Source organism: Hermetia illucens, chromosome 4 (genome assembly GCF_905115235.1).
Source record: "Hermetia illucens chromosome 4, iHerIll2.2.curated.20191125, whole genome shotgun sequence".
NCBI classification, from domain to species: domain Eukaryota; kingdom Metazoa; phylum Arthropoda; class Insecta; order Diptera; family Stratiomyidae; genus Hermetia; species Hermetia illucens.
Genome location: NC_051852.1, coordinates 70895546 through 70967634, shown reverse-complemented (window position 1 = coordinate 70967634; position 72089 = coordinate 70895546). Strand labels below are relative to the sequence as shown.

The following is a 72089-nucleotide window of genomic DNA, read 5'->3' as shown; positions in this document are numbered from 1 at the left end:
AACGAGACCACTAGCGCTCCGCTATGACATCAACTAACTGAGTGGCGCGCATTTTAAAAAAGGAAGTTATGCTGCCGCACCCTGTATATTCAATTCGCGCTGAAGAGGCCGATCGAAATAGCGATGGTTAGAACTGCTAGAAGGTGGTCTGAAAATCTCTCCATTCAACCCGGACCAAATCTACAACCGAGAAAAAATATATACGGGTTAACTCGCCTACCGAACGGGACAACAACTAAGGAATAAAAACAACGCAATAAATGAAAGGCTATGAACTCGGACCGTTTGAGGCAAATTAAAGTTCATACTCCTACGACAACGTCGTCTTCTTCATTCCCAACAATATCAATGGATTTGCATTTTTTGGTGTTAACGTCGGGCGTCCTCCTAACCAATTATGAACAAGTCGGAATACCGGAAGCTCAGCATTTCAGGTAGAAAGGTTTAGTGTTCAACTATGTGAGCAACTCTATGCACGTTTTCCCAGTCGTGCATAGCTAAGAAAGCAAAATATTTCGTCATATATTGCCAAACAAAATATGCGTATGTACATACAAATTAAAGTTATAAATATTGTGCGGGAAATTTATCTAATGCATATTCAGGCATTTCCACTTGACTCTGTGGCATACCTATACACATCCATCTTATTGAACGCAAAATTCGTTAGCACATACATATACACGGCATTCATGTAAGTTCACTTTTTACATATGATGTCATACACGTCCTAAAATGCAATGAAATTTACTTGAAATGCAATACTTTGACTTTCAATAACTTTGCTAATAATAATTAGATTGCGTTCAAGAAAGTTCCCAGAGCTATGTCCTACATTACTGTCTATGTCGACACCAAATTTTATATTCCTAGAATAAACTTAAGGGGGTTTTCCGCTAAAATTTCCAAAATATAGTAATATACTTTATTTGTAGCGAGCCTTATACACCTCGATGGTCATCCTGCCGAGACAAAGAGGGAAATCTGATTTCCGACAGAATGGGCATATTAGAGCGATGGGTTGAGTACTTTGATGAACTACTGAACAACCAGAACATCGGCGAGTTGGAGGCCCCGCCAACTGATGACGACGGACAAATACTGCCACCACCAAGTTTAAGAGAAACAGTTCGTGCAATTCATCTGCTAAAAAATCATAAGCCGCCAGGAGCCGATGGAATTACAACCGAATTGGTTAAATATGGAGGCGATCAATTATTCTCCACTATCTTGCTAGGCCGGATAGCCCCATATGCCCAGAACATCATTGGCCCATACCAAAGAGGCTTCACTCCAGGCAAATCAGCAACAGATCAGATTTTCTCTCTGCGGCAAGCGATGGAAAAACTGTTGGAAGATGGACAACAGTTGCACCATCTGTTCATCGACTTTGAAGCCGCCTATGATAGTATAGCCAGGGTAAAACTGTACTCGGCCATGAGAGAATTCGGTATCCCGACGAAATTAATAAGACTGACTAGGCTGACCCTGACCAATATGCGAGGCCAGATAAAAGCAGCAGGATGACTCTCAAGACCATTCGACATCAACAACGGTCTACGACAAGGGGATACCCTATCATGCGTCCTCTTTAACCTGGCCCTCGAGAAAGTGATCCGTGATGCTGAGGTAAATGCAAGAGGTACGATCCTCTTCAAGTCCACCCAACTACTGGCCTATGCTGACGATATCGACATCATGGGAAGAACCACCCGAGACGTACAAACTGCCTTCATCCAGATCGAGCAGGCGGCCATTGAGGCTAGATCTTGGGCTGCACATCAATGAAGGTAAGACAAAATATATGGTGGCAACGTCAGCACCGAAGACGAACCAACCAACAACATCAAACCGCACTGGCCAAACACGAAGAAGAATAAGGATAGGAGAATACAACTTTCAGACCGTTGACAATTTCTCCTATCTAGGGTCGAAAATCACAACCGATAACAGCTACGATGATGAAATCCGCGCACGGTTGTTGTCAGCCAACAGAGCCTATTTCAGCTTACAAAGACTGCTCCGCTCGAAACGTCTCACCGTAGGGTCAAAGCTCTTACTGTACAAGACTATGATCTTGCCAGTCCTCATGTATTCCTCGGAAACTTGGGTTCTTAGTAAGAAAAATTGCGAACTCTTAGCCGCGTTCGAGAGAAGAATCCTCCGAAGAATTTTTGGCCCCCTACATGAGGATGGACGATTCCGTAGCCTACACAATGACGAAATCTATGAGCGATACCATGACCGTTCGGTTGTGGATAAAATCCGGCTCAATAGGCCTAGATTTTGTAGGGATGCATCACTGTGATTTTTTTCAGATTTTTCGGTTAGGTAAGCTCCGAGAACGAGACCTATTTCACTTTTTGAGGCACACATTTTGAACCCTCACTCCCCTATGTGTCACCTAATGTCAGAAATAAGACCACACAAAACCTTAAAAACGAAGAGGGACGATTGAGGGAACTATACTAGGCTGGCCTACTAGGGATGGAGCAGTCCAGGATACGAACCCAAGCGCACAAAGGATTGCTTAAACCTCACCAAGAAGAACATCCGAATCATAGTGTGAATTCTCACTGATTAATGCCGGCTAAACTATTATCTAGAGAAGCTAGTATTGTGGCGCGGCAGGATTCGCAGCATTCGAAATTTATATATTTTACTTTATTTATTTCGAATGTTGCGAATGCGAACAAATAGATGGCGCGGAACTCTCCACTTTTTAGAGCTCGCCACGGGAATGGAGGACTAGCGATGAAAGTGTGCCATGAGTTTGGGGCAGAAAGAACCACATGGAGACGGATCGTTCTCTTCTGCCTCCAGCCTTAAACAACGACGGATCCTTCGCGCTGTTCTGAAAGTGTTTCCGTTATTCTTTCTTTTCTTGAATTATTTTCGATTGTTTGAATAAAAGTTTTAATTCGTAACGACGTCATTTGCAATTTGTGATTACTCCGTGCTCTGGTGTGATCGTGTTTTTCCTTCCAAATAAAGTGGAATAACGCTCAGAAATCGTTAAGCGGACTAATCTGTCACCCACAACAGAAATCTCTGCGCCCCTGATTTCTGTTGCGCAGAGAAGCTTGGAATTGGACGTAGTCGTGATGGGGCGCAGAGTAGTGCAAATTACACATTTGGTTACCGCGGAATACCCACCAACAGGGCGAGAAAGCAACCACAACTGTCGCCACCATCGCCGACGCCGTAGCCACTGCCATCGTTGCCGCAGTCACTATCGCTGCCGCCGCAGTCGTCTCCACCATCTCCGCAGGGGCCGAAGCCGCCACCGTCACCGTAGCCGCTGTCGCCGCAGCCAATGCCAACGTCGCTAAGATCACCACTCCGCCACCGCCGCCGTCGCCACCATCACCATTGCAGCCACGCTCGCCGCCGCAGCCACGCTCGCCGTCTCCAGAATCGACGCCGCCGCCGCCACAGCAGCGAATCATAATTTTAATTGAGTTTTTAATTTATTTTAATTGAATTTTAATGTATTTTAATTGAATTTATTTATTGAAAAATCAATAAATATTATACCCACTGCAGGAGACGGCGCGGAGGTCTTTAAAGTGCTCGTCATCGTTGGTTGTCCGCTCTCTGCGCGAAGTTCTGGGAGGTGATTTCTTTCTGCGTGTGTGCATTTGTAGGTTTGGCCTGCTGTGTCGACTAGAACAGTTTCACCGCGTCTTCGCTTTAACACTAGCGTCGAAAAGAAATTTTCTTTTTGTTAGTCAAGATATCGATCGATAACAAAGACGCGGCAGGCCCATCGGACCGTGTTGCTCTGACTGCGACGGCTCCCAGCGGGCACCCAGGCGATCCTCGCTTGCGTCTCCGGTTCCTTGGAGGAACTGGCAGCGACGGCCGAGCAGGTGCTTTAACAGCCAGTGTGACCGAGATACGGGCGACGTTAGACGCTCAGCGTTCGGGCGCCAAATCGTGAGCTCGCTCACGGTCTGCCACTCGAAAAGGGCGTTCGGGTAGCAGGTCGTCAGGACAGCCTGCGGACAAAGGTATTTGCTGGTACCATCTTAGATTCGGTGATAAAGCGACAAGATGTACGCTACCGTGTAAATTCGCGCCTACCGCAAAAAATTAGGTCCGCGGGGGGTCTTGGCGACGGCCACCCAGAGCGCAGCGCCACGTCGCCTAACTATTTTCGACCCTCTCAGCAGGCGCAACAACCTCATCGATACTGGTGCGGAGGTTTCGGTTCTTCCCGTACCTCGGCAACATCAACTTTTTCCACAACCGCTCAAACTGGCAGCAGCAAATTCCTCCCGCATAAACACATACGGGTATAGGCAAGTGGACGTGAGTCTTGGCTTGCGTAGGACGTTTTCGTGGCGTTTTATCCTGGCGGATGTCAGCTTCCCCATATTAGGCGCAGCCTTCTTGTGTCACTATGGGTTGCTGGTGGACTTGCAAAATAAGTCCCTTATAGACCCCAAGACCAACCTTAATTCGTCGGGCCAAATGGTATCTCACACTGACAATAATTTTTCCGTTCTTTTGGAAGACATCACCGACTCTTGTGTTTGGACACTCCTCCAAAAGTTCAGTCAGATTACTACCGAGTGTAGTATCTCAAAACCAGTGAAGCACAATGTCCAGCACCACATTAACACTACTGGTTCCCCGATTTTCTTGAAGGTGCGTCCTCTACCATCCTAGAAACTGGCTATTGCACGGAAAGAGTTTGAACAACTCGTTCAACAGGGTATCTGCAGGCACTCAAACAGCTGTTGGTCTTCCTCACTGCATATAGTCCCTAAGCCAAACGGCGAATGGCGCCCATGTGGGGACTACAGAAGGCTAAATGCACAGACTGTTCCTGACCGATATCCAATTCCACTCATCCACGACTTTGCGCATCACCTCGCGAATTGCCGCATCTTTTCGACCTTGGACTTAACCAAGGCTTACCACCAAATCCCAGTAGCTCCTGAAGACATTCCAAAGACGGAAATATGTACACCCTTTGGACTCTTCGAGTTCACCCGGATGACTTTCGGATTGTGCAATGCGGCGCAAACCTTTCAAAGGTTCATCCACTCGGTCCTACGTTCATCTGTTTCGTATATTTGGATGATGTTTTGGTCGCTTCTTCCACTGAGTCTGAGCACTTAGCCCATCTCGAGTGCATTTTTCAACGTCTCCTTCAGGCCGGTTTAGTCCTAAACGTTGAGAAATGCAAATTTCTCCAAAAACAGGTGAGATTCCTCGGCCATTTCATTTCCCCTGAAGGAATACAGCCCGACCCAGGCAAGATGCAAGCGATAACAAGCTTCCCGCGTCCAAAGACAGTGAAGGAGTTGAGGAGGTTCTTGGGCATGCTAAACTTCTATCGTCGTTTCCTGCCCAAAGCCGCCCAACACCAATCCGTTTTGAACGCGTACTTGTCTGGCCCCAAAACTAAGGACACACGAGAGATCGTGTGGTCTGAAAAGGCTGTCCGCACGTTCAATAAATCCCGACAGCAACTGGCTGAAGCTACACTCTTGGCATTTCCTCTGCAAGATGCACCCCTAGCCATTTTTGTTGATGCCTCTGACACCGCAGTAGGTGCCGCTCTTCACCAAAAGGTGAATCACGTCTGGCAACCGTTGAGTTTCTTCTCTAGGCAGTTGAACCCCGCTCAACGGAACTACAGTACCTACGATCGTGAACTGCTCGCCGCTTGCTTGAGCATCAAATACTTCCGCTTCTCCCTAGAAGGCAGGCCGTTCACAGTGTTCACGGACCATAAGCCTCTCACATATCCTTTGAAACAAAAGCCCGACAAAGCGTCCCCTCGTCAGCTTCGGCATTTGCGCTTTATAAGCCAGTTTACGTCAGACATCTAGCACGTGTCCGGCAAGGACAACATAGTTGCTGACGCTTTGTCTCGTGTCTCCGAGGTTAACATCCCCGCCTCACTTGACTTCTCGGCTATTGCCAAGACCCAGGAGGATGACGCAGTACTTCAGAGCCTCAAATCCAACCCCAAATACAAATTTCGGGAGTCGCCCCCATGGCTCAAACCTCTCTCTCTGCTGCGAAGACTCGGAAAAGGGACCTCGGCCATACATTCCGGCCACCTTTCGCAAGGAAGTGTTCCACGCAGTTCACGACTTAGCGCATCCAGGCATCAGGACAACAAATCGGCTAGTCACCGAGAAATACTTCTGGCCCTCCATGAATAAGGATGTCAATTCCTGGGCCAGAGAGTGCATCGCATGCCAGAAGTGTAAAGTCTCCAGGCATGTAAGGAAAGAAGTGGACTCATTCCCCTGCACTACCAAGCGGTTCCACACGATACACCTCGACATAGTAGGGCCTTTGCGAGACTCGCACGGTTATAAGTATTGCCTCACAATCATCGACAGGTTCACGCGGTGGCCTGAGGCAATACATCTGAAAGACATTACGGCGCAATCATATGCCGAAGCCCTCTGTCGAGAATGGATACCTCGCTTTGGTGTCCCTGCAGTGGTCATCACTGACCAGGGAATGCAATTTGAGTCCACCCTTTTCTCGGAGTTAGGCAAACTCCTAGGGTTTAAACGCCAGCGGACTACTGCATACCAGCCGCAATCCAATGGGATGCTAGAACGTTGGCACCGGACGTTGAAAGCCGCCATTATGGCACGCGACGATCCGTCCTGGACCTCTCGCCCTACTTGGCTTACGTACAACACGCCGAGAGGAATTTGCTGTCAGCCCCGCGGAGCTGGTTTACGGGGAGAACCCGAGACTCCCAAGTGATCCGGTCTTCGGCAAGAGATCGGGTCTCACTGAGTCGGGGTTGGTGCGTCTGCTGAGAGACAATCTCCGACGCATCAAGGCCGCTCCTCCTACCCAACACTCGTCTGCACCTGTCTGTGCGCCCAAGGAACTGGACACGTGCACGCACGTTCTGGTCAGGACGGATGCCCTCCGGAAGCCGCTGCAGCCTCCATATGAGGGCCCGTACCGCGTTCTCGAGCGAGGAGCGGTGGACACAAAAAGGCGATCTCTGTCCAGGCTGAAACCCGTGTGCGCTCCGAAGCAGCGTCGTGTCCGCTTTGTGGATTGACGGTGAACGAAGTTCCGGGATCAGTCGCCGAAATCCCTAGGTTTCATCTGGGGCGGAGTAATGTGGCGTTGCAGGATTCGCGAATGCGAATAAATAGATGGCGCGGAACTCTCCACTTTTTAGAGCTCGCCACGGGAGTGGAGGACTAGCAATGAAATTGTGCCATGAGTTTGGGGCAGAAAGAACCACATGGAGACGGATCGTTCTCTTCTGTCTCCAGCCTTAAACGACGACGGATCCCTTCGCGCTGTTCTGAAAGTGTTTCCGTTATTCTTTCTTTTCTTGAATTATTTTCGATTGTTTGAATAAGTTTTAATTCGTAACGACGTCATTTGCAATTTGTGATTACTGCGTGCTCTGGTGTCATCGTGTTTTTCCTTCCAAATAAAGTGGAATAACGCTCGGAGAACGTTAAGCGAACTAATCTGTCACCCACACGATAGAATCAGCATCAACACGGAATACACCAAATAAAAACAGAAAAGCTTGCTCTTGGACGTAGTCGTGATAGGGCGCAGACTAGTGCAAATCCCACAGGGTTATCTATGGACACTGCCTGCAGGTTCTGTGCGGAGTGTGATGAAACTTCTAGGGCAGTGTCCGGCACTTGTGCAAAGTAGGTCGAGGCATCTGGGAGAACACTTAATATCAGATGCGAAGTTGAAAGATTGGAAGTCGCGAATATACTAAAATTCCTAATGGTTATAGGCTTGCTTGAGATACTATGATTAATAGGTAAACTATTACCAGCAAAAGGGGCACAATAGTTTTTTAAGGATGCGATGTGACTTCCCCTTAACAGAATAATAATAATCCGTTGATTCTGGTAGTTTTGAACCATGTTCAATTAGTTCTTCTTTTGATGGTAAAATTGCGCAAAAAATTTTTGGTAACGTGATGAAGCCATTTAAGCCAATCTCGAGTAGTTGAATTGAAACAACCTGATGAATCATTTTGAAAACACGCACGCATATTTATGTTAAGCGATAAATTCTGTACATTTCCACAGAAAAGAACTTTTCAAACCTGCATTAATTTTCTCAGCGGGAGTTGATCTAGGAATAACGGCCAATGCTTGTCTAAAATCACCAAATAGCAATACTAATGCACCGCCAAAAAAACTGATGATTTCCACGTAGATCCTATAATGTTCTATTCACTGCTTCTAAAGATTTTTTTTGGGCCATTGAATAGTCCCCACACATCCCACAGAATAATTGTTGTTTGTTGCGAAACTTTGGCTATTCCAAAATTACTTGAAATATTGAACGTTCTATAGAAGTATAAGAAAGATAAGAAGACGTAGAAAAACGTCTCCGGCTGCCTCAGACTGTCTGTGTCTGTTTCACACATCAATCATCTGCATGAGGCATGAGGTCAGGTAAATGTCTGTTTCCGATAAAACCTTTTTCTGCATCAGACTAATGTCTGCATCTGTCTCACGTATCAATCAGACAAATGTTTGAGTCGGCATCAGACAGGTAAATGTTTGCATCGGATAAATGCCCTCTTTTTTTCTTCAGTCTTTGCCCCGTTCACAAGCGGGGGGCGGCTCGTCGTGATCAGTTTCGCCATTTGTCTCTATCAAATGCCTGATCTGGATTCACCGTTATTTCGACCTGCCTTTTGGTCGCTTACCATCGACTTCATGTTCAGACCAATCTTGACAAGTGACCGTACCATTGACGGCGTTTTTCCACGATCAGTGAAACCTGATATCGATCAAGGATATCCTCATTTAGGATGTGATCAAAACGTGTCACGCCACTAGTCCAACACAACATCTTCGGCTCCATTACCTCAAGACGCCGTTCATTGTCTTTTATAATCGGTCAACACGCAGAACCATAGAGAGCGACAGGACGGACGACATTGCGGTAAATTTTAGATTTGAGACGTTCGTTGATACGTCGATCACAAAGAACACCAGTTGTGAAACGCCACTTTATTCAGGTTGCGTTAAGCAATTTCATAACCCAGTTCTCCATTGGCTGATAGCATTAACCTAAAGTATTTAATTCGCTCAGTTCTGGACAGGTCACTGCCGCTAACAATAATTGTGTCTGTTTCATGGGGATCAGGATTGGTGAGAGGGCAATTCCCTGATGAACACCAACAGAGATACGAAACAGTTTTGATACACCAGCTACATTTCGAACTTTACTTTTCGGATCGCGATAGAGCAATTGAATCCAGCGCACAAGATCTTCTGCCACTAAGTGTTGTCGTAGAGTATACCAGATCAGTTCGTGTGGCACACGGTCAAATGCTTTCTCCAGATCCAGAAATGCGACGCCTCTCACGGTGTTTCTCCATGAGTAACCGCGCAGCGTGCCTTGCGTCAGTAGTTCCACAGTTCTTGACAAATCTGGCTTGATTCACAGTTATTTCAACGATTTCGCGAATACGGTTGTCAAGCATGTGTTCAAAAATCTTCATGGTGTGGGAAAGTAACCATATCGCACGGTAATTTGAGCATTCTGCTGGATTAAGTTTCTTTTTCTATATTGGAACTGTGGTGCTTTCTTGCGTCAGATGGTGTTCTCCCTTCCTGAATAATCCGGTTAAAGAATTCCCTGAGCCACAGTGTTGGGTCTCAGCTCTTCGTTTTCCAGAGCTCAGATGCAATGTCGTCAGGTCCTGTGGCTTTCCCCGATTTCATTCGTTTTATTGCCTCCTCGACTTCAATTGCGCTGATAGGTGGAATTGTCCCTAATTTCGGCAATATTTTCGGAAGTGGATCTTGTGTGCGTTCATTTCGGCTTTTGGCAAGACGAAACAGATCTCTCTCGCCATCTCCAGTGTCCAGTTTATCGTAAAGATTTTCGTGATGGTCTGCTCGGGTGACAGTGACTGCTTTCTTTGCTTCACGGTTGACATTCTTATAAATTTGCCAATTGGCGAGCATTTTATCATCGAGAAACTTGTGATAGAAGCATTTCTTTGCGCGAATCTCATTTCAGCATCGTCATTACAAAGCCAAGTATTTCGGTTGATTTACCGCTTACCTGGCTTGGCGACCCCGAGGGTTGCATAGGCCGCTTTGTGGATCGTGTCTTTCATTTGATTCTACGATTCTTCCTTTCGTAATGGTAATCGGGTAAGTGAGATCATTTATTTTTCCTTCTCACGAAATCGCCACCATTTAATGCGCGGTGCGCCAGTGTGTTCCTCACGCTGTTTCATCGGTGGCATAATTCGCAGGACGGCAATCAGCGGCCGATGTTGAGGGGCGATGGTCCCACAGGGCGTGTTGGCGTCCTATGAGAATATAGGTAATTTGCGTTTTACTGTTTCCACTATAAATTGTGGAACAAGTCGGGAAACCGGAAGTTCGGCGCCTCAGGTATGAAAGGTTTCGTTTGCTTCTTCTGTGAGTATATTTAAGTGTAGAACTATTCCATTTGTACGTAGCCCGTTATGCATTTGCATTTAGCATGTCTGACTACCCACTTCAATGTGATATTGATATTTAGTTGCAGTAAATTTACAGGGGAGAGTCAACCTGAGCTACTGTAACTTTGTTAGTAATAGTATGATTTTGATCAAACTTGAGAATAATATGCTTCACATTTTTTTTTATCCTACTACCAACTTTTATAACTCTGGGATAAACTTAATGGGGGTTTTACTCAATTTCTCCAACAATATGGTAATTTGCTATTATTAACTTAATTTGAATAGATATCGATATGGAGAGTATTTTGAGGCCTGGACACCATATAGAGGCAACTTCATGAATTTTTTCAGATTTTTCGGTTGGGTAGGTTCTTTTTAACAAATCTCAAAACTAAGACCGGCCTCGAAAAGTACTAATCGAGACCTTTCATTTGATACCCCACATGGCTACATTCGGTGAAAAAAATTGTACACCCCCCTCTTACATGTATGGGGACCCCCCCCCCCTAAATTCAACCTAGAAGGATATCACTCACTGCACGTCTGGGGGTCCTCGGTTTCCACCTTCTCACCAAATTTCGTGTCAAGCGGTATAGCCGTTTCTGAGAAACGTGCTTGTGACGTCTGACGGACAGGCAGACAGACATTAAACCGATTTTAATAAGGTTTTGTTTTGCAAAAAAAAGCTTAAAAATGAGACAATCGTTTGATGAACTATGTATTCATAAGTGCAAGCTCATGGGTGTTCATAAATTCGACTATACGGTCGCCACCCTCATTACGCGCTCCAAACCCCTTCCCCCATGGCACCTGTTATCGTCTGCCTTTTCACCCACATGACCATTAAGGTCACCGGCGATGATGATATAGTCATCAACAGGCACCTTACAAGTCTTTTCATCGAGAAGTTGCCAGAAAGCATCTTTCTCGGCATCATGTTGATCTGTCTGTGGTGCATAGGCGGTGAAGAAGTGGATAATGTGATCAGCTGATATAGTGGTGAGCTTCATCAGCATTATAAAATCGTTCGGCTTCTTTAATGACATCAAGGAAACCCTCTCAGATGGCAATGTGTGAGCTACCAAAGTCGAGAAATTTCTAGCCATTTTTACCGCGTTCGCGTTCTATGTCCCAGATTTTGGGACCAGACCATCGGGTTTCTTGCAAAGCGCAGATATCAATGCGTCTTTTCCGAAGATACCCCGGTCTATCCAGTTTCAGATAAAACCTTTTTCTGCATCAGACAAGTGTCTGTGCCTATCACACATTACAATGTCGCGTCGGACAAATGTCTGTTTCAGACAAAATCTTTTTTCCCGCATCAGATAAATCTCTACGCCTGTTTCACACATCAGTTAGATAAATGTCTGAGTCAGCATCAGATATCAGACAGTCAGACGTCTGCGTCGAATATATTTCTATTTCAGAAAAAATCTTTTTTTCTTTATTTTTGTATCAGACAAACGTGGATTTGCCGTGTGCGTGACATCAGCTCATAATACACATACGGCAGACACTTACACACGCCTACTTCACATAAACCATCTCCCAAACCAAGTTGTTATAAAGTAATTATAATACTTTCATTTTTATGGTTTCCCTCAATTTTTTGGATGAAAATACAAAAGTGCTCGCTAATTTAAAATACGAATGTTTTAATAAAAAAAAAACAAAAATGACAAAGGTTCATGTTGACAGTTCAATATTTTGCCGCATATCGTTTCGCAGTAATAAGTGCACGACATCGTTGAAGCATGGAGTTAACAAGCCAAGCAATCAAATCCATTGAGTCTCTCCCACTCCAACTCAATAGCGGTTTGTAGATCCGTTTTGTTTGTGAAATTAGGTTTACTGATTGATTTGATTTCTCAGAGATCGTCGATGGGAAATCAGGGTTTTGGGCAGCACATTGTCGGCCAGTCAATCCTTCGTTATTCAAGCCAAAAGTTTCGGATAATAGTGTTCACCCTTTGGCCAATTTCTGCGAGAATGAGGCAGCATAAATCTCGAAAATAATTTACAATATTTAGTTTCAACAAGAAAAACAAGACCGTCATAAGGTTTGCCAAAAGATAGTCGAATATAACTGACCCTACCCAAACGCTGACCCTCCACTCAACGTGCTATTTCGCAAATCATAAACTTATGCGACAGTTTTTCCGATATAAAGGTACGACCCCATCTACACTACCCGACGCAGCCACAAGCTGTACTGCCTGTCAAAATATATTTATATCATTTTGTGGGTAGCAGTACACACCCCTGAACGACACTGCGCAGTGCGAGTTCCTGGCAGAGAATATTTGGCAGTGTCGCGTGTCATTTCCATATAATGAACTCAATTCATTGCTTCAATTTTGGTTTGCATCCACCTGTTAAATGTCATATGCATTGGTTTGTAGTTGGCTGCCGCGTTAGTGCAATAGAGGCATGCCCGGCGAGGCGTCGCGGCAGCTGTGATGAATGTAGTGTCGCGTCGCGTAGCGTATATGGGGTCGTACCTTTAATTGTAAGTTTTGTAGGCATACAACCGCCATATGCAACATAAATAAAAGCAAACCGAAAAGTGATGAAAAGATTGCCCAGCTTCCACGGGTAGTTGACGTAATCTGAAACATGAAGATCCCTTCACACAATATGGATAAGCAGGTCCTGGGCTTGAGTGGATTTCCTCGGACGTCTGCTACCGTTCATTCTTGCAAAGAAGTTCATGTCACGGAATCGAACTTCGATATGCAAGTGCCCTCTCACTGAAACCTTTTCTACCGTCTCAGGTAATTGTGTTCGAACAACACGATCAATTGACGATGAATTGAAAAATTACTTTGAACAAGTTTTTTCCACCGAAAAAATTGAAGAAAACGGGAAAAAGTTCTAACGACAACAACTTAGAGCCATATCGTTACTGTACTGATCTGACCAAAAGCTTCCAACCGAAATATTAGAGAGAGAAAAACATAATGATCCCCCTATATAAAATCTAAGCTTCAAAATACCTTTTATTTTTTTAATTTTGCGAAAGTATAGACCATAATGAAAGGTTTAAAAGAAATCACACTATTCTTAACAGTTTTAGTAGGTCAAAATTATGTTTTTCGCGTAAAGTCACTGCACTAGTATCACATTGAAGTGAATAATCCGCCATACTTAATACATAAGGGAACATACTAAGAGCTGTGCACAAATTGAACCGTCGTGCTCTCATATACTCTTAGCTAGGGATTACACAAAACTTCCGATTTCCAAATAGTTATTTGCAAGTGAACTTCTGTGTACTTGTTAAATAATACTCGACTTTCACTGTAAAGCCAGATATAGAAACGCACAATTATCGATGTAAAAATGAATTAACTGCTCAAATGGGCATTGCAAAATTTAATTTTGAACCTCTGAACCTACAAATGGAACTGCCATATAAGTGAGCCCAAAGTTCATAACAACAAAACACAGAGCCTTTCATATATGAAGCGTCAAGCTTCCAGTTTCCCTAGTTTGTTTAAACGAATGTAGAGAATATAGCACATAGGCACAAACTGGGCTCACACAAAAAATCGAATTATTGAAATAAAATAATTTGTATTGTGAAAACAAATATATTGCATGCTGGCAATCTCCGATTGGATATCATCTAATTAAAACAGTTTTAAACCGATTAAGAATCTACTTTAAACTTACAATTTATTTACAACGCTTCTAAAGTTATTGTATATCTTAGCTTCATTATATTAAATTTCTGTATCGGGTTTAAGGGTAAGGATTTTAACGCTATTTTTTATCAAATGCGGTTAATAGTAGTGACAGGTTCAGCGTTTTCTTTTATCCTTATTACATAAAAATATATTCCAGTAATGATCTTAAATGTGCAATTTCTAATTAAATTCACTGTCCATTACATATAAAAATAGGTTTACTATCTACTATGTATTCTTCGCGATGTGACTTATTATTTCCGCGTTTGCAGCTAGAGTTTATTCAATGGACTACATTTCCCGTAGTGGGTAACAGAAGAGCAGTACATGAAATCTATTATTCTCTTAGCTTTGTTTTTCTTTATTTACACTATATTCTCGTATATCCATCTGGGATTCGATCACAAACACTTCTGGGCAGATAATGTCCCACTATTACTCGGAGCACTTCCGAGCACTATACCTCACTGCTTCTTACCCTTGTTGCATGGATGGCCACATAAGTTTTTTAAATTAGTTCGTCATAATTATAAAGAATTACTGTTAGGGCAGATGATGTACCATGAGTGATTTAATTAAAATAGGGAATGGTACTTTGGTGATAAGTTTGGTGAACTCAACTATTAACTTCTAACACGGAACAGACGAATATAACGATAACAGACCATCTCGTACTATTCCATATATTTAGTTAATAAATCAAATTACCGACTTCCATTCCAACATCAACTTTGGAGATTCACCAGGTAACACAGTAGTTTGCCATGTTTCTATCTTTCAACACAATATGAGTTTAGTTACTTATCAAACCATCCCTGATACAAGTTTCAGTAGCTTTGAGGCATCTTTGATTCAATTACATACAAACTTAAAGCCATCCATAGCTCAACACGCAATTCAAAAGCTAACCTCTCAAATCCGAAACCACCATACAACTAATGTTCACACGTAATGATTACTTCACGTTCTTGTACATAAAAGATACATTTCACGATTTCACTCCAAGTTTTGTGCCTCTTGGGGTATATTGATTTCATATTTAATAACCTGTGCCGTGTTTGTGCCTTGCAGAACCTGCACGTGTACTGGCTGGTTTCCAATCAGCACCTCACGAGTCATCGTATGCTGCTGCGTTTGAGCTTGTTGTGTTTGTTGATTGGCTAGCTGGGCGTTTTGTTGTGATTGCTGCTGTTGCTGCTGCTGATTCAATGCTTCCTGTTGGGGGGTTTCGCTTTGTGTTATCTAATTTTCATTAAAATAAAATCGAGAACCACTTGTTAAGTAACAACCCGATTTCAATATTATTCATAGTCTAACCTGTTGGGTATTTGGTTTCGTTTCCAGATGTTGCCGTTGATGTAACATGAGATGATTCTTTTGGAAGAAAGCCTTTCCACACTCACAAACGTGGGTACGAAGGGTACATGAACCATTCGGATGTCGGCGGTTATGTTGTAAGAGGCCATGTTTCGCCGCGAATCCTTTTCCGCAACTCACGCAAAAATGCGTTTTCGGCTTAGGAGCACTCTGAATTGGTTGCACAGCCGTCATAACATTTGCCTGTTGTGGAGTACTCTGCACTACAGCTTGACTAACTACTTGCCCAGTTGATGAAATTATTTGTACTGGTACCGCATTTGGAGACACCACAGTTTGATTTGCTGCAACCACCGTCGCCATACCTACAGTTAATTCACAAACAATTAGATTCAGCTTCAAGGCGAAACGAATTTTCATTATAAAATCTAGCTCAGTCTTAAAAACAAGCATCATTTGAATGAAACCAGAACACCTTAATAAATAATTATTAAATCCCATGCCGTTGCTGGGAATTTTGTTTTAGAATTTAATTGTATTTTTTTATTTATACTTTTTTCCTTTAATTTAGAGTAACTTAAAGAGCAATATTTTAGGGAGTGGTGATCAATATTAATTTATTTAAAAAAAAGGTAAGATTTTCAAACTACTGTAGAGAGCTTCCTGAGGTGTAGGGATCAAATCTTTCAAAATTCTCTTAGCCATTATGTTGGAGAGTTTTTATTAGCGAGGTAATCAATTTCCTCCATTATTGTTCTGGTCTCCAAATTTTTTTTCTATAGATCAACATTGCGGAATATCAGCATTTAATACTGAGACCGATGAAGCAAATTAAAGTTGGATGGTTTGCCAGAGTCACATAGTTGAATCCCATAAGTCCACGTAGGCACCGATTTGTAGATCATCCATCCGTTAGTTTAGGTTGCTGATTTTTCCCCTCAATGTGTCTTTTCAGGTGAGTCGTTCCGTTAAATACGATACTAATAGATTATGAAAGCAACCGGAGAGTAATAATTTGATTCTATTCAGGGGGTAGTACGCTTTACCAATTTCAAAAAATTGATCTTTATACAACTTTCGATAGCAAATTCTCTCAAGAATGATTTGAAAAAGATCAGAACGTTTTCATTATAGCTGATTAAAACAAGCGCGCTCCGTATGCTCACATTCACGTACGTTGTATACAGTCGCGCAATTGCTTTGCCCTATATAATATTACCGTTATATTAATTTTATAAGAACTTGTATTTTCAAAATTTTGTCTCACTTTGAATTTCAGAGCAAAATTCTATTTCGTCGTGCGCTCTTGTATTTTTTAGATAAAAATGGACAGGAAAGATTCGAAATCTAAGCGAACTCGCCCATTTGAACCAAAAAGGCGAAAATTTTCAGAAAATCAATACATTGATGCAGTTAATACCAATTTTATTGGTAAACCGGCCGAAAAACTTACATAATCAAATAATACATCATCTCTTGTGAAGTGTGAATAAACCTCAAATTATTGCATTCTGATTTTTTTAATAGTTTTTTCTACATTACAACCATAAATAAAATGTAAAATTGGTAACGGTGATTTATCATTCCGCCAATACGGGTCATACATGCTGACAAGAAGCTGGAAATGGCAATGAATTAATCCTAACTTTATCTGGGCGTCCTTCCGTTCCAAAGAAAAAAGTAGATAAAAACGGTCCTTAGACAAAACTCATCATGAATCTCACTTCCCGAAAAAAAAAATCACTACTCAGTAAGACGTGACATTGTTAAATATTAATTTGGTTACGCTATAGGTATGGTTTCATTCCACTTACTGATGTAACTATTGACTATTAAACAACGAAACTGTTCTTTGCTTTGCTCAGTTGAGGCCTACTCCCTTATATTTCATAACATTTGCTTTGCTTCATTTCTATATTTTTTCTATTTACAATTTCCAGGATGATTTTTACCTTGATTTATATTCGAAGGATTTAGAAAATGGCCCGGCAAAGCAGCAGTTAATGCGCACAAGTCAGTCATTAAGCTTTTGTCACCGGTATGCAGTCGCAAATGAAGAGCCAAAGCTTCACGACTATTAAAGGCACTCCCACATTCACTGCAAAATACGATATAGATAGGTTTCAATTTTTTAAATTGTAGGTAATTAGTAATAAATACCGGCAAGCGTATTGAGGCCTGCCTGCAGAGTCTGAGGCTGCGATGGTTGTCACTAAAGCATTGTTAGGATTACTAACTACTGTAACGGTTTGCGGTTGTTGCTGTTGTGGTTGATGCTGTAGCTACAAATGGAGATTTCTTATGAGCCCTTCATCATTGCAATAAATTCGCTTTATTCTACATTTACGTGTATGGTTTGTGCCTGTTGTGTTTGTGATTGTTGTTGCTGCTGTTGTTGTTGTTGCTGCTGCTGCTGTTGTTGCTGCTGCTGTTGTTGTTGCTGTTGTTGTTGCTGCTGTTGAGTTGCAGCTACCACGTGTCCCGCCACAACAGTTGTACTGGCAGAGTTTGGATTTATGCCTCCGTGCATCATTCGAATATGTTGATTTAATTCAGCCTTTGTTGGAAAGCCATCACCACATCCGGTGCAAGGGTAAGGCTGATCGCCAGTATGGATTCTTAACAAATAATAATACAAGTGAGTTTAGCTAGAAGGAATTATTTTAAGAAAATTTTTACCGCATATGAGAAATTAAGGTTCGTTTTTGCAGGAATTCCTTCCCACAAACTGTACAAGAATGCGGCACCTTTCCATGAATACGCCCGTGATTTACCAGCTGAAACTTCCTAGGGAAAGTAGCACCACAATCTCCACAAACGAAAGGGTTTAAGGAACCATGAAATCTGTTTGTTTAACAGAAAATTTATTTTTTGTTCCTTTATTATTCATAAGTACAAATTTACCTTGAATGCATAATAAGGTGATTTTCTTGCGCGAAGCTTTCTCCACATTCTTCACAAACATAAGGTCGTTCTCCGGCGTGGAATTTACTATGCGTGACTAAGTGTCTTTTCAGGGGAAACGATCGACCGCATTCCTGGCAAACAAATGGCCTTTCTCTGCTATGCACTCGTGAATGAGTTAGAAGATGATGTTTCAAAGTGAAACTTTTCTTGCACTCACTGCACTGATACGGCCTGTCAGTCGAGTGCAACAACAAATGTGTATTTAGACAGTGCTTATGAGCAAAACTCTTCCCGCAGTGAACGCACACATGAGGACGTTCCCCTGTGAATTCATAATGAGGATCAAATATTTATAATAGATGAATGTTCCCAGTTTCGACAATTTCAAAAGACCAAACTAGCAACATTTAAACTGGCTTTCAATTTCGACAAAATCCTTTCAAAATAACTGAATGCACATATATCTTACCAGTATGAACTCGTGCATGGGTAGTTAAATGATGCTTCAACAAGAATGATTTTCCACATTCTTCGCAAGAATAAGGTCTCTCTTTCACCACTGTGGTCGCAGTTTGAGTTTGCTCTGGCTGCAAATAAAAGAATATTTTACTCTTATATCGTGATTGTCTTTGAGTTTTTCCTTACATCTGGTAGTTCAACTTTAGGTGAAATCTCTAGGACCGGTTCCAATTTGCAGTGTGTTGAGGAAGTCGCTTGAGAATCTTCGGTGTCTTCTAAACCTTGGATTACTTTCTGAACTTGTACAGATATTCCTGGCAAAATGTCATCTATCGATAATAGAGAGCATAATACAGATCAATACTTCGGAAATTCTCATAAAGAATGTGCAGGGCTTTGAATGGGTTTGAACACAGTAAATGAATAATTAAAATAATTACAAGCAGACAGCTCATAACCAAAGACAAACCATTCATAACGCTGCTTCAATGATCTTAACATCATACTATACGAACCTGCATGTTGACCGTCTGCACTGGTAATCGCATGATTTTGGGCTGATGCCGCCATAGCCCGTTTCATTAAAATTTCGTTGCATTCTTCAGCAGTAAGGTGCAGCGGGCCAATGGGACTGAAATGTGTCTTACCTCCGCTTGTGGTGGTCAAGATCGTTTGTGTTTTTGTATCAAGGATGCCATTTGCTATAGAATGAGATTGATCTGATTGATCTATCAGAACAATACATATAAAGATCGAAGAAGAGAGAAAAGTGGATTTAGAATTTAGAAGAATTTATCACTAGCAAATAGCACGAGAACGTATGCCACTAAATAACATCTAGTGCTAAAGTGCATTACACCAAATTAAATTTCAACTTAACTGAAAATAATCAATTATCCATTACAACGCAGATAGTGGACAAAGTCTTAAATGTGTAGTTATCATTAGATACTTTACCCTAGACAAAGTCTAGGTAAAAACTTTATTTCGGTAAATAAAATTCGATTAGAATCATTTTTTAAATTCTTCCCTTTAAATCTGTCACCAACTTAGATTGTCATATGCATATCCTCTATACTGTAAACTTTTATGAAAATTTCCAGTTGAATCAAACATTATAGCTTTATTCCTTTATACCGTGGAAAACTGTTACTCAGGATCAATTTCAACGATAGAAATCATTTTCTACGATTTATAAAAGAAAAACAAATTAATTTCTGTTTTTGGTTAATGTTAACGGAGATCTTAATATATTAGAAAAAAATATTTTTACATTATTTAAAAACAAAATGGCGCTTAGCTGATTCAATCAAGACCCTTTCTTCAATTACCTCCACGGTTTAAAGTTTGGAGTCCGTAATTTTTTATCTACAGGAAAAAAAAAACCAAAAAGTAGACATAAAAATCTAGTGAAGTACGTAGGATTTGTTGGAAACATTGATTTTTAACAAAATGGCGTCAATTTGATAAAACAAAAATTTACTTTTTTTTCCGAAACAAAAAAATTTCTCTAAAATCGGTCAAAAAATAGTTATATCTTAGTCAATCGAGAAATTCTACATACTTCACCAGAAAATATTATACAGCTACAGTTCAAATTTGGATTTGATTGATTGAAAATTAGATGCGTTAGAAATTCATATTCATATTCTACCTCTAATCTACGAGGCCTACGTCTTACAGTAAGTTTTCAAAAGGAACATTATTATGCTTCCCATTCTTTCTTGGTGAAAAATATTCTCGCCGGGCGTCTCTAGCTACTTTAGGGGGAGCCGCTCAGGCTGCGCTATACGCGTGGCATCAGCAAAATTTATAACAATAAAATGCCATTGTAATACCAAGCTTATTCATTAATTGCATTATATCATCATAAGTATCATTGAGATAAATTACTACAAGGTTCGCAGCAATATCGAGTACAGTTTTGCTATTAGAACCTGATTAAGGACCCATTGACCATCCAATCGAATTAAAACTTTTGTCCTAGCTTGCTAGCTTGGAGTAAATCTACTCAAGCATCGCGTTAGTGCCTCATCTTTGTTAACCAATTTATAATAAAGTTTTACTGCCTTTAAACAATTTTATGGCATAAATAGGTTTATATTTACAAGAAGGTGACCATATCACGGAGCACTACTTGAGGATGCTTCTAACGAAAGAGTTAAAGAGAATTAAGGAGGGAAGCAGTTAAGATTTGAGGAGTGAAACAGAAAGCCTGACATTAGTGAGTGGTGTCGAAATGCGGTTTAATGTCGAAAGTGACTGCGAGGTCTTAAATGTAGTTCGGATTTGATAAGGAATATCTGTCAATAGAGTAAGAAAAGGAAGTGGTTTTGAGCCAGTAGGGCATGAAACAACACTTGCTTATGTTTAACGCTAACCTATTAGCAATTAGTAAGGAAGCCAAAAAATTTTATGAAAGGAGGAGATAACTTGGCGGGATTGCGAAAATTTCGAATGTGGGACTAGAATGGTTTGATGTTTTCGCGCTCCACTGAAGCACTGGCCAGATTTTCATTTCTGGACTTAAGTATAAATATTTTGACAATGGAACGCAGTTTTGAAAAGAAAAATCAGAATGGTTTCCTGAAGACAGGAAATTTTCCTAACAGTAACGTTTTGAACCAGACTGGTTAAAATCGCAGACGTTACAAGGAAAGAATACAAACAGGCCTTCGAAATTAGCCTCACGAAAATTAAACTTGCCAAGGGTGGAGTCGGTTAAGAGAGCAAAGGGAGATTATAGTCGCCACAGATGATAGAAGAAGGAGAGAGAAACAATGATGGTCGAACTTCTAATGATCTGCCGAAGAAATCTTCTTGAAAGACAGCTGAAATAGGGAAAATATACACAGGATACGATAATATACGGTGATAGAATCATAGGTGCAAAAAGGGGACAACAAGGGCAGTCTTCTCTACCTAATTCTTCATTAGCAATGAGTAACTCTCAAATAATTTTGTTTCCATTGTAGTCAACCCACAAGAAGATAAGATAGCGAAGATCACTATAGTTTTAGCTAACCGCTCGAATAAGGAATAGCAAGAAACATTTTAACATCACACCTACTTATTAATTGCGGGTTGGTACATGTCACAACTAATTCAATAATACTTTTAAATTGAATTGTTAGTTATGTGGATTGGAGACAATTGGGATGTCCGATTGTGAACCAAAAAAGGCTGACAGTATTTTTGAACGTTTCCAAAGGGGGAATGATGAATCTGCGAAAAATTAAAAATTCAACAAGTCGAAATACCGGAAGCTTTTGCTTTAGTTATAAAGGTTTGATGTTCATCTTACGTGAGAAATTTTCTATGCATATTTTCCATTGGTATATTATTAAAACCCCAAAATGTTCCTTTATATTTTTTCAAACTACAAAATGAACGTTTATATTGCAGACATAGATATTATGCATATTCTAAACAAATGAACATTACCTATTACCAAGTATTGTACATAAAAATTGATCATACGCATATTTCTGATTTACTTCGTATACAAAAGCTTACATATGTACATAAACGGTTCGTTTATTAAATATCGTTGGTCTAATGTACAAATATATCTATCTGAATTAGACACCACCCCCAAATTTCATTAGCATATACATATAAATACATATGTACATATGTCTATCTCGAGTAATTGATATTGATATACAAATGATTAAAAAACTAAAACCAAATGTTTCCTTAGGACCCCCATTCATATGAACTCACTTTGTTGTGATATTGACGAATTTGATATGTGATGCTGGCGTCATACATGTTGTCTAGTGCACGAAATTCGAATAAATTGAGAAACTTTCATCTTCTATACCTTAGTTAATAATAGTTGAATTTCCTTCAAACTTCCAAAGTTATGCCTTGTGTTATGTTAACTTTTGTACTCTTAGCGTGAACGTAGAATGATTTCCAGGTAAATTTATAGAATATGGTAATGTACTATTATTAACTTTATTTGTGGAGAGATTGGAACCTGATTTTTTTTGGGGTTAATGCAGATGATAATAAAGCCATAGGATGTTCCAACACTTTGAAAAAGAAAAGAAGAAAAAGATGACTTATCTCCCACGAAAAAAATTTACAAAAACTACTCCATCAACCACGATAAACCATATTTGGTAACAAATTTTACCTAATACTAGCACTAAGTGTCAAGTATTTAGGCTCCGACAATCCTACCTACTTAAAAACTAAAGGGGCACTGGTGGTGGTGGCCGGTGGTAGGTCAGTGGGAGAATCCGTCGAATACTCCCCGCAACATCGAGCACGTATACAGTATGGTGTACTTCTGCATGGTTTGAACCAGACTGTGCGAAAGTCCCAGGACATCATGGGAAGCCGTGAGGGATTTAGGTACAATACCTGTAGCTGACGATATTATGGGAACTACAATCACCTGCTCGAGACGCCAAATTTCTTTGATTTCCCGTTCAATGTTGCTATTATGGGGGATAGCAACATCAGTAATATACGCGGAGCGTCCCGTCTTGTCAACTAACAGTACGTCAGGCTTGTTGTGTAGAGTGTGGCGATCAGTCAGAACTTGTCGGTCCCAATACATGCTGTAAGCAGAACTATAAAGTACTGCTTGCGGTTCATATCGGTAAACCGGACATGTCCCCGTGATCAACCCATGCTTGTATGCAAGGTTTTGATGAATAACCTTACATACAGCATTATGCCTGGTGATGTATTGCACCGGTGCCATAACCGTACAGCCAGAAATGAGATGGTCCAACGTCTCTAATGCCGAACCACACATTCTGCACTGATCGTTCTCCACCCGTTCTTTCATGATGAGCTTTTTATAAGCTCGGGTGGCGACCACGCCATCCTGAATGGCACACATGAACCCCTCCATCTCAGCAAAAAGCTCCCCAGCACACAGCCATCTGTTCGACAGATGCAAATCGACAAATGGCTGCCAAAGACAATTCACGTGTTTACTGTGCATTGCCTTTGACTTCCATTCATCGATCCGCTCTTGGTCCGACTTCACCCAACTCAGAGGATTGAAAGATCGATCCTTCAAGTTAAGTGGAGTCAGTCCACAGTCTGCCTTACAGACAGCCGCATGGAAGGGACTCGCCTGCTTTTTGCTGTAAAAATAAGCACACAGCGAGTCGACTTGGCGATGATATTGTGCCGCCACGTCAACCACGCCCCTACCTCCGATGTCACGAGGCAGGTTCATCCGCTCCACGGCAGACTTTGGATGATGCATCCGCAATTTGGACATAGTTGTCCGTATCCGCCGCTGGACGTTTTCCAGATCGGTCTTCGTCCACGGCAATATTCCGAATGCAGTGAAGGGGTAGCGAATATATTCAACGCGCTTATTTTATTCTTCCCCGAGAGATGCGATTTCAGCACCAGCTTTGCACGTCGCAGGAATTCGGACAGCAGAGCATCCTTCAGATCGCCAACTGAAGCATGGGTTCCTTGCAGAATTCCTAGGTACTTGTAGAAGTCTGTCTCGGTCATAGCTTCGATGTGGAGGTCACTAATGCTATGTCCGGCAAGCGGCTCGTGATGTCCTTTGCGGATGGTTTTTATTCGACACTTGTCTAATCCAAACTCCATCCGAATATCACGGCTGAACATGTCTATTATTCGCAACAGACTTCTAAGATGGTTGTCAGTACCAGCATACAGCTTGATGTTATCTAGGTACATCAAGTGTGTCAGTTCGCAATTAGCACGTAGGTCATACTTTATTGCAAAACCATGCCCTAGCGCTTCATTCAGTAGCCATGAAAGGGGGTTCAGTGCCATACAAAACCAAAGGGGACTCAACGAATCCCCCTGGAAGATGCCCCTCCGTATATGGATGGGCTCTGAGGTATTAGCACCCTCAGATGTACGCACCGATAAGGCAGTATGCCACCCGTCCATGACTGTCGCCGAAAACTTTATTAGTTTCGGATCAATGCGATACAGATGTAGGATGTCGATTAGCCAGGTATGCGGAACGCTATCAAAAGCCTTGGCATAATCGATATAGCAACTGAAGAGGTTTCTTTGGCCTATAGTTGCTTGTCCTACAACTACCGAGTCGATAATGAGTTGCTCTTTGCAACCCCTTGACTCGACTCGGCAGCCCTTCTGCTCCTCGGACAGAATGTTGTTGGTCTAGAGATGCGGAGTCCTGCACCGTGTCCTTCTTAGGGATAAGGTAGGTAATCCCCGCAATGAGGAAAGGTGGAAATTCCTCCGGCCGACTCATGACCTCATTTATACTGCGTGCCAACCGACTGTGCACGCTGGTAAATTTCTTTTACCAGAAATTCTGCACCCGATCCAGACCTGGGCCCCTCCAGTTCTTAGAGATGTTTATGGCTGGTCGAACTTCCTCTTCGGTAACATCCGCAAACTTCATGCCAGGTGTATTGGCATGGCGGGTGCCTTTGCCGGTGATCCACTCAGCATGCTGGGCAGGTAACCCCCAAAGTCCACCCCAATACCCTTTCGCTTCCGTCACCGAGAACTATATTTTCTGGGCGCTCTTGTGGGATTCGTTGAGAGATCTGAAAAAGCTCCGCTGGTTCCTCGCGTATGTTGCATTCTGGACACGTCTGGAATAACTTTCGCCATACCGTCGTAACCGACTGCATATGACAAAAAGTTTCTGTTTTAGTGTGTCCAGAATTTCAACAACGGGTGTCTCACAGAGGATGGCATAGTTCCGGTAAACCCTCTGCACTTTATTTCTCACCCGTCGGCTAGCACTGCCAGTGCTGATCTGAATCAGTCTAGCAATGTCCTACCTCAGCGAGTCCCATCGATGCTCCAGACGAATTTTCCATGGTGGATCTCTTTTGTCACTCAAACCAATAACACGAAAGCGTATCTTCTGACCGTGCAATCTGATAGCCGCAACTGCACCACAATACACAAGTGATTGTAGTTGCAGCACCGACATATCAGCACACAGTCGAGATGCAATCTCATCATTGGTTTGAGATAGAATTCCCGGAGTTGCTGGAGATGCATAGAGCCTGGGAATACCTGGTCTATGCAAAGGATCCATATCCGAGAATTATATACACGCTCTTTGGAATTCGTCCCGAACCTCAGCTGGACGATGGAGAAGAGTGCTTCGGCGAGTACTAACTATTACCTGCAGTGCGGCGTGGTGTTGTTGATGCCGCCGCCTCTATCCCCATCGGCTCTCGATCACCAGTTTCCCCGATGACTTCAAGTCGAACACGCTCCCTGATGGTGGCCGGGATTGTGTCGCTGCGAGTAATAAAGCGGTACTGGTATGCGACTCGCTGCACAGTCACGTACGCGAATTGCGGGAAACGCTCGACGAATCTCTGGTGCAACAAGGGGTGGTAAGATGTTGTACCCGCCCCCGCCGTTATTTCGTAGTAGGAGCGGATGATGAAGAGGTTCATTTCTTCAGTCCATTTCATCCGCTTCCTACGCGAACCTGCTGAAGTGGACGCTACAGATTGTGGCGAAACAGCTGTTTTCATTTTTAAGGGTTTGTGTAAAAACAAACTTTTACTAAAATCTATTTTCTATCTGTCTATCGCAGGCGCTTTCCTCGGAACAGGATACACCTATTGAATTCAAATTTGATTGACATATTCAGACGGAGTCCCCACACAAATGAAGGATGGATGCAATTTTTTCAGGAATGTAGTCAAGTGGAGTATTAGACGAAAGGTCTCAATTAGTACTTTACGAAACAGCTTCAGGTTCGGCGTGGGTTGCAAAGTAAAAGAGTGAGGGGTCAAAAAGTTCAAATCTGAAGTGAGATAGAACTCGTTCTCAGAAACGACCTAACTTAAAAAATTGGAAAAAAATCATGAAGATGCTTCTAGCTATATATTCTAGGCCTCAAAATACATTTCATACCAATCTCGGTTCAAATAAAGTTGATAATAGTAGATATAGAACTATTAGTTCAACTTTCCAGAAAAGTCCCTTTTCAATTATCCTAGGATTACAAAATTCACATACACCTAAAGCACAACATATATAGGACTTAATACTAGACAGTTTGAGAGGAATCCTACTATTATTAACAAACTTATAGTAGATAAAAGTTGTCTTTTCCATGTGAAGGCACCATAGAATGCCAGCATCAGTACAATATCACGTTCATATACAGTTGCGACCTAAATAATACAGTGAGAGAAATTTGCTTAGCCACACAGTAATTTCCAAAGAAAGAACGGTAAAACGCCGGAATTCGAAATTCTATTTATGTAACATTATGTTCTGGAGCCTACATTTCATATGATGAATGCAACAACAAAATTTAGAATATAACGATATTCCAGTTTCAATATATGCATTCGATGTCACTTTTTTAGTGCGAAATTTGCTTAGCGGCAGTTCTTTTGCAAGCGTCGTGTCGATGAGCTCTCCGGCAATTCTTAGTGTTTTGAAAACATTTCGAAGAAACTAATTACTTAGGATTTTTTCAGGCCAATAATTTCAATTGAAAAAAGCGGAATATTAAAGTGGCAAGGTGAAAACTCCTAAAAGAAGTGGAAAAAGGCAAATCGTGATTTTAAAAGAAACTAGACTTTGAACTTGTTAAATTTTTCACTGAATTAATAGATCGGAGGAAATGATAGAAAATTCTTTTAAATTTTGAGAGAAACACGGCATTTCCAATTCAAATTTGCAGAAAACATGAAGATACACCGCCGACAAATCAACATTTTCAAGGAAATAGCCACTAGAAATATATTAAACACCATACAAATTGTGTCGAAATTTCAAATTTTAAATTGAAAGCATCGAGTTCAAAAAGAAATCAAACCGAACACAAACAAGTCGGAATACCAGAAGCTCGCACTTTGGGTATAAATGTTTTGTGTTGTGTTCATCTTATGTAAGAAACTTCAATGCACATTTTTTCTATCCTTATGCCATATAGCTACAAATCCAACATAATCCTTCATATTTTTCCAAACTATATGCCATACGTACACATTACAGCCATAGATATTATCCTCACCCTAAAAAACAAATACTGTTCATCATATATATGCACGTATATAAATTGATCGTACCCATATTTCCGATTTACTTTGTGCACAAAAGCATACATATGTACATAAATAGAACGTATATTAAATACGGTTGATCTGAATTAGACACTACCCGCAAACTTCATTAGCAAGCATATACTATATACCTACATACACACACAAAACCTTAAAAAGCCCAGCCTACATTTTCTCACAAAGCTGTCAGATAGGATTATGTCAAAAATCATATAGCTTGGACGGGAAAGTGATATGACATTATTTCTAATGAGAAAAAAATTAATCTAGACGGACCTGAGGACGTAGCTGCTATTGACAGGGTCTTTGTGCAAATTATATGGGGAGTATATTCTTATTACGGTAATTAACTGTAATTGTGTTAAACAAAATGAAGGAGAAAAGGAGAAAAATTTATTGGAACCATGGAACCAAGATAATGACAGTATTCATGTAAGAAAAACGTCAATAAAAATATTCCCTCCCGTATTGAACGAGAAAAGGCAGGACCAAGCCTTAATCCAATCGCAAATGTTAAAGACAGTTTAGTAAGAGCTGTCTACGCAAATGGTCGGCAGTATTTAGCAGTAACGGATTTAAAAATAGCAATTTTGCAAGGGTGGTTGGATTTGGCAAACATCAGCAAAACAATTTTTTTTTAAAAATTAACAAAGTTGGTGCCCAACTACTTACTAGAAACTCAAAATTCTCAAAACTATCGATCACATTTCGATATTTTGACAATTGTAGATCGGCTAAGCAAATTTCACTTCATATTTTCGAAAACTGCTATACTGCTTTTTTTCAAATTGGAGCATGCATTTTTTAAGTATTAGTATATATTTTTATTAAATTAAAAACGTGTATATCTACTTCATCAATGCAATGTTTTATACTTTACTCTAATAAAAAACCTTGCAGCTAAACAAAGTTCGTCCACTGTAGTAATGCTACTACCGCATATACATACATATTTTATTGTTTAATGACTTCCATTGCCTCCTTTGTTTTGCTTTCTGCTTAAGAAACTGTTATACAGGGTATTTCAAAACTATCGGACAAACTGTAGGTAAGGCGATTCCTCATATAATTCTAAGCAAAGAATATTAAAATCTTTTTATCGATTTCTTCACCCTTAAGCTGCCAAAGGCATTTCAATTTCTAAAAAAAGTCGCCGAGTGTGCACCACTAAAATTATAATAATCCGAAAATTACGAGCGAACTAGAGCATTGGAATAAAGATTGAATTGTTGTTAGGACTGTAGGATACAAAAGTTTACTCTATACTGGGTAGAAGGAAAAGCTTTCTAAATGCAAAAATTGTGTTTTTCTCCTCCAAAATTATCCTCTTTAACCTTTTTCTCAAATTTTGACATAGAGAATGTGCAACATTTTCTAATAAAAAAATGAATCTCAGTTTCCCCCGAAGTATTGTTGAACAATACTGTTACTGAAATTACGTATTGTTTTGATAACATTTTGGTTGATATCTTTGCAGCAGCATAACTTTAACGTTCACGATATTTTTAAGAAAGGATGTAATGTCCAAGAAATTATGTGGCAGTGCCCCAACCTAGTGAAACTATAATACATGCTGCGTCTTCTGTTAAGTACCACATTGTCTAACAAATCGACCGGGACATCGCGCGAATAAAGATTTACTGTTAATCGGCTTGAAGAATATAAGGCCCCGTAAGTTGATCATTAATTCCTCCCCAAGCTTTTGAATTCCATCGGTTTTGATAGTATTCTTCGGGGTTCAATCCGTTAGTGACTACTTTTTTTCTTCAGCCTTTGTTTCGTTCACAAGCGGAGTCGGCTCGTCGTGATCGGTTTCGCTCTATCGAATGCCTGATCTGGGTGCAATCTTGAGGCTTTCAAATCCCCATCCAGCGTATCAAGCCACCGTTAGTGACTAATGCGATCATTTCAACTCCGCCAAGTGGTAAGAAGTCACAGACAAAAGAAAGGGAAATTGGCGACGTAGATGTTACTGGTTTAACCAGTATATGAAAATGGGTTCGAAGGCGGCGGCAGAAGAACCCACTGCGGAAGAAAGCGAAGCACTTTTGGAATGACGACATGGATGTGACTGCACCGGACACAAGGAAGCAGTACAATGTGAGGACAAACTATTAACCCTCGTGGGACCACACTGGAAACACCAGACTCTTCTGTCAGTTATGTGGAAAACAAAAGAATGCTCTTGCGGTTTGGCCAAATTAAACTCCAGCATGCCAAAGCCTCGTTCTATCTGCTGGCAAAGCTGCCGTTACACTTTCCGATTCAATAGAATCTGTGGCATTGGAACGATTAAAGGGACCACGATCTTTTGCGATGAAAGATCCATAAAACCGAGAGCTTATGCCCTGATGTCAAGATTGTTAGAGGCGACCATGCTAAGTTCTGCTCCCAAGACCTAATAATTATACTCATCTGACAATAACAAAGGCGTTATAGTTATTACACACTCGTGAGTGCTAAACATGTCATATTGCCGGACCAAATAATAATAAAAAGTCGGAATCCTAGAAAACCAATTGGACAACATTTTATCAGCTTCTTGGCAACAAAGAACAATTCCCTAGGTGACTAAGGACTCCTTTGGCGATAGAAAATCAATTGGAAACTCTGAAGCGCAAAACTTTTGAAGTGCTATGAAGAGGCTAATCATATTTTCAGAGACAAAAGCGACAAAACGGTTCATTGGTGGAACTGCGAACTGCAGAAACTCAGGAAATTAGGCGATTAGATATTGTCTGTCTAAAATTGATAGACCAGTAGCTTCCTCCAAACTACAATTTTTAAACGTATTGGGTTGGGGAAAAAGAAATGTCGTATTTTGTCAATAGATGGCAACACTTAAACATATCTTGTGTTATACTTATCGCATCGGGTCTACTATACGGCGATTTGAAGGTTACAAATGTCTCTTTGACAGTGTTGCGATCGTACGTTTCAGTCTCAAGTTATAGCGCGTTAAAAATGGAATCCATCAAGCAAGAAATTCGTCACATTTTACGTTTTTACTACCTGAGAGGTAAAAATGCAACGAAAGCGATTGAAAAAATTTGTGAAGTTCATGGGTCCGATCCTTTAACGATCCGCACAGCACAGCGTTGGTTCGATCGATTTCGTTCTGGTGTAGTGGATGTCGAAAATACACCTGGTAGGCCAATCGTCGTAGAAACCGATAAAATTGTCGAAATCATCCAAGTAGACCGGCATGTGAGCACTCGCTCGATTGGCCAGGAACTGGATAAGGGCCATAAAACCGTTTGGAACCATTTGTAGAAGATTGGATTCCAAAAAAGCTGGATATTTGGGTGCCACACGAGTTGAGGGAAAAAATCTCTTGGATCGAATCAACGCCTGCGATGCACTGCGAAAAGGAACGAATTCGACCCATTTTTGAAGCGGATGGTGACTGGTGATGAAAAATGGATCTCGTACAAAAATCTCAAGTGAAAAAGATCGTGGTCGAAGCGCGGCGAGCCGGCCCAAACCATCGCAAAGCCTGGATTGACGGCCAGGAAGGTTTTGCTGTGTGTTTGGTGGGATTGGAAGGGAGTCATCCACTATGAGTTGCTCAACTATGGCCAGACCCTCAATTCGGTCCTACACTGTGACGAACTCGATCGTTTGAAGCAGGCGATTGACCAGAAGCGGCCAGGATTGGTCAATAGGAATGGTGTTCTGTTCCACCAGGACAACGCTCGGCCTCACATATTTTTGATGACGCGCCAGAATCTACGGGAGCTCGGATGGGATGTCCTGTTGCGCCCACCGTATAGTCCAAACCTGGCACCAAGTGATTACCATCTCTTCCGGTCCACGCAAAACGTTCTTGATGCTACTAAGTTGACCTCAAAAGAGGCTTGCGAAAACTGGCTGCCAGAATTTTTTTGGAAATAAGGAGGGTGGGTTTGACAAGGGGGCTAATGGAGTTGTCTTCTAAATGGCAACAAGTTTGCGAACAGAACGCCGCATATTTGACTTAATCCGGATAATTCAAAGTATGTTAAATAAACCGTCAAATTTCGATCACAAATACGACATTTCTTTTTCCCCAACCCAATATTTCGGGAGCAACTTACCCCTTGCGTCAGTACAAAGCTACCTAGACTGGTTAAATTTTCCGAACTCACTGTGTGAATATAAGAGGCTCGTTAAGTGTTCGAAACGAGACTCCAGACCCGCTTGAAAGTACACCATCTGGGAGAACTGCCGGAAGAAGTGGAAGGGGAGTTAATAAAAATATTTTTTTTGACAGATTTTTTTTTTTAAATTGATTCCATTTTTTTATTGATTGTAAATTTATCCTACTTAAAATATAATGATAGATTTTGACTTTACTATAGCTTCTATTTTTTACACTAACAACACTCAAGTCAACGTTTTACCTAACACATTCCCGGCAGAATGGAATTAGGGCAAATTTTGAATAAAACCCCCAATAAGGAGTTTATCAAATGATAAACCCCTAGAATTGTAGAATAGATCTCCTAGAATTGTTTCGAAAGTACTCGTTGATGTTGGAAATCCAACATCAACGAGTACTTTCGAAACAATTCTAGGGGATCCAACATCAACGAGTACTTTCGAAACAATTCTAGGGGATCTCCAATAATTTTTCTATTCTCCCACAAAAGCGTCACATCGAACATTGACCCAAAACGGCAAAATAAATACCCTGGGATTCCCTCAAAGTTGTCGTTAATGTATAGATCGAATCAATTGCAAACTATGAGGACGACGTGCTTTCAACTGCAACAAATGCTATAAGATTGAGACCTGGTACCAACTCAGAAAAAAATATTTGATCATTTTTACCACCTCCGAAAGTGTGCAAACCAAGTCGTTGTCAACATTTGTTTTAAAAATTTCGGGTGAGTTCAAGTAACAGATAGGCAAATTGCGAAAGTTATATATGCTATAAATAGCAGCTTTACTCTAATCGTTTTTCACCCACAACAACATTTTCATTTGGGAAAGGGAATAAGGGATGAATAATATATAAATATAATGAAGAGAAGAGAAGGGGTTTTCTACTGTGAAAGATCAGACAATTGATTTGTCTTTAGATGTTCACATTGATTCTATCATTCAGTCGTGTTATTAATGAATCTGGTGTATTTATTGGAAAGCATCAACATACACTAACGGACAAAATAAAGTGCAAACAAGTATTCTCGCCAGGCGAACTCAAAAGAAAATAGTTTATTTCATAACAGTATATAATTAAGAAAAACCATATTATTCAATCTTCAAAGTTTTATAAAAAACCGATAAACAGTGTTGATCCTGTCATTCAAGGTGGAAAAAATGGCGAAATAAGAAATAAATTCAATAAATATTTCAAATAAAAAAAAATGAGAAAAAAAAGCAATATCTGGTATATGCTCCCTTACTTTTTATCACCTCTCCTAGCCTTTTTGGAACACTGCTAACTAAATTTTATCCACTCTTCTCATATGCTTCTCCAGAAAGAGTCCAGATTCACACAAGCTTAGAGGCTTGTGGAATTCTGTTATGTAGAATGGTCCACAGATGCTCAATCGAAATCTGGCGATAGAGCCGGTTGTTTTCGATAAAAAACTGTTTTGCAATTTTACTCGTGTCCTTGGGATCATCATCCTGTTGGAAAATATAATCACTCAAGCACAATTCAACTGCACTTTTCACTAGGTTTTCTTTTAAAATATTTACATAATGCGCTCTAGTCATTTTTGAATTAATTTTCCCCGGCTGCCCGACTCCTGCAACAGAGAAGCATCCCCATACCATTAGGGAACCGCCACCGTGTTTTTAACCGTGGCTGTAATGTTTTGGTTCTTAATCTCTGGGTAGGCTCACGTCAAACTCGATTACGTTTTTTTTTTAATTTTGCAACTCAAATTTTGCTTCATCTGACCAAATTATTTTATGCCAAAACGATTCGGACATGTTAATTTATTTTTTTGCAGATGAGAGAGTCGATTCCTAATGTTAGCTGCACGCAGTAGAGGCTTCTTTTTGAAAAAATAACTCCTCATTCCTGCTTCAACTAGTCTTCTTTGCGCTGTAGGTGACGAAATGTTCAAATTGGCGACTTCTTTTACTTTTCTTGCCGAGGTTTTTTATCACTTTTAGCTTCCAGATTATTAGCAGAGATGAATCCGCTTCTTAGAATGCCTTCTGATTATCCTGAAACGTAGAGAAACCTGGGAAGTCCCAGAGATATGCGTGGCGGAATATGCGGAGGGCTTCTACACCGATATCTTTAAAAGAGAAGTCGGAATTTACCTCTCAAATAAAAACGAGCGGTGGGCTTTTCCTTTAGAACAACATACAGCGGGCTTTCAAGCTACTAAGGACGGTAACCTGACTATCTGGTCACTGTGCTGTAGGGGAAATGAAATCTCAAATTCCCTAGCAAAAGAGGATTCAATCTCCACCATGTTGGGATCAGAATCAACAATTGGAGTATCAGTAACATAGGTTAAGGTTGTCTTCATAAACTGTAAACAAGTTTACCATAATGACAGGTGGCAGAACCGAAACCTCCCTAGACACAAAACTTTTGTTGTCAGAACCTAACATGCATATCGCAAAGTTTATCCAAACGAAAAATAGAAAGACTTGCAGAGGTTTTTTGGTTTTCTGACAGGACACAATTCAGTAGCTGGACATATATCCAGAATAGGAATTGTACAAGATGAAACGTGTCTCTCTTGTAATGAGGAAGCGGAATTTATGAAATTACTAGATAAATAAAATAAATAATACGATAGAAAATTTGTGGTGCTATTTGAATGGGAATAGTTGTCAATGTTAATCCTACAAATAATCATCAGCTTTGGGACGTGGAAATTAATGCGTAACGAGAATGTAAAAATCTCTTCAATGCATGGACTGTATGCTTCAACAACAGCGAACAAAGGATACGCTACGAAGCGTTAATTTTTAATACTGTTTTTATTTTAGCACTATTTTACCATTAAATACTTTGGAATGGATAATTATGTCAACTATCTTTTTATTTAAAAAAAATATACTATTTTTTGAATACCAATATGTCAGAGTTCATACAAAACGTAGGTAACTGTAATGAATTATTCCGAAGATTTTTTTTATAATTTTATTGTTAGCAGTGATACTTCCTCAAAATAGAACACAACATAAACATTCAGCAGAAAAACCCAAAGCTAGGCAAGTACAGTCAAATGTGGAGGTTATACTCATTGTGTTCTTCGATTGCAATGACATAATTTCTTAGCATAAAACCAAACGGTCAATAGCAATTACAAGGCCAACGCTCTTTTTCTAAGAAAAATTCTCGGAGTTTTGACGGAAGAATTCACACTCCATTATCTCTTCACACTTTTTGAGCCAAAACAACAAAATTATTATATCTTAACCTTCACATTTGATAGATATCCGTGTAAATTTTCCTGATCTCAAAACTGAAGAGAACGTTAGAGCCGTAATTGGAACAAGTTCCAGAAATGTACATAAGTGAATCATATTTAATAAAGGCTATTTCGAAGATTTTAGATAAATAAACAAAATTCTTTAAAAAAACAAAATTCCCGTAACATACATGCATACGTCGCGTCGCATACAAATCGAACTATACTATACCATATTCCACCTTCTTTTGTAATGTTACTTTTTCGTTGGCCACCGGGATATATGCGCATCGTACCAGGTGTATAAATATCAAACCACCTTTAAGTTGAAAAGGTACGTATATTTTAGAGAAATTGTTAAATTTATGTGATTCGAAGTATTGGTTATCGCTAGCTACACAGTTTTGCCATCTTTCTGCCAATTTGTGGATGCCTTGCCAGTGAAAGCGTTGGTCTTTTGAAGCGGGGTATGCCGCACTGCTGCTCGGCAAGAACGTGTTCCATTGATGCAAATAAGTGGAAATCAGAAGGCGCCAAGGCTGATAAGTAGGACGGGTGGGGTAAGACATCCCAGCGAAGTACAGCAATGATGTTCCTGTCTAGTTTTGATGTATGTACTTAGGCGTTATTGTGCTGAAAAATTATTCTTTTGAGCTCGGTGTCCCGTTTTAATCGCCTTTCAAGCAATGCGTGATTGAAATTGATCTTTTACTGTCGGTAGCATTGCGTATCAACAGTTTCAATGGTTTTAAAAGATCTATTTTTCATCCCCCGTTATGAGCGGATAAAAAAGCCCCTTCTTTCCTGCCTTCCGAGTGGTTTTTCGGTTTTATTATTGTTTTCGTTCAATTCATGTAACACCCATTTTCTGCAATATCTTAACTATTCCCATGACTTTCAAACGTAAGGAGATGTTCGCTTGTGTCACATCAATTGTTCTGCGATTTGCACTGTGCTTGGGCTAGAGAATGCTCACCGTATGCTTTCACCAACAAACGAAAACTCTTTTAGCAGTACTTTTCTCTAAATGAAAGAAGTTTCTTAAAGATCCCCACAAAACCAGATTTTCTGGTGGTGGATTCGACATTTTCAAAGTGATAAACATCTGTATTGCCATATAAAACCTCAAACGATATGTGTTATTTCCTTTGAAAGATATTAAATCATTGGGTAACAACTGACTATAGCCATAAATATAGCTGCAGACATTAATGAATGGTTTGAACGGTTTGATATTTCTACGCTTGGTATGTCATGCAAAAAAGCATCTTTTCACTTTATTTCTTGTCATAAACTTTCTTAAATTAAATTATGATATTAATTATTTATATTTAATTATCACACGAATACTAAAATAACATTTTTTCTCATTTTTGCATTCAAAACATTCAATTTTTCCTTATTTTGAGTTTTATTTTATAAAACAATAATTATAGTAATTGTTTCATCCTCTCATTTTCTTTCCTCTGTTGTCTCTGAAGACCTGTTATGGCCTTCAGTTCAACCTCACCTAACCTGTCTGAGCGTTATCTTTCTCTATTTACTTATACAGCACTGTATGTTAAAATCGCCACCCCTAAAAACCTCCAAAGCAATAATTGTTCGTTCTTAGAAATGACACATTGTAGCAACTGGCCTACATAAAGACTTGCAGGCGATCTTAATAATCACGTAAAAACGTAATATGTAACCAAGAATATGATTCACAAAGCAACCTACGTGACCCTTGCGGTCAGCCATTTCGGACGTATCCATGTTCATTAAAAAATGTCGGTTATATGACTCACAACTTCCTCGACCATGTCTTCGCGAAGACCATCCGGCTACGAATGTTATAGAAGAGGAGGAGAAAGAGAGGGGGACGATTCTTGTGTAACAATCATCGTATGGGTGATTCACTAGCCAGCCATCATTCATATGTCGAATCACGTACTTTCTTTAAAAATATGGTGGAGCGAGCAACTTGCATGTCAGACCCACGCAATTACGGGTCGCTGCCCCTTGACGTCGAAAAACAATGTTTGACAGCGAAAATTGTTTTCCGAATCAGTCCAGAAATGGAACGGAATAGAATGACATCTATTTTTTAAATTATACAAACTTTTTAGCAATATAGGTCAATTTGTTTTGAATTGTCACGTTGTCGGGCTAAGGAAAAGTTTTCAAAAAAGAAATTGAATTGACAGGTTGGACAAAAGATTTTAAAGAAGAAAGTTAATGATTTTTTCAGCAGTGACGGCGAATCAAAGTGCAAAGTGAAGTGAAATTGCAAGCAGGCCCCACAAGGGTGGAATGCGCTATTGATTCTAGGCGACCGCGAAATCTCCACATTTTTAGTGAATTCATCTGCGGCTCCATCAAACGAGAGATATCCAGTTAGCCTTTCAGACTCTTACGAGAACATAGCATCGTCCGTGGTGTGCTTGCAACCCCACTAACTTTGATACGAAGAGAAAAGGCGCGCGACGCAGGGAAGTTGAGGGAGCCATGCGTGTTGCATGTGTGGTGGAGCGAGCATCTTGCATGTGGGACGCACGCACGGATCGCTGTGGCCATGAAACCGAAAAACAATTTTTGAGATAAAAATAAGGAAAAGTTTCCAAAAAGAAAAAAATGAATTGTTTTATCTAAATTAAATCACCAATTGACAGATGGTAAAATGAACTGCATATGCCAAAGCATAACCCCATACACATATCCATATGTACATAAATTGAATATTTTTGGTACTAACGTACACATACAGTTGAACCTCTCTAAGTGCAATTGTTCTCTTAAGGTGTGACTGCACTGCCTCCTCAAAATCTATTTATATGGCCGATCTTACACGATCAGTATTTCAGCAATCCACCAAAAATGGACTGACGTATTTAGTGTAATGAAAACAATAAAAAAAACCAATTCTATTTGAAATAATAAAAACTTGTTTTTCCTATTCGTTAGTGTTAATTTATTGGTCTTGGAAATACCGATATTTCGGGAACCACTTGTTCCCTTCATCAGTGCTAACAAATCCGCTCATCAGTGGCTTTTATTAACTATTTTTTTACTAATCTACATCTATAATTAATTATATCGCTAAATTACTTTTTAAAAGACTTATTTCTAAATCTAAAGACTTAGTTATATATCCTGAAAGAGATTGAAGTTAATAATCAATTGCCTTTCTTAGATACATTAATCAAACTTCAAAGCGAATAATATTCTTTTTCTATTTTCTATTTTCTATTAGCAAACAACCGGTAGACACAAGATTGAATTCAGATCTAGGCATTTGCTATTCACCGTTATTTAAAAAACTTATAAAAAACTAATTAAAAACCTCTTCTTCTTTCAGGATATACAAATACAAATAAGTCATTAATATGTAATTAAATATTTCCTTTTTTTCAGGATTTAGATATGTCTTTTAAAAACTAATTAAGCCATATAATCAATTAGAATAGTATTATAGTTTTAGATTAGTATAAAAATAGTTAATAAATTCACTGATGAGCAGAGTTGTTAGCACTGATGAATATTGGTATTTGCAAGACCAATAAATTAACACTAACGAATGGCGAAAACAAGTTTTTATTGTTTCAAATAACTTAATCGCTAGAAATACCGTGTAATTACACTCAGAACAAAACGAAACATTCGGAAGTCATGTTTCGATTAACAACAGAATGGCATACAGTCAAATTATCACTCCAGCCAGTCTGATAGATTTTATTTAAAAGTTTTAATTTTTTGTCAGTCCATCAGTCATTGGCATAAAAACACACTATATTTGATATCGGGTGAAATGTAGGGGAGTGGGGGCGCAAAATATGACCACCAAGTGTTATAGGTCTCGTTCTCAGAACCTATCCAACCGAAAAATCTGAAAAAAAAAGATCACAGTGGTGTATATAAACGAAATCTAGGCCTCAATATATCCCGTTCCGACATCTGTATAAACAAAGTTAATAACAGTATATTAGCATATTTTAGAAATTTAGCCGAAAAGTTACGATAGCAGTACAAAATTTGGCAGTGGCATAAGGAATAACATAAGGCATAACTTGGGAGTTTTAAGGAAATCCAACTATTATTAAGAAAGGTCTAGAAAGTGAAAGTTTCCCAATTTTATTCGAAGTTCGTGCATTCTACAACGTGTACGTCATCATCTCATATCAATTCGTCAATACCACAACATAATGAGCTCATTAAACCAGCGGTATTCAATATACGTACTGAATATGTCATATGTATGCTTTTGTGCACGAAAAAAAGAACGGAAATATGTAATCAATTTATATACGTGCATGTATGTATAAGTATAGTATTCCGTAATAGGCAACGTTTGTTTGTTTAGGGTGAGCATAATATTTTACGTCTGTAATATGTACGGCACATATTGGCACCGAAAACCAACCAATCAACAACATCGAACCGCACTGGTCAAACGGGAAGAATAAGGATAGGAGAATACAACTTTGAGACCGTTGATAATTTCTCCTATCTAGGGTCCAAAATCACAACCGAGAACAACTACGATGATGAAATCCGCGCACGGTTGTTGTGGGCCAACAGAGCAGAGAGAAGAATCCTCTGAAGAATTTTTGGCCCCCTACATGAGGATGGACGATTCCGTAGCCTACATAACGACGAAATCTATGACCGATGCCATGACCGTCAGGCTGTAGATAAAATCCGGCTCAATAGGTTACGGTGGGCGGGTCACTTAATCCGTATGGATGAGGATGATCCCACCCGGAAAGTCTATAAGGGCAATATCTATGGTAGAAAAAGAAGACGAGGCAGACCCTGCCTAAGATTGAGCGTTGGCGTAGGTCAGGACGCCAGACAGCTTTTAGGGATATCAAATTGGTGGACCTCGGCGCAAAACCGGGATGTCTGGAGTTCCTTACTAAGGCAGGCCTAGACCGGATACCGGTTGTTGCGCCGTATGATGAATATGTACGTATATAATGTAGTTTTAAAAAAATATGAAGGAGTATTTTTTTTACATTAGCAATATACGATTACAAAAATGTGCGTAGCAAGTTCCTCACAAAGATGAACACAAAACCTTTATACCCGAAGCGGACGATGAGACGTTAGTTAGTAAGTAAATACGAACCAATGTTTAATGTGACCAGCAATGATTATAGAAATGAAGTCATCATGGAAAATATGTGGAAATAAATTGACAGTGAAATGGGAGTATCCGTAGAGAAATAGGTGAATAGCTAAAATTTTAAATGTTTACAATCAGGGCCGCAGAAAGAAAATCCCACCAGTTTCGCCATTATCGTGGTTTTCATTGCCGACTAATCGTGAGAAGACTGTTGGTTAAAAATTATTTTAACACAGCAAATACAGTTTGTCGAGTTTCCGTGGTTTTTGATGCTATAATTAGGTTCAGTTTAAAATATTTAAATACGACTACCAAAGAGCCCATTATCTAATAACATGTCGTCTCACACTGAGGAGGGGGAGGTTGCTATCGGAAATACTGCATTTGGCCTAATTGAACAATTTTTTACCGAATACGGAGATACCTTTTCATTGTTGAGGTTGCAATTCGAACTAACGAGAATTCACTTGCCAAGATTAGTCTGAACATCGAAGTCGATGGTAAGCGACCAAAAGGCAGGCCGAAACAACGGTGGCTTGATACGCTGGATGGGGATTTAAAAGCCTCGAGATTGCATCCAGATCAGGCATTTGATAGAGCCAAATGGCGAAACCGACCCCGCTTGTGAACGGGACAAAGGCTGAAGAAAAAGGAGGTTAAAATCGATTTATTGTCTGTCTGTCACCCGCATTTTTCTCGGAGACGGTTAAAGCGATTGACACCAAAGTAGGTGGGAACTGTGAAGGCTCACACATACAGTAAGTTACATCCTTTTACGTCGAATTTAACGGGAGGTCCCCATACATGCAAAGAGCATTTGCACCAAATATAGTCATATGGGGTATCAAATGAAAGTTTTCGATTAGTACTTTCTGAGGCCGGTCTTAATTTCGACTTTGTTGGAAAAGTGGGGAGTGCGGGGCGTCGAAAGTGATCGTTCCTGATGGTACGTTGACCCATTCTCAGAAACTACCAAACCGGAAAATCTGAAAAAAATCAAGAGGCTCCCACTATATGGTACCTAGGCTCCGAAATACCGTCCATACCAATATCTGTTCAAAAAAGTTAATAATAGTATATTACTATAATCTTCGGTAATTGGCTTCCAATAGGCATGCCGGGTTGCGGCAACTATGCTGAATCTAATGTCACGTCATGTAGTTTAAATGGGGTCGTACTTTTGAAATGTCAAAACATACAATTGGCTGCTGCGCTAGTCAAATATGTGGATTCGGGCGTACCTCAACTCGAACTTTTATGCCTTTCATTTGGGTTCCCATCAAATTCCCATATAAAATTCAATCTCTATGTCAAAAATTCCTCTTAATAGAAGTATTTCTTCTTAACTTTTAGGGAAATATTTCATACACTACGATTCTTTTAAGTCGAAATCAAAGGGTCGATTCCGCAGTGCAAATCACAAATCGTTCAATATGTAAGTGTATATTCACACACTAACGTGCAATATAGAAATTTCAATGAAAAATAGCATTCCCTGCGTGGGCCCAGCCTCTGTTCATTACTTTCACACCGGGGCCGGATTTCGGTGTATGTTGTGTGGATGCAAAATATTTATATATGTTTAGAAAATAGAAGAATAGTTCTATAGTTTCTGGTATTTCAGGTCTTATTTAAATTTGAGTGCAGGACTAACCCATTTGTACCTAACCAGTCATGTATATGTCAATTTAGCATGTCAAACTACTCACTTTAGTGTAATAGTGATATTTAGTAGTTTGGTTTACAGTAAATTTACACGAAAAAGACAGCTTTGAGCTGCTGTAACTTTATCAGTAATAGTATGATTGATCAAAGTTGGAGATATTCTTCACACTATAGTCTATATTAACACAAATTTTTATGACTCCAGGATAAAACTAAATATAAATTTTTCCAAAGCTTTCGAGAAATTTCTTTCACCAGTGCAGGGCTATGTCCAGATCAAACGACAATGAGGACAAGAAACGAGAGCGACAGTGAGAATAATGAAGATAGTAATGACGCTACAATAAAACTACCTGATAGAGAAGAAATAGACCAATCAATCGCTAATTTGCAAATAATTTTGTCAACGTAAAACTATAAAAACTACCGACCTTCACGATTCTTTGTTCATAGTTACGAAAAAAAAACTTTCCAAGTGAACTGTCATCAATTCAATAAAATTATTCCTTTAATAATGAGGTAAATCTTCTACGTGTCCGGATGGCTCAAGAGGTTAGAGAGCTGGACTGCCGTAACGGAATGTCGCGATTCAAATATCACTGGTGGCAGAAGGATTGCTCATCGTGACTGGATATGCGACACCAGTCGGCTCAGCTGTAAATAAGTACCTGAGTCAAATCAGGATAATGATCCTCCTACAGTGTACTGTAGTGCTCCGTTGCAGTCTTGAATGAAATGCTCTAACACATTTCAAGACCCTGATCCAATAGGAATTGTTTCGTCACCGATTATTAATAAGTCTACTACACACGCCTAAATTGCGCTATACCGCGAATCAGAAAAACATACTTTGGGAAAAAAGCCTTATTAATGTTTCTACTATATGGGAACCGTTCCACGCACACTTCGAAGTATGGCCAAATTCAAGCGAAGGTAGATATCGCAATAATACTTTATCTATCAAAATATGTTAACATAAAAAGATTGGAGAAGACTACTTAAGACTTCAAGAGGAAAGCAACCCACGAATGTCAATGATCTAAAAGAATCGCTAATGGGCATTCAAGTGCCGTAAATGTTAACACCGGGCCTATCAAGAGATGTGGAGTGAAATTGAGACTACCGCCAATTAAAACGGCATTCACGGAGCCACATGACTAGCACCAACGAGAGCAAAGGAATAAGGCGGGGAATCTGCATCTCTTTGCTTAGTTAATCAGCAAGCCGATCATGCAACAGCAGCGCTCAATGTACTGAGAAACAAGCCGAAAATCGGAAGTTAGGCGCTGCAGGTATGAAAAGTATTGTGTAAACTAACTCAACATCCGAAAGTATTAATCAAGGCCTATTTTCGCTGGAAAAAAATAGTACACCCCCTTTTACATGGGCGAGACCTCCGTTACCTAGGAGGGATTTACTCACTGCATGCATGTCCGTTCACAGTTCCAACTTTCCCACCAAATTTCGTGTCAACTAGTTCACCCATTTCTGGGGAAAGTCCATGTGACAGAAAGACAAACAATCAATGAACCGACTTTAACCAGATTTTGTTTCCTGCAAAAAAAAGCCGAGGTCAGGGCATGAGCTGTTCCTACGATTGCAAAGATATAAACGAACCAACAACCAACCAACCAACAACTAAGGTGACAAATGGCTGCATTAGATCAGTACATTGCTCCGCACAGATTACAAATATGACGGTGAGGTGTCTGGGAATTACAAACATCTGTCTGCCCGTGGAAGCTACAATAAAACTACTAAAATGATGGATAGTGTGCTTCTAGAAGAGCGACAAATCCTTCAAAACCAGGTTTTAGATGCCTCGAATTTGGCCATCTGCTCTTACAAAGCCTATACAAAACGGGAATAGAAGTTCCGATGATTAGCAAGCCATGCCGATTTCTAAACAGCAATATATGGTCCAAAAACGTAGCAGGCATGGCGATAACCTTGGTTTGCAAATGGACACACCACACAAGAGAAAATCGCGTGTTCGGAAGTAGAATTCGTAAAAGTCAAAATCAATTGGAGTTAATAATAATAACTCCGCCGTAGCCGGTCCCAAGTCCGATTATGAAAGGTGGAGGGATGGATAGCTTCAGTCTGAGTGGCTGCACGCCACCGCAGCTTCTCAGGGGGTAGGTGAGGAAAGTGCAGGAAATTTACAGCCTTGAAGATTAATCAACCGGCGGGAGTCGTCTGACTTGGTGACTGGGTCGAGGTTCCGTTATGGACAGCACGGCGTCAAAACCGCGGTCCCACGTCTAGGCGTCACAACGACCAGGAGCATTGCTCCCCCTGTTGCAACTGTTTCGCCACAAACTGTGGCGATCCCTTTAGCAGGTTCGCGTAGGAAGCGGATGTAGTGGACTGAATAAATGAACCTCTTCATCATCCACTCCTACTACGAAATAAAGGCGGGGCGGGTACAATATCTTACTGCTCATTGTTGCACCAGAGATTTGTCGAGCACTTTCCGCGAGTCACGCACGTGACTGTGCAGCGAGTCGCATACCAGTACCGCTTTATAAATCGCAGCGACACAATCTCGGCCCTCATCAGGGAGCGTGTTCAACTTGAAGTCGTCGCGAAAACTGGTGACTGAGAATCGATGGGGTCAGAGTGGATGGCATCAACTACACCACACTGCACTGCGTACTCGCCGAAACACTCTTCTCCACCGTTCGGCTGAGGTTTCCGCTGAGATTCGGGACAAATTCCAAAAAGCGTGTATAAAATTCTCGGAACTGGATCCTTTGCATAGACCAGATATTCCTAGGCTCCTTACATCTCCAGCAACTCCGAGAATTCTATCTCAAATCAATGATTGCACGATCAGAAGATTGGCTTTCGCGTTATTTGTTTGAGTGACCGAAGAGATCCACCATGGAAAATTCGTCTGGTACGTCGGCGGGACTCAATAAGGCAGGACATTGCTAGGCTGACTCAACTCAGCTCTGCCAGCAGACGGGTGAAAAATAGAATGCAGAGGGTTTACAGGAATTATGCCATCCCCAGCGAGACACCAGCGGAACTTTTTCAGTTCTCTCGGTGACGGAAACGAAAGAATACTCGGGTAGACTTTGGGGGTTACCCGCCCAGCGTGCTAAGTGGATCACCGCCGAGGGCACCCGTCATGCCAATACGACTGGCATGAATTTTGCATCCGTGCAGCCGTGATATTCGGATGGAGTTTGGATTAGACAAGTGTCGAATCCAAGCCATCCGGAAAGGCCATCACGAGCCGCATGCAGAACATAGACATCGAAGTTATGAGCGAGGCAGACTTCTACAAGTATCTAGGAATTCTGCAGGGAACCCATGTTCGAGTTGTTGATCTGATGGATGCTCTGCTATCCGAATTCTTGCGACGTGTAAAGCTGGTACTGAAATCGCATTTCTCGGGGAAGAATAAAATAAGCGCATTGAATGTATTCGCTATCCCTTCACTGGCTTATACATTCGGAATATTGGCGTGGACGAAGATCGATCTGGAAAACGTCCAGCGACAGATACAGACAACTATGTCCAAATTCGGAATGCATCATCCAAACTAGGCCGTAGAGCGGACGAACCTGCCTCGTGACAACGGAGGTAAGGGCGTGGTTGACGTGGCGGCACAGCATCATCGTTTTCATTTTTAACTGAAAGATCAATCTTTCAATCCTCTGAGTGAGATGAAGTCGGACCAGGAGCGGATCGATGAATGGAACTCGAAGACAATGCACAGTAAACACGTGAATTGTCTTTGGCAACCATTTGTCGAACAGACAGTTGTGTTCTCAGGAGCACTTTACTGAGACCATTCAGGACGGTGTGGTCGCCACCCGAGCTTATAAAAAGCTCATCACGAAAGAACGGATGGAGGACGACCAGTGCAGAATGTGTGGTTCGGCGTTAGAGACGTTTAGCAAGGTGCTTAAAAGGGAGAAACTACATTAGGAGGTTTTCAGAATCGACTTTTTTTTTATTACATAGATCGTTAACTGAGCTGGGGCATGTTGGTATTCGTAGATACGAATAAATTCGTACGATGATTTTCTGCGAATACGAATATGTTCGTATTCAAAAAAGTGAATATTTTGGTATTTACACAAGTGAATATGAATACGACTATATTCCACCTTTTTGCTTCAGACACCGACACCTGTCTCCCTGATGTCTGATACAGACTGTCTGATGTCTGGGACAAACTCAAACATTTGTCTGATACAGAAGGCGGCATTGTCTGAAACAGATATTTGTCCGACGCAGATATTTGTCTGTATGATTCATGAACAGAACAAGAATGTTATGTCTTTGCTTTCAAGTGCTTCATCATCAACGGCGCAACAATCGATATCAGGTCTAAGCTCGCCTTAATAAGGAACTTCAGACATCCCGATTTTGCGCCGAGGTCCACCAATTCGATATCCCTAAAAGCTGTCTGGTGTCCCGACCTACGCCATCGCTCAATCTTAGGCAGCGTCTGCCTCGTCTTCTTTTTCTACCATAGATATTGCCCTTATAGACTTTCCGGGTGGGATCATCCTCATCCATACGGATTAAGTGACCCGCCCACCGTAACCTATTGAGCCGGACGATCATGGTATCGCTCATAGATTTCGTCATTGTGTAGGCTACGGAATCGTCCATCCTCATGTAGGGGGCCAAAAATTCTTCGGAGGATTCTTCTCTCGAACGCGGCCAAGAGTTCGCAATTTTTCTTGCTAAGAACCCAAGTTTCCGAGGAATACAATAATGCATATTGAAGTTTAAATTTCCATCGATCGATTTTGAAATTTCTTTAAAATTTAAACAATTATATCTTCAAAGTGATGATGACATTTACAATCGAAAAACTATCTATCTATAAAAATTTTTATGCAGTTTCCGAAAATGGAATCAAATCTGGGATTAAATGATTGAGAGAGTCGACAATTGTGATTTGTTTGGGGAGGTCAAACATTTTGACATTATTCAGGAAGAATGCTATAACTCCCTAAAGGTGGAAGATAGAGTAATCATCACATGGACCAATTTGATAGCCTCCACCATTAAAATCTGCACCATCATAAACGGGACACCCTGCATATATGCCTGCCATTTATCCATTCATGGGACATAGCGCGTCAACCAGACCTTCGTTCGCCTGAAATGTGCTTCAGCTCCCACCACGATTTCGCGAGCCACTTACACTTCTTCTTTACTGTTCTGCACCAAATGCCCTTGGGACGACTTACCAGAAAAACACTGATTTTTTGGCGGAGAATTCCAAAATAAATTACATCTAATAGACAAACAGATTTTAATAATTATAATACAAAACCATAAGCGATCGGCTATTAACGTTCAGTCGGATAAGGATACCTTCTACGAAGCAGTTGAGCGGACTCTCGAAGCCTGCCCCAAGTATATTATGAAAATTATACTTGAAGAGAGAGTACGTATGCAGGCGATAACGAACTGCGGATTATTCAGTTAGCAGTATTGCACGAAATGGTTCTTGGAAGTCCCGGGTTTGCGCGAAAACCGGTCCACAAACATACGGAACCACTTTCCACCAAATTGATTATGAGTTGATTGAACGCGACCACCTCTCAGCATTCATGAAAGCCAGAACATATAGGGGGCCAATATAGACTTGGATCACTGTCTCGTTGGCATAGTGCTCCGGGCTCGAATTGCAACACCACCTTTAATCCCCTCTGACAATCAGGTGAAAGTGAATTCAGTAACCATCCACAACACAGCCCTCTATAACACCTATAAGGGGGCAATGGATGCAGCAATAACCGCAGCTAACAGATATCCTGGAGATGAAGCATCAACAAATGATCTTCACAACCACCTGAAGGACGTTATCATTGATACCACCACAAACATACTTCGCCCCAGCCACTAACCACGGAACGTCTGGTTCGGCGATGAATGTAAGCTACCAACGGAACGAAAGAATGTTGCATGCCGAGTGATGTTGCTTCTCAAAGAGCGCGGGCAGGCGCAGAGACTTATCACGAACTCCGTCGAGCTGAGAAGCGACTTCACAGACGGAAAACGCAAGTTTTACCAACAAGTCAGCAGGATGAAGCCTTATACACCTTGAAACTCATCCTGCCGAGACAAAGAGGGAAATCTGAAATCCGACAGAATGGGCATATTGAAGCGATGGGTTCAGTATATTACTGAACTGCTCAACAACCAAAATATCGGCGAGTTGGAGGTCCCGCCAACTGAAGACGACGGACAAATGCTGCACCCACCAAGCATGAAAGAAAAAGTCCGTGCAATTCATCGACTTAAAAACTATAAGTCACTCATAGCCATAGCCAGCAGGATCACTCTCGAGATCATTTAACAACAAGGAGGCACCATCCTCTTCAAGTCCACCCAACTATTGGCGCGAGATCTCGGGCAAGCGAGAGGAAGGACATGGTCGCAACGTGAGTGCCAAAGAACCAATAACATCGAATCGCACTGGTCAAAAGAAAACAATAAAGATAGGAAACTACAACTTTGAGACCGTTGAAAATTTCTCCTATCCAGGGTGGAAAATCGCAACAGGTAACAGCTATGATGATGAAATCCGCGTACAGTTGTTGTCAGCCAACAGAGCTTATTTCAGCTTACAAAAACTGTTCCGCTCGAAACGTCTCACCATAGGGTCAAATTTCTTACTGTACAAGACAATGATCTTGCCAGTCCTTATGTATTCCTCGGAGACCTGCGTTCTTAGCAAGAAAAATTGCGAACTCTTGGCCGCGCTCGAGGATGAGGATGAACGATTCCGTAGCCTACATAACGACGAAATCTACGGGCGATACCGACACCATCAAGTTGTGGATAAAATCCGGCTCAATAGGTTGCGGTGGGCGGATCACTTAATCCGTATGTTGCGCCGTGAATGATGATACAAAACGATCAAGCACCGGGGAGGAAATGCCATAGTATGGGGAGCACTTCCTTGGCGCTGCATTGGGATCAGATCAATAAGAAAACATCATAGAAAATGTGATGGAGTCCTTTGGGTTTGAGTTCATCCCGATATTTTCCAGCAATGATCCCAAACACTTCGCGACTGGTGGCGGGTTGTTTAGAAGACCAAAGTACTGAGGAGAGAAGCAAATATTGATATACGCAAATAAATATTCCAGGGTTGTCCCCAAATATAAAACAATCTACTCTTTTTATTGATATATACTACCCAGGACAATCTAGAAGTCCACCAACCAAAAACTCGGCTGAACTTTCCACAAATATTAAAGAATTTTATAAAAACGTCACGCTTAAGGGATGTCAAGACTTACTGGCTAGTTTGCCGAAACGTTATTGTGCCATATTGAAAAATAGAGGCCATCCGACAAAAAACTAATGGGATGCATGCACCCATTTCTTGAGAAATCTCTTCAGACTACAAAATAAGCTAGGGGCTATAATTATTTTTCTACGAATAATTGTTGTTTTTTGTGTTACGTCAAGTTTTCTTTGCTAGAAGTTATACTGTCCTTTCTTTTTCCTATCCTTAGATTATTTTCCCTTTGAAGAAATCATTTCTGTCCAATAATAAGGAAATTACATATAAAAATTTCATGAAACTTACGTAGTTTCTCATTATATTTATACCATTTTATATTATAGGAAGATAAACTGGTATACCACCAATTTCATGAAAAGGTGTATCTAACGTAAGCTAAGGATGTCGCGAAACAACAGAAAGGGGAGATTGCGGTCACTTTACAAGAAACCGACTTTAGTGCTAAAAAAATACTCATCAAGAAACTGTCAACATCTAAATGTATATACATCATTTAAATAAACAAAAAACTCATTGTAAGAGTGAACTATGTGAAATTACGTGGATGTTTCTGGACTAAAATCAATCAACATATCGAAAACAACCGAAGCCATGCATTAGATACTAAATTTAATAATACAAAGCTACAATATGTTATATGGAGAGGATCTATCCAAGAACCAAATTTCCTTTATCCTGGATAAATACATACAAAAATATTCCTGCACTTTGCAATTCATAATATTCCATTAATCACTTTTTATCCAAATTTGTTTGTCCTATCATTTAAAAAAAAAGTAAATTTTTCTTTGTTTAAAATGAGGGTTAGCCTCCAAAGAGCATCCACCTAATCCGCGTTGGAATGAACTCGAATAACTTGTCATAAATTTCACGTAAGTGCATTTAAAAACAATAGTTTGATCTAAAAATTATACAATACACGTACACAAAAATTGAAGGGAAAGGAAAATAGATTCAGGGTTCGAGGATAAGCAAATCTACAAATAATTACAATTCTTATCGATTCCTATGCTTATAACGTCCTGTTTTTTTATTGCTGTACCTCCTGTTGTGATGACGCTAAAAATCATAATTATTAATTATATGAAAAATAATCAATAACATTTTCTAAATATACCGTTGTGTTGCTCCTGGGAAAGCATCATTCACCACAAACATCCTCCGGACAACTCCTTTATTTGTGTGAGCAATAGTACCTTTCAAATCCTTTTGGACAGTTATCCCATCTGCAAGTTGTAGATAAGGCATCTGTAATAGCGAATTACAATAACATTAGAAAATTTGGTATAATGCAAATGCAAAGAAAAATTGAGATTATCTTGAGAATAAAGGGTAGAAATAATAGTAAAAATATTTAATATTCTAAAAACGATTTCATCCCATCGAAGAAGAGCTAAAGGGATAAAAACTTGAACTCTTCAGTAATGCGTGAAAGTGCATACACGGCTACTGATATATACAAACTATTCGACATCTTCGATATTCCACCCATTAGTACAGATAGAAAGAATGAAATGAATGAAATCGCAGAGGGAGGGGAGATTATTAGAGCCATTCACAATTTTTTATATAATTTTAAGAATATATTTTTTCCATATTAAATATGAATTATTTAGTTGCCGTTATTAATGTTTTTGAGAGACGATTTACTTTGCTATATTTTTTTGACTGTTTTAACAACAATGAATCTTTGAACGCAGTTTATAATAAACATTGCCATTTTGCGATATAATACTTGTTTGGATATACACGTGTTCTGCATTGATTTCCAGATTATTTAATAATAATAATAATTATCCTTGGCACAACAATTCATATTGGATCTGGGCCTTAACGTGTGTTAGAGCACATTCAAGACCGTAACGGTACACTACAGTACACTGTAGGAGGCAATGCGGTCAGCGTTGCGCTCGCCCGAGATTACCCTGATTTGACCCAGGTATTCATTCACAGCTGATTCGGTTGGTATCCGACGTTAAATCACGATACAAATCTCACTGCCACCAGTGAGATTCGAACAGCGACCTTCCGTACGACAGCCTTGTGCTCTAAGCACTATCGGGACACCCAAACTATTTAACTAAATTTTAATTAAGATTAAGAGATTATTTAAGTTGATTTAATTAATTTTGTGATTTTTACTTCGTCACACGGTCGCTAATTATTTATTCGTTAGCTAGGTTTTTCAAATACTTGTGAATGGCAGAGTTATATACAAATATAAATATTTTTTATTATGAAGAAAAATTAAGATTTCCCGCACGAAAAATTTCTGAGATAAAAACATTGATTTTTGAGATAGAAACGTTATTAAACAATACTGAAGCCACTTCTTTCGCCTGCGATGATGAAAGGATCAATTGATGTATTTTGATAATGATAATAATATTTGATTTGAATTATTGATGATAGTAAGAAGATATCTAAACTTCTTTTTAATAAAAATAGTTTACCACTTAACTTCTATATACTCTCAGTTTTACCAAATTCAAACTCATTTTCCAAGTTTGCTCTCTGCATCGAATGATATTTCAGATTTTGTGAAAAGACGACCTGGTGAAGAAGTTTAATGAAGATTGTATCGTAACAAGGGCCAAGCACCTATTTAGCATTATAGTCTGGTCAATGATTAGCAACAAAAGAAGAGGGTGATTGTTATTCAGGCGAAAGATCATGAAAGGTCTTGGAAACCTGAATGCTACTCAAAGGGACTGGCAAGAAAGTACCACAGTTCGAATATAGAAAAAGAAAGACAGTTCAAATTACCATCCGATGTGGTTGCTGATTTTGAAACACATTCTTGACAATCGTATTCGCGAAATCGTTCAAATAACCGTGAATCAAGCCAGATTTGTCAAGAACTCCGGAACTATTGACGCAATAAACGCTGCACGGTTATTCATGGAGAAAGACCGTGAGAAGCACCGCCCTCTTTGCATTGCATTTCTTGCTCTAGAGAAAGCGTTTCACCGTGTGCCACGCGAATTTATCTGGTATGCTCTACGATAAAACTTAGTGCCAAAAGAACTCGTACGCAGGGTGCAATTGCTTTACCATAATCCGAAAAGCTGAAGTGTGACAGGTATATCTTAACCACTTCGTGTCTCCGTTGGTGTTTATCAAGGAAGCGCCCTCTCATCACTTCTCTTTGTTCTTGTTATGGACACTGTTACACGGAATATCCAACGCCGAGCGCCCTATTCACTGCTTTATGTAGATGACGTTTTCCTAGCGTCTAATAGCAAAAATGATCTAGAGCAGCTTGTCCAAAAATGGAATGACCGTCTCATGCAACACGGTCTCAGGTTGAATCTGGATAAAAGTTTTGACGACCGATCCCCATGAAACAGGCAAAATCACTGTCAGCGGCAGTCACCTGTCCAGAACTGAGCGATTTAAATACCTCGGGTCAATGGTATCAGCCAATGGAGAACTGGGTTATGAAATTGCTTAACGCATTAGCGCAACCTGGATGAATTGGCGTTTCACAACTGGTGTTTTTGTGATCAACGTATTAACAGACTCAACTCTCAAACCTAAAATTTACGCCAATGTCGTCCACCATATCGCCCTCTATGGTTCTGAGTATTGGCCGACTATAAAATGTAATGAACGGCGTCTTGCGGTAATGGAGACGATGATGTTGCGTTGAACTAAAGGCGTGATACGTTTTTGTCACACCTGAAATGAGGATATCTTTGGTCGATATGAGGTTGCACGGATCGTGAAGATATTGCGAGAGGCGTCTTCGATGTTATGGTTCCGTAATTCGCGCTAACGAGAATTCACTTGCCAAGATTAGTGGAGTCGATCGTGACCAATCAAAAGCCGACCAAAGCAACGGTAGCTTGATGCACTGGATGGGGATTTGAAAGCATCACAATTGAATCCAGATCTGATTTTTCATAAAAGAAAATGGCGCAACCAATCACGAGGAGCCGGATCGGCTTGTGAACGGGACAAAGGCTGAAGAAAAAAAACAACATGTTTATTAGCTTTTCTTGCATATAAACTGAAATTATGCATCTCTTCATAGGTGCTTCTAATAGTTTGGCCACCCTTGGATATATAAACTACGCGTCACAATGGACATCTTAAAATCTTATAAACCATATTTATTTGAATTACCTTAAACAGTACAAAAACGAACACATAACAAATAGACAACTCAAAAAGAGTTTGTATTCATTCACATTTCTGTAAAATTTTACAAAAAATAATCTAAAAACTAACTTCTGAACGACAAAAGTTAGCGTACGACTATTTTATTCTATGATATTTCTTTATACCTTTGGACCTAAGTTGTAGACGATGAAGTTTCTGTGTAATAGTCTGAGGAGTACTATTCCATTCATCTTATTGAGCCTTTTTTTAAAGAAGACTGTGAAGAAATGTGGTGTTAGTGGTTAGATTTTCGATATAGTCCCACTAATGTTCGATTGGGTTTGCGTGTGGACTGCAACGACGAGTGCACTTTTTTTGCAACACTATATAGCAGTCGTTCATGTACTATACGAGCCGATTGTTGGGGTCGTTGCTCTATTGGAAAATATAATTCGGACCCTAACCCATTTTATTGAGTTTCCTGTAATTAGTTGTTTTTTTTGTTGAAATAACAAATAAGCAGCGAATTTAAATGAGATATATGAACAAATAATGTGACTGTTGACGGCTTTTTTGGAAAAATCTCTTCCGCTTCGCTTTTAAAATAGATGGAATTCTTCAGCTTTTGTCCTGTTCACAAGCGGGGTCCGCTCGTCGTGATCGGTTTCGCCATTTGATTCTATCAAAAACTTGGTCTGGAAGCAATCGCGAGGTTTTCAAATCCTCGTCCAGCGTATCAAGGCACCGTTGTTTCGGCTGGTCTTTTGGTCGCTCTTCATCAACTTCGATGTTCAGAACAATCTTGGTAAGTGAATTCTCATTAGCACGAATTACGTAACCATATCACCGAAGACGCCTCTCTCGCAATTTTTCCACGATCCGTGCAATATCATATCGATCGCGGTCCGCATTTCGGATGTGATCAGAACGTGGCAAACCACTAGTCCAACGCGCAATCTTCGTCTCCATTACCGCAAGACCCCATTATCTTTTATAATCGTTCAACACTCAGAACCATAAAGAGCGACAGGACGGACGACATTGCCGAAAATTTTAGATTTGAGACATTCGTTGACACGTCGATCACAAGGAACACTACAGGTATACCTCGACTTATCAGACTTCGACTTATATCACTCGAAAAATTAAGGAGCATGCCTCGAGTTAAAACGTTTTTGCTTCGATTTATCACACAATTTTTAGCACTATGTGCATACATATTTTTAATTCTACACACTTTCATTGTCGGAGTTCGATCACTTAGATAAAAGTGGATTGGAGGTAATATGCATAATATATTCAAGTTAAAATATTTATTCTAATTACTGGCGCCGTTTGGGAATATATATTGAATGTAGCTCTGAATGTTTTCGATTATTAGAAGTATTTGGGAGGTGTGAATGTGTTTTATTGATTTCTTGCTTTTTGGATCTTTAGTTACGTATTAACAAATTTGTTGAAAGGGAAGAACTTGGCGCACGTGAACAAACTTCGATGGTTATGAACAAAAGAAACCATCTGAACAAATTATTTTGGTCTATTATGGGTTTGCAAGTTTACATGAAAACGGAAGGACGTTAGAAGATTATTCTTAGATAAACATTGAGAGCGAGTTAGGTAATTACACTTCTAGATAACGCTGGATAAGGATCCGTTGCATGTAAGTAATCTATTCAAATAGAGCCTGAAAGGATCGGACGTTGCAAATATTGAAATTCATACAACTATTTACATAATTATGTGACACATAAATAAAAGAAGCCTCGTTAGTTTTAATTCAATCTTGGTAGTAGAACTCAAGACTAAAGGACGCCTAATACGATATTGGTTTGATTTCGAGTAAGAAATTAACGACTAAAATTTGGTAAGAAACTTTCTTTTCTAAGCGACAGACTTGCTTTAATAGAAAAAGGATCAAAAACCCACATAGCAGTGTGGATAAAGGATATAGCTCCTCTAAAAAGAAGTACAGGCAAGTTATTAATTTAAAAACAAAAATGGAAATAATTAAACGTTTGGATGAAGGAGAGAGAGCCGCGTAAATGACTGTTTCCTTAGGATTGAAGGCATATACTATCAGACAGATAAAAAGGTGTGCAGAAAAAATTCGCGAACATATTAAGGCATTAAGTACCATAATAACAAATCAACGACCCTTTGTATTAGAGAACGAGGAGAAAATTGCTGATGTCTGGATTCCCGACATGAACCAAAGAGACATATCAATTTCAACCGGTCATCCAAGAAAAGGCGAGAGTTTGTTCAATACCATCAGAAGTGAAAATGAAGCCTTCGAATTTAATACAAGTGGAAGATGGTTCGGCAAGTTCAAATCAAGATTTGGTCTGCATAACTTAAAATCGACTGGAGAAGCGGCTAATGCTGATTATGAAGAAGCGAAAAAATTTCCCGACATGCTTAAAAGTATTATTGATGAAGACGGTTGCAGCCCGAGACAAGTTTTTAATGTCGATAAGACAGGACTTTACTGAAGCGTTTACAATCATGTACAATTATTTCCAAGGAAGAAGCTACATCACAAGGCTTCAAAGTCTCCAAAGACAGAAATGCCGCTGGCGATTTCAAATTGAAGCCTCTACTGGTGTACCATTCGGAAAAGCCAAGGGCCTTAAAAAATATTTCAAAACCCACGCTGCCATTTATTTGAAGATATAATAAAAAGGCTTGGGTAACTTTGGCGTTATTCGCTGAATGATTTAGAAATGAATTTTGTCAAGGAGTGAAAGAATTCTGTAGGAAGAACAACTTATCGTACAAGGTTTTGCTATTAGTCGATAATTGTCCTGGACATCCTGCAAATTTCAACCAAAGTGATGAAAATGTGAAAGTGGTGTTGCTATCGCCAAATACCACTTCTCTGCTGCAACCCATAGACCCAAGTGTAATTGCTACCTTTAAAGCATGCTATCTGCGTCGAACTTTCAGGCATTTGGTGGCAAGTTTAGACGATATAATAGCATTGGATAAAGATAGGCAATTATCAATTAAAAAAATCTGGAAAAATTTCGATATTCTCAAGGCTGTTGAAAATGTCGAAGTTTCTGGGAAAGAGGTAACTAGTGGCACAATGAACAAACCTGACGTAAAATCTGACCAGAAGTGTCTGAGTCTCTTTCTAGCATTGATATCGGCAGGGATTCAGAAATTAACAGCGAAATTCTTGAAATTGCGAAAACTATAGGCTTTGACGAAATCGATGAAGAGGATATATTTGACGTAATTAATTCTCATGAAGTGCCACTTTCCAACGAAGAATTGTTCAATATTGTAACAGATGACACAGAATTGGTACAACAAAATTTAGACGAGGGAGAAAAAGAGTTTCCAACCAAAAAAATTTCCAGGCGTTGGATATTTGGAGGATGATTAAGACAATGCAAGAAGGCAGACGGTGTCCTTTTCAATAAGTAAAAGTGTTGAATGTGATCGGGAAATGTACAAATCAAGAAAGCTTAAAGCAAGTCAGACAACTTTAACTAAATTTTTCAAACCGTTAACATTTGGGGCAGCTTCTCAACTGCAAACCTCAGCAGGGATTCACCGTGACTCATAAATATTCATATTTATATACATGTGTACTTTTGTAATCATGTGTACCTTTATAATATATCCTAATATCCTCTTTATTTTGATAGTATAAACTAACAAATCGGGAAACCGGAAGCTAGACGCTTCAGGTATGGAAGGTTTTGTGTATTTTTTTTATACAGAGATTTGAGTGTGCATTTGTCCCTTTAGCATGTACCACGTAAAATATGCATATATTATGTGAAAATTTCCACTTTCAAGTGATATTGATATTCATAATCATGAATTTGCAGAGAAGCGACAGTTTTGACCTTTGAACTTGTAACTTTGTTAGTAATAGTGCGATTTTCACCAAATTTGGCAGGATCATGCTCTGTAGCCTATATTGCTGCAAAATTTTGTGATTCTGGGGTGAACTTAAGGGGGGTTTTCCTGCCAATTACTAAAAATTATAGTAATGTACTATTGTTAGCTTTATTTGAACAGGTATCGGTATGGAGAGTATTTCGGAGCCTAGGCACCATATAGTGTCAACTCCTTGATTTTAAGTTTCTGCTCCCTTATTTTAAGTGGTTTCTGAGAATGGGTTCGTTAAAAAAATGATCACTATCAACCCCCCGCACTCCCCACCTTTTTAACAAATGTCAAAACTAAGTTCGGCTTCGAAAAGTACTAACCGAGACCTTAATTTGATACGCCGCATGACTATATTTGATGAAAAAAAAATGTGCACCCCTCTTTTGCATATATGGGGACCCCCCCCTTAAATTCGACGTAAAAGGATGTAACTCACTACATGCCTGAGCGTTCACAGTTCCCACCTTTCTACCAAATTTGGTGCTAATCGCTATAACCGTCTCCGAGAAAAATGGGTGTGCCGGACAGACAGACAGACAGTAAACCGATTTTTATAAGGTTTTGTGTTTACATTAAACCTTAAAACCGTTTACATTTTTGAATGTATTTTGAATTGATTCTTAATAGGCGCTATATGCGAAATGTAAATTTTGGTACATCATAAGCAACAAGCGACAATTAACGAAGAATTCTACTCTTCTTTACCCTATGCATACGAGCAAGTATTTCGTATGCTTCGACTTATCACATTTCCGACTTATAACGCACTTTCATGGAACCAATCAACGTGATAAGTCGAGGTATTCCTGTAGTTGTGAAACGCGACTTCATCCAATTTACGCTAATGCGTTAAGCAATTTCATAACCCAGTTCTCCCTTGGCTAATAGCATTGACCCGAGATATTTAAATCGCTCAGTTCGGGGTAGGTGATTACCGCTGGCAGTGAGTGTGCCGGTTTCATGGGGGTAGGTCGTCAAAAATTCAGTTTTATTCAGAATCAATCTGAGACCGTGTTGCATGAGACAAACATTCCATTTTTGGACAAGTTGCCGAAGATAATTTTTGCTATTAGACGCTAGGTAAACATCATCTGCATAAAGCAGTGAATAGTTCGCTCTACGTTGGATATCCCGTGTAACAAATGTCCATAACAAGTATTAAGAGGATTGGTGAGAGGGCGATTCCTTGATGAACACCAACAGACGCGAAGCGGCTTTGATACACCATACACCCGCCACAATTCCAAGTTTACAAAATACATGGTTTTAAAATACGCAAATTTTATAATTGTTAATAGCGATTGCATTAGTGTTTTATCGTCTCTTGCAAACATCCAAACAGTGACAATCAACACAAAAAAAAAATTAAAAAACAACTTTGAAAAGTTAACGAAGCGTAGTTAATTTTTGGGTATATAGGTTTTGTTTCATTCAGAAGTTTCCAAATTAAGTTCCGAATTTCCCGAACTAATTTAAGGTTTCTCCAAGTCAATTTCAGGACTTTCCAATTCAAATTCGGAATTTTCCATTTCAAAATCAGAATTTTCCATTCCAAATTCAGAATTTTTTAATGTTCTAATATAAGGTTTTATACCAACATTTAATCTCTGGATAAGGATGTAGCTTATGTAGTGACAGAAATTTTAGCTGCCGAACTTTCTATCATTGTTTGATATCATGGTTTTGTTTTTCATGACTTCTAGATATAAAATCGTGTACTAATGACTGGAATTAATTTCGCCGTTTCGTGTAGAGCATCATTAATGTCCAACTGACAATCGGGGTGTCTTACCAAATAATAAGAAAGAAGAAATAATAAGAAGTTTAATTTGTGAGGTTGCTAATTACTTTCAAACAGGTGTTTCTTTGACAGTTTTATGATCGTACGTATCAGTCTCAAGTTATAGCGCGTCAAAGATGGAGTCCACCAAACAAGAAATTCGTCATATTTTACATTATTACTACCTGAGAGGTAAAAATGCAACGAAGGCGGCCAAAAAAATTGTGAAGTTTATAGGTCCGATACTGTAACGATTCGCACAGCACAGCGTTGGTTCGATCGATTTCGTTCTGGTATAGTAGATGTCGAAAATACACCTGGTAGGCCAATCGTCGTAGAAACCGATAAAATCGTCGAAAACGTCGAAGTAGACTGGCATGTGAGTATTCGCTCGATTGACCAGGAACTGAGTAAGGACCATGCAACCGTTAGGAACCATTTGTAGAAGATTAGATTCCAAAAAAGCTGGATATTTGGGTGCCACACGAGTTGACGGAAAAAAATCTCTTGGATCGAATCAACGCCTGCGATGCACTGTTGAAATGGAACGAATTCGATCCATTTTTGAAGCGGATGGCGACTGTGATGAAAAGTGGACGAGTCGGCCCAAACCATCGCCAAGCCCGGATTGACGGTCAGGCAGGTTTTGCTGTGTGTTTGGTGGGATTGGAAGGGAGTCATCCACTATGAGCTGCTCAACTATGGCCAGACCCTCAATTCGGTCCTCTACTGTGAGCAACTCGATCGTTTGAAGCAGGCGATTGACCAGAAGCGGCCAGGATTGGTCAAAAGGAATGGTGTTCTGTTCCCCTAGGACAACGCTCGGCCTCACAAATCATTGATGACCCGCCAGAAGCTACGGAAGCTCGGATGGGATGTCCTATCGGGCCCACCGTATCGTCCGGACCTGGCACCAAGTGATTACCATCTCTTCCGGTCCATGCAAAACGCTCTTGGTGCTACTAAGTTCGCCTCAAAAGAGAATTGAGAAAACTGGCTGTCTGAGTTTTTTGCAAATTAGGAAGGGGGTTTTATAAGAGGGGGATAATGAAGTTGCCCTCTAAATGGCAACAAGTTTGCGAGCATATTTGACTTTAATCGGATAATTCTAAGTATGTTAAATAAAGCGTTAAAATTCGATTACAAATACGACATTACCTTTTCCCCAACCCCATATATATATATATATTACGTCTAGGTTTTAGTGGGGCAAATGTCGACTCAAATGTTTTCATAAACGAAATACACAAAACTTTTCATACCTGAAGCGCCCATCTTTAGGTTTCCCGACTTGTTTAGGTTGTTTCGTAGCTGCAGTTCAGAAACTTTCGCCTAGCAAGGCCACTTTCTCTGCCTATACATCAGAATTGAAATATACCAGTCTCCAACACTTCAAACCTAACTCTTTAGGGGCACGAAGGTTTTCCACAAAGGCTCTCATGTCCCATTGTTTGTAAACAAACCCACGTGAATGCCGCCTACCAGACAGTGAGTTCATCAGCCTCATTGGCCACATGATTCATATCACAGAAAGAAACCGGCCGACAATATTTAGTTCGCAATTCTGGATAAAGATTTAACACATACTCAATTGATTTGACACAAGCCGTTTCCCCTATCCCTTCCTGCTACCCCCTTCATACACTATACAAGTATGCACGACACAAACATATATGACGCAAGCAATGCAAAACAAACATCAACGCTACAGTGTGTCGATATAATACAATTCACCGACTCGAAACAATCCCAACCTCCTCATTACAGCCACATTCCACATACCACGTGCGAGTACGTGACCGTTCTCTGTATTTAGATTTTCTTGTGCATCGTCATAGACATACCGAATACACCGAAACGGCCCAGGCTCACGCACCGACTTCTCATACAAAGTCCAAGTACGTCGCGGGTTTCTCGCACAAAAATCGCAGGTCAACACTGTGCGGAGATGCGTCCACTTGAATGATGCCCAGCCGCATAAGGTTTTCCCTCTTAGTGCATTCCTTCGAGAGGGTCAGGTTCACTGCTCTACTGCCGTGAAATCTTTATTGCAAAGAAGAGCGTGTGTGCGCCGTTAGAAAGTCGTGAGTGTGAAATAAAAATACTTCCCTATGTCCGACACAGAAGCTTATAGTGTAGCATACAGCAGGTGTGTATGGCTGAAGGCCGTTTGTGTGCTTACCGAGGTACTGCCATGCTGTGTAAAACTATAAACAAGCGCGTCTAAAGATGATTATCACAATCAAATCTCACCACATGTGCACAATGTTACGTTGCAGCCGGAAGTGAATGGTGTTGGCGGATCAATTTTCGATTCTAATCATCTTAACATTTTGCCGACCGTAGGCTACCGGCCGACTTTTTTCACTGATGCTTATGCACCGATACCCTATTAATCCGTTGCCGTAGCGATAAACAAAACTCAACGTCCGCGACGAACAAATAAAATAGGATTTAGACTATCAGATTGCCCTGACAATGATTCAAGAAGTGATAGTGGTGATGGCGCCGATATAATCATTCGTAAGTTCTGTATTGGCAGAAAGATGTAGCGATTTTGATGGTAAAACAAGTAACATCGATATTATTCAGGTATGTCAATATACAGGGTCAAAACAACCGGATAACGGGTATTGAAATAAACGATGGATCGTAAATAAGACTTCACTCTAAAATATGAATGTCAATTTGGATTAATAAAGAGACCCATTTGGAAATAATAAATTTCCAAATGCATAAATCGTGTTTTTCTCCCCCAAAATTTTCGTGTTTTCTCGAGTTTTAACCCACACAATGTATAAAATTCTATTCTAATAAAATCATGTTAGCATCATTTTATCCTAAGTATTCAATTTGTAATAGTTATGATAGGTTAAATTGGAAACCCACTCATTGAAAAAACACCCTAAATACCTCAACTCTAAGACATAAAATAGAGGTAAAAACTCTTCATAACTGTTATATAAGCCACATAATTGATCTTTGTTAGTTTTGACTCATTGAAAGACACCATTAACACATCAGTGTAAAGAGGTTATATTTACTAGGGGTTCGTAAAGGAGTTGAAATAGTTAAAATAGCAGAAAAAAAAAACAATTCGACTGCTATTCTAAGTGTTACTATGATCATCGTAACCTGAATCGAGCATAACTCAAAAGCAATTTTAACAATAAAAATTAAGAAAGCTTATTCAAACCATTTCAAGTGGAGTGCGATTCTCCGAGTGGATGCAAGAGCGTATTAAACATCAATAAAAATATTATTTATTGACGAAGAAGACATTCGTCAATAAATAGAAACGGACTAGGCGTACTTAGGCATGGATTAAACCATGAAGCATATCAAAACCAATTGAAATTAAAAATAGGGCAATAGCGTTCTAAACCGATTGACAGGTGAAGGCTATAAATTTTTTTTCCCGGGGAGGTGCGACTCGATTTATTAGAAAATGTGCCACTTGTTAACTGTTAGAAGGATTAAGATATGGCGTCACTAGGATGGGGCACTTCCACATAATTTCAGGAATCTCACTTCTTTCTGTAGGGATATTTGAAAGAAATGGTTTGTGCCCCAAGGTCCTAAGAAGTTCCTTCTGAAATTATTATGGCCGATTTGGTACTAAAATTTGAAACGACTGTAAAGCTTACAAAAATTTATTTAATCAATCAAAATAGGTGCCAGTCGATTCAAAATACTTCTCCCAGCGAGATACAAGAGCATGTATACCAGTTTCGTAGAAGTTCAATTTTCGGGTGTTGATAAACTCGTCGAAGGCAATTTTAATGGCCTCTTCATTCCTAAATTGTTTTTCCGCCAAAAAATTATCCAAATGCTTAAAAAAGTGGTAGACGGTTGGCGAAAGGTCCGGTGAATATTGTGAATGAGGCAGTCTCATACTGCAATTCATTCAACTTTTGAACCGTTGTTCTGGATATATGAGCTCGTGCATTGTCCTGAAGGAGTATCACACCATCTCTATTAACTAATCTCGGCCGTTGAATACTCAGTTTTTGGTGCATTTCCTCGAGTTGCCAAAAAAGAATAGTAGATAACTTCAGCTGTAGACCACCAAACAGTCACCATTACCTTTTTCGGATGGAGGCTCGGTTTCGGGATATGCTTCGGTGGCTCATCAGCATCTAGTCCTTGTGCTGATCGGCGACGATTGTCGTATAATATCTACTTTTCATCACATGTCACTATTCTTTGCTTCTGTTGCGGAAAAGTAAAGAACTGCAAATTTCCATTCGAAGCGCCATGTTTTGCTTCGTAAGGACGTACGGAATTCATTTGTCTTTCCAAGTTGTTGCAAGTGGCGGGAACCTGTCGAATAATGTACGCCCAGTTTCTCTGCAATGTCTCTCACAGAGTGACGTGTGTCTGATTCGACTACCAAACGCAGCTCGTCGTTGTCAATCGATGGTCACTGAATGTCCACGTGGTTCACTTTGAAGGTTTACGTCGTCTGACCGGAATTTTTCGAACCACCGCCGTGTTCGTTCGCTTACTGCGTCAGCTCCAAATGCGCTGTTAATGCTCCTGGTTGCCTCCGCTGCTTTATGACCGAGTTTTGATTCATACAGAGCAAGTGTACGTTCTTGGCTCTTTTCCATCCTTTTCATTGTTATCACAACGATGGTTAAAACTGAAATAACTCCTTGATTAAATGTAGGAGTATTTATACTTCATTATCCGACACCAACAGCGCCAACTGGTTGTGGTTTGATGGAGCAAAATGGCAACTAGCTTTGCTTGCTTGCCAAATCGGCCATTTCATGTGCAACAACCTAATACTAATGTCATTGCAACCAGAATGTTATCATAAACAGTACGTAGTTTCCACAAAAGAGCTTCCTATTGTCTATTACAATCACTTTGAAAAGTTTTTATCTTTGAATTTTCCTCCATCAAAATATCGACTGCGTTCTTTTTTGTCCGTTAAAAGCAAACTTCCTCGTTCCCATGGAAAATTCAGTCTCTTTTTCCTTTTTATGATTTACTTGTACAGATTTGTAACTGCCACTAATTTAGTATTTAGGAGAAAATGATGTTAACAAGAAGATCAATTTTTCGAAAGAAAATTAGTGCATTGTGTATTCCAGAAAAATTGAATTAAATATCAAAATTTTGCGTTTTAAAAACTTATACAAATTGACATTCGTATTTTAGAACTATAATACAGCATTAATTTCAATATCTTAGTTGACATAGATTTTTTCAAATGAAAATGACTAGCAGTTGAAGGGTCAATCAAAAAAAAATTACTTAATATTTTTTTGCTTAGAATTACATGAGGTAATTGGCATGCAGTTTGTTCAGTTGGTTTGAAACACCCTGTATAGAGTATGGTCTATAAATATAGTTAAGCATTAATATAACGAAAATAAACATTCTGTTAAATCTAATTATCTTATAACAGAAAACGGACAACTCCGAGCATTCGAAACGCAGAGATGCTCCCGTGCGAAAGCCTGAACCGAAACAGAGCTGACGCCAAGAAGAATCTGTTGCTGACCGGCCGATCAGTAAAGTGTTAGGAACCGTCACCTACACCTGATTTCTTTCAAAGTTTGAAAATTATCAATATTATCTCATTGGGAGATAGCAAACACTCGACTAGTATCATTACATTTATTGCAGAAATGGACACTGTGCCCATCGAGTATCCATCAGGAGGCGGTGCTTCGCACCCCAAACGACTGATATTTTCACACCCTAAATTCAATATTGTACAGAAATACAACTCCGATAAATCGTAACGTAAACAAGAGATTATGTAGGCAACCTTCCATACTTCTAGTTTTTCCAGTCGTAAGACAGAAGCTGTGTAATGTAACTAACAAATAGTTTGCCTAATTGTTGTAAAGTATTATATATCCCGACAACAAGTTACAGACGCCAGTATGCATAAGTTATACCGTGCGACGTGACCTTATTCTCTGCATCCTGAATGAAATGGACAACATAGACATTAAACACTTATAATAAACACAAATTAAAACAACGATAGCACTGCGAACGGCCGACATTTTATCCAGGTTTATACACACCACTGGAGCCATTAGTGATAGGATAGACCAAGATTTTGCTACTTGAGGGCAAAACTATCCCGTTTGTACGTAGGCCATAATGTATACGCATTTAGCATATCAGACTACTCACTTTAGTGTGATATCGATATCTAGGATAGACAACTTTGGGCTACTATAACTTGGTCAATAATATAGTAATGTGGTCTATATTACTGCAAATTTTTATAACCAATTCCACAAAAACATTGTTAACTTAATTTGAGTAGATTCGATATCGATATTGAGAGTATTTTAAGGCCTGGACACCGCATAGAGACAATTTCATGATTTTTTCAGATTTTCCGGTTGGATAGTTTCTGGTTTGTTTTCCAAATAAAACCTTAAAAATGGCGAATGCTTGAAAAAAATTGTTGGCATTTTTCTTGTCACGTCGGACACCCTAATCAAGAAAACCCAAGAGTTGTCCGTCCTTCATTGAACTCGACTTGTACGCACACCTAATTCCACGATTTCCTTCCTTGGAAACGTTAGTTTGGAAATGAAAGACCCAAAGCGTTTTATTATAACACTCGTTGTTCCTTCCCAAACAGCGTTTGAGTAAATCGTCGTCGGCCAATATGAAATCGACGAGTTCCAACCGTTTGTTGATTTCTGTTGAGCCTACGATACGTATTGACCCTAACGCAGTAAAGCCAGTTCTTAGATGAAAATTCAACTATAACGGCGAGATGATGAGCTGTATTAGAGAAGAGATTCTAGGCGTCAATAGTTGGACTAACAACTACTTCGTCATAAAAGTTATTGTAGTAAAGATAATTTCTAAACAATTTCCATTCTGGTTGGAAGTCCTGTACCTAGGAAGTTCAATGGTAGAAGACAAATATGACTTTCGTCGACAATAAACCTGATTTTCGGACGATTGGAATCTCTAAGCACTCTATACGTCACTATAAATAGCATCGCCAGAACAGGGGGCATATTAAAGACACCGATATACAAAGTAAAAAAGTTATGTTTGTCTATTGCAACTTTGACAAAGCTGTGTTCAAATACATCGTTACAGTTGGTGGTAATATGTTCACTTGAAAAGGAATTATGAATGGCGAAAAGACCACCAATTGCAGTCAGTCCTATAAATGGTCCAATTACAGTCAAGGATTTCCTCGTTTCAACCAAGTTTCAGTGATAGCGAGATGTTGAAATGGCCAGATTTAGCGTCAAGGAAGAGTTTATTCATTTCCCGATGCAGTTCTTGTAGATAAATCTAGGTGAGGGTCGTTTTCTTGTAAGGAATGACAATATTTTTTTATATATATTTTTAAGAAAGCGATAAGTTTCGAGATCACGTTCCGCTTGGTCCTAATTCATTCTAATTCTTCATGAAAACGATTAAAGAAGATACGATGATCTCATTCGGCAAACCTACCTGTTGGATTAATATTTTGAGGTTGGGCTTCCTTTTACCATCAATACAGATATTATCGATAACGTTCTTCATGCTGCCTTCTTCGAAGGACGTGGAAGAGTCCACTGGACTATAACGTCTTTCTTCAACCACTCCAACTACGCTGATGACATCTTTTTGCTCTCCCACCGGGTCATGAAACTTGTCCAAATGGCTTTGTATTAAGAAACAGAGGCAAGTAGAGTTGGACTGAAATAAACACCAATAAAACCAAAATTCTCACCCTGACAGGTTATCACTCTCTCTATCTGCATCAATGGACAGAGCATCGAAGGCGTCGATCAATTTCCATATCTAAGAAGCGTGGTTTCTGTCAACGGTGGCATCGGAGTGGAAAATGAGAGCAGCACATTGAAAGTGACCCCCACTGTTACTCAAAGGCTCCAAGTCTTCGTGAACACTTGTGTACATTGACCTGACACTAATTCAAACATAGGATTTAGTCGGTCCAAAGCCAGTTACCCCCATGAGTGATGTTACTGGAAGCGAAGTGACAGTGGAGAAAAGAAAAAAGTAATTCATCTCCAGGGAACGAAGTAGCAAATAGTATTTCCTTAACGTAAAAATGTATGTATGTAAAAATTATATGCAACTGTTTTTTTCTGGCTTCTCGAAAGCAGCTGAAATATGGATCTTATTTCGTCTATTCTAATCATCCTATTGCAATTGTTATCAAAAACTGATAATAGACCCTTACCAATAAAAGAAGTAGCTCTCGAACAGCTGGACATTAAGAAATTCGATCCTATACTGTGGTGTAGGGGCACACGCATACGAGACAAGAAATGATCCACAGCAACGAAAAGGTAAATAACAGCTGAATAAAGCCAAGACAATGCAGATTCACTTACTTTACTTAGATGTTCCAGTGCACGAGAAAAAGAAAGAAATATTGATGGCAAAACTTGATCCGACTAAAAAAATGCAAATCAAAATTCAGAAATTTGCTGATTCCCAAATAATGGGAAAACATGGCGCTTCAGTTATGAAAGGTGTTGTGGACTTCTCCCGTAAGAAAATTTGCCGCATGACGATTCTTTTTGCATCCACCAGCATAGCAGTATGTCACATTATTTACTTTAATGTGATCTTTACATTTTACATATACACAATGCCTAAGAGTGGGGTAGATTTACGCGGAAAACACAATTTTGTTTTAGTATAACTTCGTTACCAATCTTCTATATTATTGCAAAATTTGATGATTCTTGTATAATCTTGAGGGGAAGGAACTTCCAGACAAATTTACGGAAGATGGCAATATACATCTACTTTACGTCGTAATGATTTTCATTTTAACAAAAACCGGAATGGCAAGTTTTTTGAAACCTAGATACTATACGAACGCAGCCCCGCAGCTGAGAATAGCCCCCGATATGTCCATTAGGAGTTACATGGTTTAATAGCTTGGTTGCGTACGCTTTCAAATATTCAAGTTCGATTCGAGAATGTTTCTGGAAAATGTGTCGTTCGTACACAACGCAGAAATTGAAAAGCAAGTATCCGGATAGGCACAGATGATTTAGGCTCCAAAGCGGCAAGCCAAATGAATTAAAATATAATGCATAAAAATGGAATCAATGAAAAGTTCAGTTTCGAGGTTCCGACATTATGCCAGTGATGTGTTGCACTATTGATGGGCTGGGAATGAAGCGCAATCAGCCCTATTGACCTCTCTTGGACAAACGAAATTCTCGCCAAGACCTGAAATTGTTTGACTTGGTCAATCTACACCGGGTGAAGGACTAAATGGCTATTGCAGCGCCCACGTGCTTGATCCCTTCCAGTCTCACTGCCATGAGAACAGGCCATGTTGAGATATGTGAATGAATCAACAAACAATAGCACTAATGCAATAGCGGAGGCACGTCACTTCTGACATTCCCAATCACGTGTTTTCTTCGTATACTGTGACAACTCATGAAACACAATCATGATGCGCTGCTCACTATCAAGGAAGCACCGCATACACCGTGTGCCATATCCCAACATAATGTACATATAAACACATGTCCCTCGTGTTTCATATAGATATCATCTACTAAAGCAACAAATTTACCAAATGTATATTTACGTAAACACCAATAACCCGCCCCATCCGCAATTATTCTATTGTGTACACCATATAGTTGGATAGATACAAATGTGGCCAGCGCACATGGCATATACGTGTATGTATGTAGCAACGAGCCGAGTTGCTGATGTACCCCGGTAGTCTTGCACTTCAGAATTCTCGACTTCATTCTTCAAACGACGGCATCCAACATCCGCATCATTGTATTAACGTATCGGTCGCCGAGCGCGGTTTCAGCGGAAGCTTCATTCCGTGGCAGGGGAACCACGCGTACATGTATTCACTATGAGCTCGCATTTCCATTTCGACAGCGGTCCTCAAACAATCCAAGGTTCAACACAACCGGAAACACCAGTAGCGCTTCAACACGTCGTAGAAACCAACTTGCAACCGCACAGTTTGACTACTTCTATTCTGCATTGTCAACTGGCAACGTTGTCTTCTTCGTGCATCCCTTTCATAGAATTCCCCGCCGTCAGCTTCGATTGCAATAGCACGAGCGTAGCTGCCCCCAACCGACGCACACTTCGGTCCGACTTGCCTTCGTATTTCGGCGAACACAAGCGAAGCGCCGCGAGTCTGCTTATGTCCGATTCTTTCCTATTCTATACATGCTCGGATATCTACCGATGTGTGCCGTACACGTACGACAATGAGGCAAGTGCCACAGGCCGCCATTTCCACCAAGCGTATTGCAATTTTGCCTCTAAACCTTACGGAACACATATCTACACACATTCCAGATTCATATCTCGCAACACCAACGGGCCATAACCCACCTGAATTCTCCAGCCCAACTATTTCTTCAGGGCGCACTTGGTGTACTCATGTAGCTAGCTCGACCGAAGGGCGGCCGACGGCCATATTTAAGAAAAAACTGCGTCATATGTACTTTCACCATAAAGATTCAAAAAACCGCTTATAATATCCAGTCTTCCGACGCCGACGATGTCTGTTCTTGTGAGGAAGCAAAACCATTTGGCGAAGAGCGCCTGCATGATTTCCGTTTGTTACGGCAGAAGTACACAACTCTCTTCTCAGATTACTCCCATTGCAGTTGAAGCTAATTCCACTTAAACTTGATCTGTCAAATCCGGAAAGGAACTCGCAGCTAAATCCAGCCATCCGAATTCTATCGCAAGGTCATATCGAATAGCCTCGGCCACTGCGCCATTAACTCCTAAGAACAAGTACCCAATGCAATAATGCCCGCTCGTCCGCGAGGCACAAAGTATGTGTGCTCAACGAACTACCCATTATCGAGCCATTCACTGTCCAACGCAGCTTACACACCAAAAGAACGGGGCACCAGCGCTACTACCGAGGGAGCGCGACGAACACACATTCGTTCCTAATCAAGTATGCATGTTAACAACCCGCCGAAACACAGCAAACCTATCCAGATCGAGACCTGTCCCGGCCTAGTGTTTTTGTAAACAAAGCCCGTTTGCAGCCACGCCGCCGATGGCGCGAAACTAGCAACGCGCCCAAACCTCAAATCACGCAAATGATCCTTACCGCTTCGCTGCTCACAGTGTAGTTGATATTCGGTGAAATCTCCACCACAGACTCCGTCCGCGAGTTATCTGCGAAGCCCCAGGTGTACCCGAAACTCTGGGTCGCGTTGCTTTGGGCGGCACACATTTCCCTAGCACTTAATCCACTTCCTTCACTTCAGTACGGCTACGGTTAGGACTCGCGAGTCGCCTTAGGTGCGCCAATCAACTTTTCCACGGTTGCCCGTCTAGGGGAACACCTCAAGGCGGGAACGGCGCCAAGCCACTTCGTAGCCCCGCGGCACTCCACTACTCCCCCGGTCCAAACGCGCCAGGGAGCCCTGCACAGCACTAGCCGCGGTCACTCGCACAATCCGCGCACTCCCGCCCGACCGACATTCGTCGACGAAAGGACAACTTTGTCGACGCGATCCAGCACTTCAATCTTCGCTAATTTTCTTCGCAAGCCTCTTACGGACGCGAGCTTTCGCGCGATCGCGCGCTTCGCACTCGTCACTGACGTTTCTCCACGACTAGGAACCTTTCGCAAATCAGTTTTCCCGTGTATTTTTATCAAAGCGAGGATATTGCACCGCACACACACCCCGCAACAGTCGACCGCACGACCCACAAGCCAAACGCGTTATACAAATGTAATAATAAAATATATAAAATTATATTTGTGGAGAGTGCCAGTTTTACTGCTTCACGTCTCACGCCGCGTCCATGTAGTTGCCTATAATTGCCTACACAGCCCCCTTTGATAGTGCTTGCTACGGTCGCGGCCACAGATAAAATTGGTGAAATTTCTGTATTCGGATTGGGAACTAGCACTCTGACGCCATTTTACATTTCAACTTGAATATTTTCTCGAAGAGCTCACGGAACGACACGGACGTGTTTGACTGTGTAAAGTTCACCGACGAAAGAGAAGAAGTAGCGCGACCAAGCTGCTTACGAACACGAAAGCACTGGTGCATCTTCGCTGACAGGAGTGGGGAGAACGAGCGCTGTGCATGTATAGCAACGGGTAGAATTTCACGACGGGTGTGTGGGAAAGAGAGGCTGAGACGTCGAGCAATGTTGCCAAATAGTCTGTTCAGGGATTTTTTCTATAATCATTTACGATCTCAAGTCAGCAATTTACAAAAATTTCTGGTTAATTCTAATTCTTAAATCCTCAACTTTTCAGTTCGGTTTCATGGGGACTACCACTGAACGAAGCAGTTGTAGACAAAAGTTAGTTTGTGATAAAACTTACATATGAATTTGGTATACTTATTAAACATACGTACGAGTATACAAACTCAAATACGACACGTCAAAGAAAAAAAACCCCTAACATTTAGTGTTCACCATTTTTAGTTCGAAACATCGACTAACGCATCCCCACTGAAAGTATTCCCATACTAAATCAGACATTAGCGGCCAACACATCCGCTTCAGTGTCGATTTTTCGGTCCGCAAAAACGAAAAGTGCCAGGATCGGAACCGGTGATGAGTATTTGCTGGCATCCTGTTAGGCGTACACAGTCCCAGCAACAACGAAATTAGAACCAATAGACAAAAAATGTAATTAATACGGCAAAAAATCACTGTAGTTCTCCGCAAAACTTGTAAAAATCTAAAGAGATTAGTCGATTGTTAAAACACCATCCCCAGTGAATGGAGACGATGAAGAGGAGAGAGCTGTCCAAAAATCTAAAAATTAACTATGAAGGTCCGCCCGCAAATACTGAAGGTGCATCGTAGTGTTCCATGGTAGGATCCACGACGGATCGCATCCTCAACGGATATCTTGAAGTTTCGAGTACTATATCGTAGTCCATTTCGTATTTATATCGTATTGATAAATGTAAATCTTTGTCGTTTGTCTCCAAAGTACGTCCATCGAAAGTTCAATTCCATTTCATAACACAAGCTTCACTGA

At 40.2% G+C, this 72089-nt stretch overlaps 1 protein-coding gene and 1 long non-coding RNA gene across 9 annotated transcripts; one reads left to right on the top strand and one right to left on the bottom strand.

The window, feature by feature from the left end:
• Nucleotides 1-14035: 14035 nt before the first annotated feature.
• LOC119655579 (zinc finger protein 135-like) lies at nt 14036-71098 on the bottom strand. 8 transcript variants are annotated; one of them, XM_038061513.1, is made up of 13 exons: nt 70182-71098; nt 50420-50550; nt 50294-50361; nt 19344-19556; nt 19015-19157; nt 18839-18956; nt 18367-18691; nt 18142-18306; nt 17804-18080; nt 17623-17744; nt 17415-17560; nt 15463-15827; nt 14036-15387 (listed from the first exon to the last, which is right to left on the bottom strand). In XM_038061513.1, exons 1-13 carry the CDS (start codon nt 70305-70307, stop codon nt 15142-15144), a joined length of 2445 nt encoding a protein of 814 aa, XP_037917441.1. In that variant the 5' UTR covers nt 70308-71098; the 3' UTR covers nt 14036-15141. The 8 variants fall into 8 exon arrangements, with proteins under 8 accessions (XP_037917441.1, XP_037917444.1, XP_037917442.1 ...); XM_038061516.1 differs by having other exon boundaries at nt 14036-15360; XM_038061514.1 differs by having other exon boundaries at nt 17810-18080.
• Nucleotides 60428-65422, top strand: LOC119655580. Its single transcript, XR_005249923.1, has 3 exons — nt 60428-61176; nt 61239-61684; nt 64512-65422. It is a non-coding gene; the product is annotated as an uncharacterized LOC119655580 (long non-coding RNA).
• Nucleotides 71099-72089: the final 991 nt, after the last annotated feature.

What these genes read in the sequence shown, in the direction of transcription:
- LOC119655579 (XM_038061513.1), bottom strand. Translation starts at nt 70,307, where the DNA reads ATGTGTGCCGCCCAAAGCAACGCGACCCAGAGTTTCGGGTACACCTGG. An exon ending in CTAAAGTTGAACTACCAGAT is followed by an intron (nt 18,957 to 19,014) that starts GTAAGGAAAAAC and finishes TTTTATTTGCAG; the next exon opens with CCAGAGCAAACTCAAACTGC. An exon ending in TCCTTCGAATATAAATCAAG is followed by an intron (nt 15,828 to 17,414) that starts GTAAAAATCATC and finishes AATTAACTGTAG; the next exon opens with GTATGGCGACGGTGGTTGCA.